Source organism: Grampus griseus, assembly GCF_964374135.1.
Source record: "Grampus griseus genome assembly, chromosome: 6".
Taxonomy (NCBI): domain Eukaryota; kingdom Metazoa; phylum Chordata; class Mammalia; order Artiodactyla; family Delphinidae; genus Grampus; species Grampus griseus.
The window spans coordinates 53,002,208-53,063,155 of record NC_139000.1 but is presented as its reverse complement, the minus strand read 5'-3'; the positions used below and the strand labels follow the sequence as shown (position 1 = coordinate 53,063,155).

General features: G+C 42.3%; 1 protein-coding gene across 1 annotated transcript; it reads right to left on the bottom strand.

The window, feature by feature from the left end:
* Positions 1–13,469: 13,469 nt before the first annotated feature.
* KCNV2 (potassium voltage-gated channel modifier subfamily V member 2) lies at positions 13,470–30,031 on the bottom strand (the record flags this gene model as incomplete). The annotated part of the gene is made up of 2 exons (XM_082656890.1): positions 13,470–13,751; positions 28,631–30,031. 2 exons carry the CDS (start codon positions 30,029–30,031, stop codon positions 13,470–13,472), a joined length of 1,683 nt encoding a protein of 560 aa, XP_082513016.1.
* Between the last annotated feature and the right edge of the window lie 30,917 nt (positions 30,032–60,948).

Here is a 60,948-nt window from a genome sequence, read left to right as displayed (position 1 = left end):
CTTTGTAGTAGAGTCTGAAGTCAGGGAGCCTGATGCCTCCAGCTCTGTATTTTTTTTTTCTCAAGATCGCTTTGGCTATTTGGGGTCTATTGTGTTTCCATGCAAACTGTGAAATTTTTTGTTCTAGTTTTGTGAAAAGTGCCATTGGTAGTTTGATAGGGATTGCATTGTATCTGTAGATTCCTTTGGGTAGTATAGTCATTTTCACAATGTTGATTCTTCCAATCCAAGAACATGGTATATCTCTCCATCTGTTTCTATCATCTTTAATTTCTTTCATCAGTGTCTTATAGTTTTCTGCATACAGGTCTTCTGTCTCCTTAGGTAGGTTTATTCCTAGATATTTTATTCGTTTTGTTGCAATGGTAAATGGGTGTGTTTCCTTAATTTCTCTTTCATATTTTTCATCATTAGTGTATAGGAATGCAAGAGATTTCTGTGCATTAATTTTGTATCCTGCTACTTTACCAAATTCATTGATTAGCTCTAGTAGTTTTCTGGTAGCATCTTTAGAATTCTCTATGTATAGTATCATGTCATCTGCAAACAGTGACAGCTTTACTTCTTCTTTTCTGATTTGGATTCCTTTTATTTCTTCTTCTCTGATTGCTGTGACTAAAACTTCCAAAACTATGTTGAATAATAGGGGTGAGAGTGAGCAACCTTGTCTTATCCCTGGTCTTAGATGAAATGGTTTCAGTTTTTCACCATTGGGAATGATGTTGGCTGTGAGGTTGTCATGTATGGCCTTTATTATGTTCAGGTAAGTTCCCTTTCTGCCTACTTTCTGGAGGGATTTTATCATAAATGGTGTTGAATTTTGTGAAAAGCTTTTTCTGCATCTATTGAGATGATCATATCATTTTTCTCCTTCTATTTGTTAATATGTTTTATCACATTGATTGATTTGCGTATATTGAAGAATCCTTGCATTCCTGGAATAAACCCCACTTGATCATGGTGTATGATCCTTTTAATGTGCTGTTGGGCTCTGTTTGCTAGGATTTTGTTGAGGATTTTTGCATCTCTGTTCATCAGTGATATTGGCCTGTAGTTTTCTTTCTTTGTGACAACTTTGTTTGGTTTTGGTATCAACGTGATGGTAGCCTCGTAGAATGAGTTTGGGAGTGTTCCTCCCTCTGCTATATCTTGGAAGAGTTTGAGAAGGATAGGTGTTAGCTCTTCTCTAAATGTTTGATAGAATTCGCCTGTGAAGCTATCTGGTCCTAGGCTTTTGTTTGTTGGAAGAGTTTTAATCACAGTCTCAATTTCAGTGCTTGTGATTGGTCTGTTTCTATTTTCTATTTCTTCCTGCTTCAGTCTCAGAAGGTTGTGCTTTTCTAAGAATTTGTTCCTTTCTTCCAGGTTGTCCATTTTATTGGCATAGAGTTGCTTGTAGTAGTCTCTCATGATCCTTTCTATTTCTGCAGTGTCAGTTGTTACTTCTCCTTTTTCATTTCTAATTCTATTGTTTTAAATATTCTCCCTTTTTTTCTTGATGAATCTGGCTACTGGTTTATCAATTTTGTTTATCTTCTCAAAGAACCAGCTTTTAGTTTTATTGACCTTTGCTATCATTTCCTTCATTTCTTTTTCATTTATTTCGGATCTGATCTTTATGATTTCTTTCCATCTGCTAACTTTGAGGTTTTTTTATTCTTCTTTCTCTAATTGCCTTAGGTGTAAGTATGGTTGTTTATTTGACATGTTTCTTGTTTCTTAAGGTAGGATTCTATTGCTATAAACTTACTTCTTAGAACTGCTTTTGCCACATCCCATAGGTTTTGGGTTGTCATGTTTTCATTGTCATTTGTTTCTAGGTAATTTTTGATTTCCTCTTTGATTTCTTCAGTGATCCCTTGGTTATTTAGTAGTGTATGGTTTAGCCTCCATATGTTTGTATTTTTTACAGTTTTTTTCCTGTAATTGATATCTAGTCTCATAGCATTGTGGTCAGAAAAGATACTTGATATGATTTCAATTTTCTTAAATTTACCAAGGCTTGATTTGTGCCCCAAGATATGATCTATCCTGGAGAATGTTCCATGAGCATTTGAGAAGAAAGTGTATTCTGTTGTTTTTGGACGGAATGTCCTATAACTTTCAATTAAGTCCATCTTGTTTAATGTATCATTTAAAGCTTGTGTTTCCTTAATTATTTTCATTTTGGATGATGTTCATTGGTGAAAGTGGGGTGTTAAAGTCGTGTTACTGTCATTTTCCCCTTTTATGGCTGTTAACACTTGCCTTATGTATTGAGGTGCTCCTATGTTGGGTGCATAAATATTTATAATTGTTATATCTTCTTCTTGGATTGATCCCTTGCTCATTCTGTAGTGTACTTCTTTGCCTCTTGTAATAGTCTTTATTTTAAAGTCTATTTTGTCTGATATGAGAATTTCTACTCCAGCTTTCTTCTGATTTCCATTTGCATAGAATATCTTTTTCCATCCCCTCACTTTCAGTCTGTATTTGTCCCTAGGTCTGAAGTGGGTCTCTTGTAGACAGCATATATATGGGTCTTGTTTTTGTATCCATTCAGCCAGTCTGTGTATTTTGGTTGGCACATTTAATCCATTTATGTTTAAGGTAGTTATCATTATGTATGTTCTTATTACCATTTTCTTAATTGTTTTGGGTTTGTTATTTCAGGTCTTTTTCTTCTCTTGTGTTTCCTGCCTAGAAGAGTTCCTTTAGCATTTGTTGTAAAGCTGGTTTGGTGGTGCTGAATTCTCTTAGCTTTTGCTTGTCTGTAAAGGTTTTCATTTCTCTGTCGAATCTGAATGAGGTCCTTGCTGGGTAGGGTAATCTTGGTTGTAGATTTTTTCCTTTCATCACTTTAAATATGTCCTGCCGCTCCCTTCTAGCTTGCAGAGTTTCTGCTGAAAGATCAGCTATTAACATACAAGGGAATCCCTGTAAGGTTATTTGTTGCTTTTCCCTTGCTGCTTTTAATATTTTTTCTTTTTATTTAATTTTTGATAGTTTGATTAATATGGGTCTTGGCGTGTTTCTCCTTGGATTTATCCTGTATGGGACTCTGCACTTCCTGGACTTGATTGACTATTTCCTTTCCCATATTAGGGAAGTTTTCAAACATAATCTCTTCAAACATTTTCTCAGTCCCTCTCTTTTTCTCTTCTTCTTCTGGGACCCCTGTAGTTCGAATGTTGGTGCATTCAGTATTGTCCCAGAGGTCTGTGAGACTGTCCTGAATTCTTTTCATTCTTTTCTCTTTATTCTGCTCTGCGGTAGTTATTTCCACTATTTAATCTTCCAGGTCACTTATCCATTCTTCTACCTCAGTTATTCTACTATTGATTCCTTCTAGAGAATTTTTAATTTCTTTTATTGTGTTGTTCATCATTGTTTGTTTGCTCTTTAGTTCCTTTAGGTCCTTGTTAAACGCTTCTTGTATTTTCTCCATTCTATTTCCAAGATTTTGGATCATCTTTACTGTCATTACTCTGAATCCTTTTTCAGGTAGACTGCCCATTTCCTCTTCATTTGTTTGGTCTGGTGGGTTTTTACCTTGCTCCTTCATCTGCTGCGTATTTCTCTGTCTTCTCATTTTGCTTAACTTACTGTGTGTGGGTTCTCCTTTTCGCAGGCTGCAGGTTCGTAGTTCCCATTGTTTTTGGTATCTGCCCCCACTGGCTACGGTTGGTTCAGTGGGTTGTGTAGGCTTCCCGGTGGAGGGGACTGGTACCTGTGTTCTGGTGGATGAGGCTGGATCTTGTCTTTCTGGTGGGCAGCACTGCATTTGGTCGTGTGTTTTGGGGTGTCTGTGACCTTATTTGATTTTAGGCAGCCTCTCTGCTAATGGTTGGGGTTGTGTTCCTGTCTTGCTAGTTGTTTGGCATGGGGTGTCCAGCACTGTAACTTGCTGGTCGTTGAGTGGAGCTGGGTCTTCGCGTTGAGATGGAGATCTCTGGGAGAGTTTTCACTGTTTGGTATTACATGGAGCCAGGAGGTCTCTGGTGGACCAATGTCCTGAACTCGGCTCTCCCACCTCAGAGGCACAGCCCAGACACCTGGCTGGAGCACGAAGACCCTGTCAGCTACACAGTCGATTTTGGAGGCTGAGAAGTACCTCTACAAGCTGGAGGCCCAGGAAAGCCGGTGGTGTAGTCCTAATCCAAGATCCAAGTCTGAAGGTCTGGAGAAACAGGCCGCAAGCAAGCTTCCAGGACAAAGAGGCGGTACTCTGACACCCCCTTTTCTGACCCCACCCCTTCTCCTTTCCGAATTCTACAGCACTTCCACTCTGGTCCCTGGAACTAGTGTCAATCATCAACAATTCCCCCCGTACCCTTAGCCTTTCCTTTGAATATTGAATGCTCTCTCTCCCTAACTGTATTATGTGTTTTGCAATGGGGGCACCATTGGATGAGACAAATCTTCATCTTGTGGGACTATTCTATGCTTTGCAGGGCATTTACCATCCTTGGTCCATCTGCACACTAAATACTCGTGAGATTTCAATGAACCTCACTGCTACCTGACTCTCCCCTGAGGATCCTGTTCTCCTGCACTCCTCTCAAGTGGTGGTGATTTTCTATCCAACAGCCCTTACCGACTGGGCCTGTCCTCCTTGCTCCTTCTTGCTGTTTCCAGATCATTCTGCCTTCCTCCTCCCGAACTGCTCCAAAGCAAATTTGAATTGCAAGTCATCAGACCCCTTTTTCCTTCTTAGCACAATCATCTACTGATCTCCAGGCCCTCTTCTAGTCCCTTGAAGAGGGGGAGCTGGCTCCCTCTCCAAAACCTCTCTTCACGAATTTTTGGTGACTCTAGTATCTCCATAGATGAAACTTCCAATACTCTTGTCTCTCGGGTCCTTCATATCATCTTCTTTAATGGTTGTATCTTCTATCCTATTTGAGACAATCACTCCCCTGCTCTTATTCCAGAACGTGTCATTAAGGGAACTGAAGCCTTTCCCTAAAGGCAGTTTCAACTGTCCCACTTTTTGTTCATCACTTTCTATTTTCCAGTTCACTCTAGTGTCTAAACTTCAAAAATCCTTCTTTTCCACCAGGACCTACACTGCATGGAAGCTTCCACCTTTTCCTTGCTTCTCATGCCCTCACTAAGTATATTCTTGCCCAAGGGCATTTGCACTTGGGGGCTTCTCTTCGCTAGACACCTACAGGGTTAAATCCTCACCTCCTTTTAAAGCTTTGCTTCAGTAGCGTCCCTCACACTGAGGCTTCCCCTGATCATTTTATTTAAAAGTTCCCCTCCCCCCCAATACTGCTACTCCTTATCCTCTTATGGTTTATTTTTCTCCATTGTACTTATCACTAAGATACCATATATTTTCATTTTTATTTATTTCTCTGAGGTGGAAGTTTTATGAGGGTGAAAGTTTTATGAGGTAGAAGTTTTATGAGGGTGGAATTTTGTTCACTGTAAACCAGTGCCTAGAACAGTGCTTGGCACATATACGGTTATCCATAAATATTTGTTGAAAGAAAAAAATGTGCTAGGGCTGCATTCTGAACCTAGTCCAGATGGACTACAAAGTTCCTCCTCCCACTACTCTGTGTCCTTTCAAAATGAACTCTGGTTATGAATTGGACTGTGGGACTAGTGACTTAGTAGCTTTTCTCAGGATGTGGGTAGAAGTATAGGAAAAGGAACACCATAAAACACCCAGATGTGGGCGACTGGCAATATGGTACCAACTAAAATTTTAAGAAAAGATGAAAGTTCAAATGGATTGCTGATCTCATGAAAGCACAGAACCAGTCCCACTGCTACTTTACTCTGTTCCCACTCTTCTTTTTTTTTTAATTAAAAAAATTTTAATACACTTTGTTATTTTTATTTTATTTTATTCTTATTATTTTTATTGGAGCACAGTTGCTTTACAATGTTGTGTTAGTTTTTGCTGTACAGCAAAATAAATCAGTTATACGTATACATATATCCCCTCCTTTTTGGATTTCCTTCCCTTTTAGGTCCCCACAGAGCACCGAGTAGAGTTCCCCGTGCTATGCAGTAGGTTCTCATTAGCTAGCTATTTTATACACAGTAGTGTCTTCACTCGTCTTTCTCCTCCCTTCCTGACTATCTTAATCTCCCTCTCTTCCCCTATTATATTTTTATTTTTCTTCCCTCCCTTCCTCTCTGCCTCTCATTTTCTTACCTCTTACTCCTTGACCCCTTTTCTCCTCTTTTTAGCTTTCTCAAAGAACAAAGTGAATTATTTTTTTGGAAAGAATTTTAATTTCCAAGGTGTGGGAAAAATGAAATTGTCCCCTTTCTGGAAGTTCCCTTGAGCATCCTGCACTTTAATGAAATAAATGGCCTGGAGGAAGACATGGTGGGTGGAGGGTAGTTGCTGGGTCTGTCCGTGCTTGGGTTCTCTCCCTCCCTCACTGTTTGGCCTCTGCAGCTCTAGGGAGATGGACAGGGTAGGCCAAACTTACCACTGGCCCCTGGCCCCGTGCTACTTATGAAATAGAAATAAATGACAACCTAGGGATGTTTTTTTGTTTTAATTTTAATTAATTAATTTATTTATTTTGCTGTGTTGGGTCTTCGTTTCTGTGCGAGGGCTTTCTCCAGTTGCGGCGAGCAGGGGCCACTCTTCATCGCGGTGCGCGTGCCTCTCACTGTCGCGGCCTCTCCCGTTGCGGAGCACAGGCTCCAGACGCGCAGGCTCAGTAGTTGTGGCTCACGGGGCTAGTTGCTCCGCGGCATGTGGGATCTTCCCAGACCAGGGCTCGAACCCGTGTCCCCTGCATTGGCAGGCAGATTCCCAACCACTGCGCCACCAGGGAAGCCCCCAACCTAGGGATGTTGAAGAAAGTTGGAAGATGGGGGAGGGAGCAACCCCTCTTAACAGTGAATCTTGAAGCTGGTAGAAAAACATAATCCTGTTCCTGAATGCCAAGTTTCCACTTCCATGGATGAGTTGATCTAAGGGAGGCTGGTTTCTCTCCTTCTTCCATGAATTAGCCTCCAACAGTTTCAAGTGGTGGCACCAGGTGTGTATATCTGATGGTGGGACACCCGCCCCCCCAGTGGGAAGTGGAGTGACCAGGAAAGTGCACGGCACAGAACTTGTGGTCTTCCTCAGGAAGGTTATGTAGCAGCATGGAAAGAACAAGGACTTGTTTCCGGCATACTTGAGTTCAAATCTTTGCTGTGTCATTTTCTACCTCTGAAACCTTCGTCATGTTACTTAACTGCTCTGAGCTTTAGTTTCCTCTTCTGTCAAGTGGAGATCATAGCCGTCCCTACCTCACTGGGTCGTTGGAAGGACTGGAGCTGATACGTGATGATGGTGATGAGGACAGTGATGAAGGTGAACGTGAATTTGGACATTTACTCTATGCCAGAATTGTGCTATGTGTGCACATTTGTTCACATGAAGTGCCCAGAACAATGTTTGGCACATAATGGGCATTTAATACATTTCATTTTTTTTAATTAATTAATTTATGTCTGCATTGGGTCTTTGTTGCTGCGCCGGCTTTCTCTAGTTGTGGAGGGGGGGGCTACTCTTCGTTGTGGTGTGTGTGCTTCTCATTGCGGTGGCTTCTCTTGTTGGGGAGCACAGGCTCTAGGTGCACGGGCTTCAGTAGTTGTGGGTCGTGGGCTCTAGCGCACATGCTCAGTAGTTGTGGCGCATGGGCTCAGTTGCTCCGTGGCATGTGGGATCTTCCCGGACCAGGGTTCAAACCCGTGACCCCTGCACTAGCAGGTGGATTCTTAACCACTGCACCAGAGAAGTCCAATACATTTTACATAGCATTACTATCCAGCACTGTGTAAGAGAGTAACAAAATGACTTTGGGGTATGTGAACCTTTAAGACGTGAATATTTCAAGTCACTTCTGTCTTGTGAGGTGGAGAAGTTTCAGCTTCCCTGGAACCTTGATATAGAAAGCGGTATTTATCTAGGCAGATTAGGTTACGGCTGCAGAAAGAAACAACTGCAAAGTCTCAGTGGCTTTACCCAGCAAAGGTGTATTTCTCACTTATGCTACATGTCAAGTGGGGTCAGCCTAGGGTTCTGCTTATCATTGTCACTCAGAGCGGTGGGCTGATGCATACGCCATCTTGAAATCTATTTCCGAAATCACCAAGGCAGAAAAAGGGAAGACTGGAATACAGAGGCAGCAGACAAATGCTTCTGTCCAGAAGTAATACATGTCTCTTTTGCTCACATTTGCTTGGCCAAAGGCAGACACTTGGCCACACATAACTTGAATGTGATGGAGAAGTGCAAGCTACGATGCATATATTCCAGAAGAATGAAAATATTTAACAGCTCAATGACATGGACCCTAATGACCACCATAGAAGGGCATGCTCTGGATGGTGGATGTAAATGAAATTGTTCATGAGGAATGGATAATAAGAGCTACCGTGAGTTGAGTACCTAGCATATGATAGACTGTGCCAGGGACTTTGCATTCATATATCAGCTAATCCTCCCAGAGAGGTCTTACTAATCTCATTATTATAATGTGGGAACTGAGGCTCAGGGAGGTTTCCTTACAATGACATCGTAGGTATTAAGGATAGAATGAACATAGTCTGCACAGGTTGTCTGGATTATAGGGAAATCCTTAAAAAAGAATCGTGCACTAGGAGACTACTGAGGCTGATTTCTAGCTCCGCTTTCTAATTTTTAAAGTCTGAGCACGTGCGAGGATGGCAAACAGGTCTTGAGTGTCAACTCTGACAGATTTGTGTTGGCTACCAGAGAGCTGCAGTGAGAAGGTTTTCTGATGGGAAAGAGTAAAGTGATTGATTAACAGTGTCTGCTGTGGGTATAGGAAGGAGCGTGGCCACGTGAGAAACAGATGTTTGCTATCTCTGGGCATGTTTCTTAAGTTCTCTGGGTTTCAGTTATATCACTTACAAAACAAGGTTAATAAAACTTGTGTGAGTAAAGGTAGTAGATTGGCCCAGATGGTTTCTTGCTGTCCTCAGAGGGCACCAAAACATTTGTTCCTAGCTGAATACATTCCAACTTATTTTATGCACCCTGTTCCGTCATGTAGTCATGAAACTCCATTTGTATGTGCGGGATGGGTTTGGGGAAGGGAATTCAACAGGCTGAGTCATTGAAAATTGCTCCTAAGGAGAGCAGAGCTGGAGGCCTTTGACAGGAAGGATGAGTCATTGGCAGTTAAGGGAACCCATCATCACTGTCCTACAAACATCTGTGAGCTGGATATACCTCCTGTCTTTAAATCCAAGGGCTCTGTTTCTCAGTCTGGGGTAATATGTCGGGGAGATATGAATCCTCAGATAAACATGCTTCGTCTTTGGGGAATAGGACCAATATATTTTTCTCAAGATAGACAAGGTGTATTAGTCAGGATCCAGATAGAAAATAGACAGCAGACTCAAAGTGTTTAAAGAGATTTTGATAAAGATTCTGTTAAAAGATATACTGAAGCATGCTAAAAGTATAAGGGTTATTTGAGTAAAAATAGATTTGGATTGATCAGGGCCAAACCAGAAATGTTAAGGAGACTCCCACCAACAGGAGCTAGAGAAAAGACTTTTATAGAGAAAAGACACACACATACATACACATATATATGTATGTGTATATCGATAGCAGAATATTACTCAGCCATAAAAAAGGAATGAAATTTTGTCACTTGTGAACATGCATGGACCTGGAGGGTATTATGCTTAGTGAAATAAGTCAGACAGAGAAAGAAAAATACTGTCTGTTTCCACTTACTTGTGGAATCTAAAAAATAAAACAAATGAATAAATATAATAAAATAGAAGCAGACTCACAGATACAGAGCACAAGCTAGGGGTTACTAATGGGGGGGTGGAGGGGCAATATAGGTGGAGGGGATTAAGAGGTACCAACTACGAGGCATGAAATAAATAAGTTACAGGGATGTAATATACAGCACAGCGAATATGATCAATATCTTATAATAACTTTGTGTGGAGTACATCTATAAAAATATCGAATTACTATGTTGCACACCTGGAACTAATATAATAATACAAGTTAACTATACTAAACTAAATAAAATAAAAAATTTATGTCCTGAGTCACACTAGCCACATTTCAAGTGCTCAGTCGCCGCACGTGGCTGGTGGTTACCGTACTAGTGCATAATGTTTCCATCATCACAGACGGTTTTATTGGAGAGATTGGTCTGGATTCTTGTGCACAGCCCTGATGGCTAGGGCGCTGGCAAAAGGATTCGGAAACTGTCTTCATCCACAGAATCCTCTCCCCGATGACAAGCGACCCTCTCTGGGCTTGTACAATTTTTCTATACATCCAGCAAAATAGTAACGCTGATGATAATTGCAGCCACATTTATTTAGTTCTTAATATGTGCCAAATAGTGTGCTAAGGTTTTAAATACATTATGTCATTTAATTACTACCGCAACCCCAAGGAAGACACTATTACTATCTCCATTTTAACAACGCGGACACTGAGGCTCAGAGACATTAAGTGACCACACAACTATTCGGTTTTACTGTATGAAACTGCCAGTATTCATCTGTTGTTTTTTTTTTTTTTTTAAGAAAATAGCAATTTTATATGGTTCAACCTCATAGTAAATGGCAGAGCCAGATTTCGAACCCAGTTCCAAGACCTTGCCAAGGGCAGTGTGGCTAAGCCTCTTTAAGTGACCACCTTGAAAGCTGCTTCTTGCTGTTGAAGGCTTAAGTGAAATAACGTTGATTCTGTGCCTGGTGCACAGCTGGGCTCATGCAATGCTACTTCTGTCTGTTTTAACGCCTTTCTGTCAGTCTCTCTCGGGAGGCAGAGCACAGCTGTCTGAGCAGATGGGACCAGTGAGACTGGAAGGAGATGGCCACTGCTATTGACCAGACCCCATCCCAGGGACCTGGAAAAGTTCATCTTCCTCACCAAGGCCTCCCCCGCCCTTCCCTCCACTGCTTCCCACCCCTGTCTCTCAGGGAGTCGATTTTGCTCCGGAGGTCAGGGTCATTTTCTCTGGGTCTTGAGCAGAGGGAGGGGTGATGGACACTGGTCCTTCCTGTTCCCTGTGTCCTCAACAGCCCCAGAGGATGCATTTCATCAACAAACCCCTCCCAGGGAAGGGATGGCTGCTGCACTGAGAAGGTCAGGCTGTTCTGTAAGCTGTGCTCCAGATCTCCTGCATGCTGTAACTCTGTTTTCATGATTGTTTCTGGCAAGGAGGCTGATTTGAAATTCCTCCCTCTCTTATTGGGCAAGAGGGGAGAGAAGTCCCCCTTGTCTGAGGGGCCCGATGTTTGGGTGGGGTTTAGGCCTTGGGGGTGATTTCCATCCATGTGAGTAACCTTTGTCTCTGAAAAACCATAGTAGAGTGTTGCTGGATTTAGCAAATGAAGCCACTGGACATCCACTTAAATTTGAATTGCAGATAAACGATAGACAACGTTTTAGTAGAAGTACATACCATGCAATATTCGGAACATACTTCTACTAAAAATTATTTGTGATTTATCTGAAATTCAGATTTACCTGGGCATCCTATTTTATCTAGCTGCCTTCCAACAGTAGGGCTTCTGTCCATCCTTTAGGTACCAGGTCATTTATAACGATGTTCAGGATGCTTAGGACTTAGGAGATCAGGAGATCTAGATCTAGTTCTCACCTGGTGCACCCTACTTTCATATACAGAGCTCCTGGTGGGAGGGGCAGAGTGAAGTGATTTAGACTATCGTTCTCAGAATGTGGTCCATAGACCAGCAGCAGCAGCAGCATCACCTGGTACTTAGTAGAAAGGCACATCCTTGGGCCCCACCTGGACCTCCTGAATCAGCCAGTCTGGGGGTGGGGCCTGGCACTCTGTGTTTAACAAACCCTGATGCAGTCTGAAAACCAAAAGTTTAGATTTCGAGCAAGAGCTTTAGGGATCAGACAGACCTCAAAGCTCGGTCCTACCGTTTACTGGTTGTGTGAACTTGGCCTAATTACTGAACCTCTCTGAGCCTATTTCTTCCTAAATAAAAAAGGAATATGATAACTTATTTAGGGATAGATGAAGGAGTAAATGGAGTTATATATTCTAAAGTGCAGCCCATAGTGCCTGTCAGTGTAAGAAAGCACAAAATGATTACGCTTATTTTTACGATTCATTTGGAGATCAGATCATGCCCTGAGACAAATTTGCCCTGAGACAAATTGATAGTTGGCATGCAAGCCCCTAGTTACAGGGGCAACCTCTGTTTGTTCAGTTCAAAAGAGCCTTTAAATCCCAGGATTTCACTTTCCAAGTCTTATGGAAGAAGGAAGGAATTAAGAGGAGACGGGGGCAGGGAGAGAAAGAACCTGTAGGAATTGGTTTTCTGACCCACAGATGGTGCCCAGAGCAGAGCGCCATGTCCATTCAATTCCTTTTGTTCAGTGCTTAGCCCAGAACAGTTGTCCAAAAGGCAGGGTTTTTTGTTTTTTTGTTTTCTGTTTGCTTTTGATTTTTCATGGAAAGGAGAAAAAAAGGAGGCTCTGAGAGGTGAGGACATGTAGGGGCTCCTGTCTAGGGAGGGGCACTAACACCCTCGGGCATACGTCACAGTCAAGTCTGGGGGCACCCACATTATGGCTAGACCAGGGTTTCTCAATTTTGTCACTGCTGACATTCTGGATCAAATAATTCTTTGTGATAGGGCTGTCCTGAGCATGCTTAGTAGTAACCCAGGTCTCTGCCTACTAGTGCCAGAAGCCCCTCTCATCCTCTGTCACAGTGGTGACAATCAAAACCATCTCTAGGAAAAAAGAAACAAAAAACCCCACCATCTCTAGGCATTGTCAAATGTCCTGGGGCAAGCGGGGGAGGGGTGGACAAAACCTCCCTTGAATGAGAGCCACCAGTCAAGAATCTACTACACAATACCTACTCAGACCATTTTAGCAGCCACCATTTATTGAGCATTTACAAGTAGTATCTCCAATCTCCATGCTCATATTACTAGGAAGTATAATTTAAAGTTGAAGAAACTGAGGCTCAGACAGTTAAAAGTAACTTGCCCCAAATTGAACAGCTGGTAGATCTGAGCTTCTGACTGAGGTTGGTCTGACTAGTTCCAAAGCTCATATAGTTTCTGCTGCAACACTCCCTCTCTCTAGACAATTAAGAATGCTTTTTTCTTTCAACCAAGGAAATTCTTCTCAAGTCAACTCAAGTCCGAAAGTATTTATTGAAAAGCCACGAGAAGCTGCAAGAGAAATCTAAGCTGTCTCTCCTCTCAAGGAGGTTTCAATATCAATGTCATTGGGAAGGTCAGTATCTTACACAACACTGTTAGTTACAGAGTAACATGAGGCAGTCTGAGTTTGGGCCAAAATGAACATTTCTAGAGGTAGATTTTTGTGAACCGAACGCCTTTTGTGTACGTCTGCTTCACGTGTCCTTTCACTGTTAATCCTGATAATAAAAAAAAGAGGAAGGAGGAAGGAAGCCTTGAAATTCATGGCATCGACCGGCCGCACATCCTAACACATATTAATGATCTTGCCTTGGGTTGGGCTGTGGGTTGCTTCCAGCCAAGCACTCAGCTATCTTCTTTCGGGCTCTCTGCATGAACTCCACATTCCCCCTTTCCCTTCGTATGGCGGTGTACTCGTAAGCCTTGAGCTTGCTGTAGTAATCGGAGAACTTGTTGTAGAGGATGGAAATGGGCATCCCGTTGAGGATGATCCCGAAAGCAATGCAGAGGAAGGCAAAAAGCCGGCCCAGGTGAGTCTCTGGGTACATGTCTCCATAGCCCACAGTGGAGATGCTCACCTGTGAGGGAAGGAAAGTAGAATGGAATTGTCAGCATCGAGAGCGAGGAGAAGAAAGGGAGGGAACCAGGCAGGGAGAGGTGTCTTCCGTCCTGCTGAAGGTGCACCTGGTTGTATAACAGCTCCCCACGGAGTCAGCTTTAGGAGGTACTGGAAAGGTGGCCTGCAAGACCTGGGGCATGGAAAGAACATCAGCTTTGGAGCTGAAAGGCTTGGGTTTAAACCCTATCACTTATCAATTTTCTTACTTACCATACAGGGGAGTTATATCTACTTTAAAGGGTTGTTGTGAAGGGCACAGAAGAATAATGTGTGTGAAGTTCCTGGTGCAGAATAGGCTCAATAAAGGTAGGTCTTTGCCTGCCTTCAGCTGGGGCCAAATTTAGGACAGAGTCCCTGGATTTGCCTACATGATACACGAACGGGAAAGAGCTTGGGCTTAGAACCAGTCAGACCTGGTTCAAGTCCTGACTCTGACCCTTCCCAGCTGAGTGACCTTGGGCAAAACATTCAGAGTCTCTAAGCCTTGGTTCCTGCATCTAAAACAGGGGGATAATGACTAACTCTCAGGATTCTTGTGAAGACTAAACAAGAAAATGATGATAAAGCACTTCACACACACTTTGTCAGGCACGCACAAAGCATTAAGCAACCTCCTCTGTGGTCCTTCTCTCATCCTTAAAATAGAGACAGTTGTAATAGTTCTCAGAGTTGTTAGGCAGTTCAAATGAGATATTTTATATGAAGGTGCTTTAATTGCAAATGTCTGGAGAAACACGCTCATTATTTTGCGATGGGACTTTTGTAAGATGTCACCGACCGAAAATATGTTCACCCTGCATGAAAGTCTTCCCATCACACTTGTCACACTGCTTTAAATTCCACTAATTAGAGATTTATTTAGGTTAACAAGCTTCTGTTTTAAAATGCAGATACCCACATGGGACTAGTTATCAGTCGATGTAGCCGGAGAAAACCCAGAAAAATCTCTCGGGGCCTGTGTTTTGTTTTGTTTTGTTTTTGCGGTACACGGGCCTCTCATCGCTGTGGCCTCTCCCGTTGCGGAGCACAGGCTCCGGACGCGCAGGCTCAGCGGCCATGGCTCACGGGCCCAGCCGCTCCGCGGCATGTGGGATCTTTCCGGACCGGGGCACGAACCTGTATCCTCTGCATTGGCAGGCGGAATCTCAACCACTGCGCCACCAGGGAAGCCTTCGGGGCCTGTTTTTCATGCCTCATGTCCTAAGACTCCCTTTGGTCCCCAGACTCTTGGCAAAATTACTAGACGCCTTTTAGGCAGGGCTGTTGATTACAGTTGAAAAAATTGTGCATCGCACAACTCCAGGGGGCAACATTGGCTTCATCGATTTGTGTCGTCGCACAGTCTTCCAGCATATGCTTTTATAAAATGTACAGTCACCCTGGTGATCTGTACAGAGACAGCCTTTAACTTAGAAATGCAGACATTTTTGTTTCGATGATGTAAGGATTAATTTGAACTTAGAGTAAGTATGATTGATTAGTTAGAATGAAATGGAGAAGTGGGCCAGCTGGGCAAATCTGGTGGAGCTGATAAGAACCAGAGCTCCATCCAGCCCTTAAAAAGGGGAAGGTTGGGGCTTCCCTGGTGGCGCAGTGGTTGAGAGTCCGCCTGCCAATGCAGGGGACACGGGTTCGTGCCCCGGTCCAGGAAGATCCCACATGCCACGGAGCAGCTGGGCCCATGAGCCATGGCCACTGAGCCTGTGTATCTGGAGCCTGTGCTCCGCAATGGGAGAGGCCACAACAGTGAGAGGCCCGCCTACCACAAAAAAAAAAAAAAAAGGGGGGGAAGGTTGCAACTCCTCTTGGGGTGGGTGGCACACTACCTCTCACTACTCCGTCTCTGGGGAGAGAACTGCTGAGGGCTGGGCTGCCCTTCTCACAGTGGAAAAACACAAGGCAGCATCTAACAGAGGCAGGAGGGTGTCGACTAGGTTAAGGAAGCAGGTGTGGCACTAGGCCACATGGGTCTGCATCCACTTCCCAGCTGTGGGATTTGGGCAAGTCGCCTAAATTCTCTCTGCCTCAGTTTCTACTTTTGAAACGTGGAGAGAATAATAGTGCGCACCTCATAGGACTGTTACAGGAATTGAAGGAGCCGCACAGGGTGTGTAAGGGATAATGTTAGTTCTTGTGCTTGTTAGACCAGCGGCTGTGGAAAGAAGCTCTTCCCTGGCTCCTGAGAAGGCTGTGTGAGGGAGATTGGTAGGGGGGACACTCCGTCTCCAGTAGAGAATCTGCTTTTCCCACCTTCTCGACCAAAGGGCCATGAGAGGCAGTGATAAAATAAGATTGTGGGCTAATCTTAAAAAAAAAGCTTGCTCTGTGTGTGTGTGTGTGTGTGTGTGTGTGTGTGTGTGCGCGCACGCGTGCGTTTCTTGTCACTGGCCACGCTGAAAGTAAAAGAACCCGAGTCAGATCTCTGTCCAGGTGTGTGAACAGCTTTCATTTGTCACTAACCCTGTCACTCGTACCTCTGTGTGAATGTTTAGTCCGTTGACTTTCCCTGGAGGAGGCCTAAAGGGAGTCTGGATATAAGAGCGAGTGACAGGAAGGGGTCATTTCAGAACAGGAAGCATCCATGAAGGGCCAAATCAGAGGCTTCAGTAAACCAGCCCCTCAAGGGTCCAGGATTGGGGGAGGGTTGGAGACAGGAGGATGCAGAGGAAGGAAAATTAATTGAGACAAAGTACCTAATTTAAACCTCTGCTCAGTCCCCACACTGGCTTTGCTTCCCTCCCAACCCCGATTTCTTTTTCTGGCTGAACTTTGAGCAAAAGGTCAAAAGCAAAGAGAATTGGCTGAAGGAAGATTAAATATTTGATGTGCATAATATGGTCTAAATATTTTTGTATATCTTGGATCTCTATTTTTAGAGAAAAGACCTCTTCTGCTACGAGACTCTGTATGACTGATTCTGAAGAATTTGTTCAAAACGCGTAGCTAATTTACGCACTGTCTGTTTGACTCAGCCGTTGATCTGCTTCTTGCTTCTTGGCTCCAGAGGAACTCTGGATTCCTTGGTTTTTGGAAACTTTTTCTCCATGTTCCACAGGCCAAACCATTTCTCCCTGAATGAGCATGAAAGATGGAAGCTCCCAGAAGGACCAAAGTGACCTCCCAGAGTGAGTTCTCACATTAGCAGGAGTGGGGTTTGGAAATGTGACTGAAATTTCTGCAGTCCGTCTTAATATCCTGAAAACACTGACTGGCCCAGCCACTCTGGAAACTTACCATTCCGTTGAAAATTTACCTATTTTCCCTAGCCATTGGACCCCCCCAAAGCCAGAATGTAACCTTTCCCTCGCAGCTCACCCACTAATCAGCAAATCCTGACCCACTAAACCTTACAAGGAGAACAAGTAACCAGTTTTTCTCTGAAACTTTAGAATAACTGTACTTGAATTTCTCCTTCAGCAAGGAATGTTTGTTTCCTTCATAATGACCTACGCACGGATTACATTTTAGCACCCAGTAATCCCTGCATCTAGGAATTATGATCTCGGGGAATAAAACTGATTTTTCAAAAGGATTAACACCTCTTCTTAGTTTTCCCAAAGAATTCGAGGTGGTAAAGACTAACATTTTCTGGTTAAAATGATTACATACTTCCATGCATATTGTCCTTTAAAGGATTTAGCTTCAAAGGCTCTACTTAGCTTACCCATGCTGCCGTTGCTACAAATATTTTAGGAATTCCTCTCTGGGATTATAATCTGCACAGAGGATTCAGTGGCATGACCTTGAAACAAATGTTCTTATCCCCCTTGAGGGTTAACTCTAGGTGCCGGTCTTCAACTCAAGAGTCTTGACTATTTAAAAATATTGAATCCACCTTCAAAAAAGTAAAGATTTAGCCCCACTACAAAGAAGTATTAATAAATGGACATGTCACAGGTGCTGGAGATAATTCCCCAGTGGAATTCAAAAAATGTTTTGATCAGTGGAAACACTGTTAGAATGAGGTCATGGGTAATCACCTTGAAAAGAACAACCGGCCTCATCCGTATATGAAAGTTCTGACATGTACATAAATTGTACAATAAGGGGGAGGTGTGCAGAAGCTAAGGCAAGTTTGGGATCTATTCCTAGAAATAGTGACAATGCCTTCCACACCCTCAGCTTACTTGCTACTTCTCCCTGCCCTCTACAGTTCTATCATGTCCCGCTCAAAGTTACATTGGCCAACAGGAGGAGTTTGGAGAGACAAAAGGGGACCACCCCAAAATCAGGAGTCGGCCAGATCAAAAGTCATAAAAGTGCCTAAGAGCCTTTGCCCCCCTTTATGGCTCCTGTGCTTTTTCTGAAGAAGCTAGGAGAACTTTAATGCCTTCTGTGCTGGACATTTACTCATTATCTCTCAGCCCTAAGCCCGATACCCTTCTGTGCTCTTTTTTGTAATTCAGTGGCTGGGAAGATGCAAACTACATTTCTCAGATTTCCTTGCCTGCTGTCTTCTGCTTAGGTTCTGCCAATGAGAGACACGGTTGGGAGACTAGAAGATGGAATGAGGGAGTAAGAGTCTCTCTTCCTGCTTCTGGTTTCTGTCATCATCCTTCAACAACAGCAGATAGCTATGGCTCAGGCATCTTTCAGCACACCCAGCACGAGCCTTGTGGTGCCATCTTAGGGGTCCGGCAACAGCTACACAGTGGTTCCTTCTCTGTACTCCTAGGTTCCAGTAACTCTACCTTCTCCCATTTGTCTCCCCAGTTCTGGGGCCAACACTCTTTCCCACAGTTACCAATCTTCAGGTTATCTCACTTTCTCCTTTTTGCTCTTCCAGCCTATGTATCTATCTCCCTGTATAAAATTCCTTCTGTTTAAAATATCCCACGTTTTGTTTTCTGTTATCCTAATTCACCTTCCAAAGGGGTCTTCTCAAAGCAAGCAAGCCATTAATAAAAATAAAATAAAATTAATCTCAGTGATCTTCTAAGTGCCATCTATTTGCACGGAAATGATAGCATGCTTGAGGAAAACAAAGATAGAAACAAGGTCTCTGGGCTACAACTATCTGATGCTTCACCTAGAGATAGTTTTCGTTAATTTTTGAAGGAATGAGTTCATGACATAGTTTCCTATTTAGTTTCTATAGCTGTAACTTGCTCTGGAAAGCTCAGAAGGAAATGGTCTGTTGAACAGTCCAATTGTCCTTTTCTCCTTAAAAACATAGCCACAACAGGCCAAAGCTCGCGGCTTCATCATAGAGCTAATTGTTCTTGTTGAGCTATGCGAGCATTTCCCACACCCAGGCAACCCGGAGAGTCCCAACACGGCTGGAGCTGCTCCAGGCATGGGCCTGTTTATTTGGACACTCAGAAACTCTCCCAAGATGGAACGGCTGACCCTTTTGTGCATCTTACAGCCTCTCTCTTTTCCCCAGGAGAGAAGGAATCGCTTCTGTTTTCTTTTCCCAAAAATGAATCTGGAAGCAAAGGTTATTGCTTCCATGTGATAAAGGCTATCAGCTAGTCAGATATGGTACCTTCTATTCATTGAGGACAGAGTACAGGCTAGTGTTTTTACATATGTTTCCTATTACATTAGTGCTGACAAATAACCTCCATTTGACAGACGAGTAGGATGGGTCTATCTTATATCCTAATGCATGAGCATTTGCAGACATGAGTGTCCATGAGGGATTTGTTCTGCAGCTGTAGGAGAATTCACAATAATGAAAATTACTGTGTTTCTCTTAAAACTCCGAGTTGAATTACAGAGGAAGGTTGCAGGATGCTTGGCATAGATAGAGGGGAGATTATTAAAAAGTCAGATTTTGGGGTTGTCTGAGAGTACTAAAAACACACGGAGGGAAGGATTAGAAAACCTGTCTCTAATGCGGGTGAATATACCACAAGGGCTGCAGCACTGGAGTGGGGCAAGAAAATATCGATCCTGTTTCTCTTTACCTCTTTACGTTTTCACTGTGTGAGTGTATGTTTTCTGATACAGATAATATATTTGAGCAGTAATATCTTAATGCAGTAGAATGATTGTATTACTGGACCCAATTCTTTGTATCTTCCTGTATCCAAGCTCTTTGCCATAAAACTTTGCATTGCTTTCCTACAGTGAGTGGGCTAACCTGCTTTTCCCGTTGACTCTGAGTTTGGCCTTGTGACTTGCTCTGGCCAATGAGTTGAGCAAGTGTCATGAACAGAAGCTTATCAGTGCTTGCATGATTGGGCTTGCACTCTCTCTCTCTTGCCCTTTGCCACGACCATGGATACATGCCTGCTGGATGATGAAAGACCTAGTCTCCTTCTTCATCCAGCTGTCAGCCAGCTGACCATCAGACTGTGACGTGAGCAGCTGACACCAGTCCAAGGTTCTTCTAACCCTGTACTTGAAACCATTCTGAGTTGCTGACTTGCAAACTCACAAGGCAAATAGATGCTTGACATTTCGAGCCACTGAATTTTGGGGTGGTTTGTGATGCATTGTTATTATAGCAATAAATAGCTTCTAACTTACGATTAACTAAACACATATTTATCATGGGTGTGTGCTCAGAATTTTTAAAATTATGAGATGTATGATAAATAAAATGCTTGGAGACTATTGCATCAGAGTTACTTTTAGGATTCTACTTCTCAGATTCTCATGTCTGCTTGGTCACGTCTATTTAGATGACTTCCTTCTCAGCATTCAAGATTTAGTTCAATGTCATCTTCTCCAAGAAGGCTTCTCTGACTATTCCACTAGTCCATCAAAGATAGATTCTGCCACCCAGATCACTCTCTATCCCATTATCCTATATAAGACACACTCATATCTTAAATGATTTATTATCTTTCTCCATTAGGATGTAAACACCATGAGGGAAAAAATTTCACCTTATTTTTGTTTTTCCCTTATTACTCGATATCCCTAGCATTTAGAATACTCCTCGGCACACTAAGTGCTCAAAAATAATCTTGCTCACCTCCAGTGCTGGACACCCCATGCCAAACAACTAGCAAGACAGGAACACAACCCCACCCATTAGACAGGCTGCCTAAAATCATACTAAGTTCACAGACACCCCAAAACACACCACTGGACACGGCCCTGCCCACCAGAAAGACAAGACCCAGCCTCATCCACCAGAACACAGGCACTAGTCCCCTCCACCAGGAAACCTACACAACCTACTGAACCAACCTTAGCCACTGGGGGCAGACACCAAAAACAATGGGAACTACGAACCTGCAGCCTGCGAAAAGGAGACCCCAAACACAGTAAGATAAGCAAAATGAGAAGACAGAGAAATACGCAGCAGATGAAGGAGCAAGATAAAAACCCACCAGACCAAACAAATGAAGAGGAAATGGGCAGTCTACCTGAAAAAGAATTCAGAGTAATGACAGTAAAGATGATCCAAAATCTTGGAAATAGAATGGAGAATATACAAGAAACGTTTAACAAGGACCTAAAGGAACTAAAGAGCAAACAAACAATGATGAAAAACACAATAAATGAAAGTAAAAATTCTCTAGAAGGAATCAATAGTGGAATAACTGAGGCAGAAAAATGGATAAGTGACCTGGATGATAAAATAGTGGAAATAATTACCACAGAGCAGAATAAAGAAAAAAAGATGAAAAGAATTGAGGACACTCTCAGAGACCTCTGGGACAACACTAAATGCACCAACATTTGAATTATAGGGGTCCCAGAAGAAGAAGAGGAAAAGAAAGGGACTGAGAAAATATTTGAAGAGATTATGGTTGAAAACTTCCCTAACATGGGAAAGGAATTAGTTAATCAAGTCCAGGAAGCACAGATAGTCCAACACAGGATAAATCCAAGGAGAAACACGCCGAGACACATATTAATCAAACTATCAAAAATTAAATAAAAAAATATTAAAAGCAGCAAGGGAAAAGCAACAAGTAACATACAAGGGAATCTTCATAAGGTTAACAGCTGATCTTTCAGCAGAAGTTTTACAAGCCAGAAAGGATTGGCAGGACATATTTAAAGTGATGAAACGGAAAAGCCTACAACCAAGATTACTCTACCCAGCAAGGATCTCATTCAGATTCAACAGAGAAATTAAAACCTTTACAGACAAGCAAAAGGTAAGATAATTCAGCACCACCAAGCCAGCTTTACAACAAATGCTAAAGGAACTTTTCTAGGCAGGAAACACAAGAGAAGGAAAAGACCTATGATAACAAACCCCCCCAAATTAAGAAAATTGTAATAGGAACATACATATCGACAATTACCTTAAATGTAAATGGATTAAAGGCTCCAACCAAAAGACATAGACTGGCTGAATGGATACAAAAACAAGACCCGTATATATGCTGTCTACAAGAGACCCTCTTCAGACCTAGGGGCACATACAGACTGAAAGTGAGGGGATGGAAAAAGATATTCCATGCAAATGGAAATCAAAAGAAAGCTGGAGTAGCAATTCTCATACCAGACAAAAGAGACTTTAAAACAAAGACTATTACAAGAGACAAAGAAGGACACTACAGAATGATCAAGGGATCAATCCAAGAAGAAGATATAACAATTGTAAATATTTATGCACCCAACATAGGATCACCTCAATACATAAGGCAAATGCTAACAGCCATAAAAGGGGAAATCAACAGTAACATGACTTTAACACTGCACTTTCACCAATGGACATCATCCAAAATGAAAATAAATAAGGAAACACAAACTTAAAATGATACATTAAACAAGATGGACTTAACTGATAGTTATAGGACATTCCATCCAAAAACAACAGAATACACTTTCTTCTCAAGTGCTCATGGAACATTCTCCAAGACAGATCATATCATGGGTCACAAATCAAGCCTTGGTAAATTTAAGAAAATTGAAATCGTATCAAGTATCTTTTCTGACCGCAATGCTATGAGACTAGATATCAATTACAGGAAAAAAACTGTAAAAAATACAAACATATGGAGGCTAAACAGTATGCTACTAAATAACCAAGGGATCACTGAAGAAATCAAAGAGGAAATCAAAAAATACCTAGAAGCAAATGACAATGAAAACACGACAACCCAAAACCGATGGGATGCAGCAAAACCAGTTCTAAGAGGGAAGTTTATAGCGGTACAATCCTACCTCAAGAAACAAGCATCTCAAATAAACAATCTAACCTTACACCTAAAGCAATTAGAGAAAGAGGAACAAATAAAACCCCGAAGTTAGCAGAAGGAAAGAAATCATAAAGATCAGATCAGAAATAAATGAAAAAGAAATGAAAGAAATGATAGCAAAGGTCAATAAAACTAAAAGCTGGTTCTTTGAGAAGATAAACAAAATTGATAAACCATTAGCCAGACTCATCAAGAAAAAAAGGGAGAAGACTCTAATCAACAGAATTAGAAATGACAAAGGAGAAGCAACAACTGACACTGCAGAAATACAAAGGATCATGAGAGATTACTACAAGCAACTCTATGCCAATAAAATGGACAACCTGGAAGAAATGGACAAATTCTTAGAAATGCACAACCTTCCGAGACTGAACCAGGAAGAAATAGAAAATATAAATAGACCAATCACAAGCACTGAAATTGAAACTGTGATTAGAAATCTTCCAACAAACAAAAGCCCAGGACCAGATGGCTTCACAGGTGAATTCTATCAAACATTTAGAGAAGAGCTAACACCTATCCTTCTCAAACTCTTCCAAAATATAGCAGAGGGAGGAACACTCCCAAACTCATTCTACGAGGCCACCGTCACCCTGATACCAAAACCAGATAAGGATGTCACAAAGAAAACTACAGGCCAATATCACTGATGAGCATAGATGCAAAAATCCTCAACATAATACCAGCAAACAGAATCCAACAGCACACTAAAAGGATCATACAGCATGATCAAGTGAGGTTTATCCCAGGAATGCAAAGATTCTTCAATATATGCAGATCAATCAATGTGATACCCCATATTAACAAACTGAAGAATAAAAATCATATGATCATCTCAATAGATGCAGAAAAAGCTTTTGACAAAATTGAACACCCATTTATGATAAAACTTCTCCAGAAAGTAGGCATAGAGGGAACCTACCTCAACATAATAAAGGCCATATATGACAAACCCACAGTCAACATTGTTCTCAGTGGTGAAAACTGAAACCATTTCCTCTAAGATCAGGAACAAGACAAGGTTGCCCACTGTCACCCACTGTTATTCAACATAGTTTGGGAACTTTTAGCCACAGCAATCAGAGACAAGAAAGAAATAAAATGAATCCAAATCAGAAAAGAAGTAAAACTGTCACTGTTTGCAGATGACATGATACTATACATAGAGAATCCTAAAAATGCTACCAAAAATCTACTAGAGCTAATCAGTGATTTTGGTAAAGTAGCAGGATACAAAATTAATGCACAGAAATCTCTTGCATTCCTATATGCTAATGATGAAAAATCTGAAAGAGAAATTAAGGAAACACACCCATTTACCATTGCAACAAAAAGAATAAAATATCTAGGAATATACCTACCTAAGAAGACAAAAGACATGTAGGCAGAAAACTGTAAGAAACTGATGAAAGAAATTAAAGATGATACAAACAGGTGGAGAGATATACCATGTTCTTGAATTGGAAGAATCAACATTGTGAAAATGACTATACTACCCAAAGCAATCTTCAGATTCAATGCAATCCCTATCAAACTGCCAAAGGCATTTTTCACAGAACTAGAACAAAACATTTTGCAATTTGTATGGAAACACAAAAGACCCCGAATAGCTGAAGTAATCTTGAGAAAGAAAAACGGAGCTGGAGGCATCAGGCTCCCTGACTTCAGACTATACTACAAAGCTACAGTAATCAAGACAGTATGGTACTGGCACAAAAAAAAGAAATATAGATCAATGGAACAGGATAGAAAGCCCAGAGATAAACCCATGCACATGTGGTCACCTTATCTTTGATAAAGGAGACAAGAGTATACAATGGAGAAAAGACAGCCTTTTCAGTAAGTGGTGCTGGGAAAACTGGACAGCTACATGTAAAAGAATGAAATTAGAACACTCCCTAACACCATACACAAAAGTAAACTCAAAATGGATTAAAGATCTAAATGTAAGGCCAGACACTATAAAACTCTTAGATGAAAACATAGGTAGAACACTCATGACATAAATCACAGCAAGATCCTTTTTGACCCACCTCCTAGAGAAGTGGAGTAAAAACAAAAATAAACAAAGGGGAGCTAATGAAACTTAAAAGCTTTTGCACAGCAAAGGAAACTATAAAACAAACGAAAAGACAGCCCTCAGAATGGGAGAAAATATTTGCAAATGAAACAACTGATAAAGGATTAATCTACAAAATATACAAGCAGCTCATGCAGCTCAATATCAAAAAAAACAAACAATCCGATCCAAAAATGGGAAGAAGTCCTAAACAGACATTTCTCCAAAGAAGACATACAGGTTGCCAACAAACACATGAAAGGATGCTCAACATCAGTCATCATTAGAGAAATGCAAATCAAAACTACAATGAGATATCATCTCACACCCGTCAGAATGACCATCATCAAAAAATCTACAAACAGTAAATGATGGAGAGGGTGTGAAGAAAAGGGAACCCTCCTGCACTGTTGGTGGTAATGTAAACTGATACATCCACTATTGAGAACAGTATGGAGGTTCCTTAAAAAAGTAAAAATAGAACTACTGTATGACCCAGCAATCCCACTACTGGACATATACCCTGAGAAAACCATAATTCAAAAAGAGTCATGTACCACAATGTTCATTGCATTTCTATTTACAATAGCCAGGACGTGGAAGCAACCTAAGTGTCTATCGACAGATGAATGGATAAAGAAGATGTGGCACATATATACAGTGGAATATTACTCAGCCATAAAAAGAAATGAATTGAGTTATTTGTAGTGAGGTGGATGGACCTAGAGATTGTCATACATAGTGAAGTAAGTCAGAAAGAGAAAAACAAATACCGTATGCTAACACACATATATGGAGTCTTAAAAAAATGGTTCTGAAGAACCTAGGGGCAGGACAGTTATAAAGACGCAGACATAGAGAATGGACTTGAGGACACAGGGTGGGGGTGGAAGGGTAAGCTGGGAGGAAGTGAGAGAGTGGCATTGACACATACACACTACCAAATAGATAGGTAGTGGGAAGCAGCTGCATAGCACAGGGAGATCAGCTTGGTGCTTTGTGTCCACCTAGAGGGGTGGGATATGGAAGGTGGGAGGGAGTCGCAAGAGGGAAGGGATATGGGGATACATGTATACCTATAGCTGATTCACTTTGTTATACAGCAGAAACTAACACACCATTGTAAAGCAATTATACTGCAATAAAGATGTTAAAAAAAAATCTTGCTCAATGAATGAAGAAGATGGAATTTTGTGAAGAATTGGTCCTAAAATTTTGCATCTTTTTACTTGGCATCTTCTTTTCTCTTTGCTATATTGAAAATAATATGCAATATTACTACACAATATGCAATGTCATAACAAGTATAGAGAAGAATTGGGTTAATAGTATATTGGTCCTGGGGAATAGAGCAGTCCTCAAATGTTCAAGGGGAGTTGCTCCTATTATTTTCATAGGTTAGTTTAGAAACGAACACAAGCTATCAGTCTTTAATCCATAATGATTTTTAATAGTATATATAATTCTCAGAGAATAAAATGGATGAAGGTCATTGGTAAAGGTTAAGGTTGGTAAATGGTAGGTTGACATGTGTAAATTCTGGCCTGTGAAAATAGTGCCTGATAGAGCTAATAGCTACAAAAGAAAATTCACATTGGTAAAAGCAATAATTAGTAAAATTTGTTATAGATAGAAACTGAATGGTGATTCAAGTTTTATTGTAAAGTCTATAGAAAACAGTGACCTTGAGTAAGATAATTTTTGTTAATATTAAAAGGGGGATAATTTGAAAATTTCAATGTTATTAAACAATAAACACATCAAGAAATTAAAGGGGATCACTAGGCATTCACTTAAGGAACTTTTTTAAAAAGAAAAATCCATTATTAGGAATAGAATTCTTATCAAAAATTTTATATTAATATACAAAAGGTAAAAGACGTTTTGTGTATTCAGAATATAGTATCAAAGAGTTCACTAGGTGCAGCTTACATACGCTAGCCTTCTAAGATACTTGGACGAATGGAAACTTGACTCTCTAAAACTTGGTATTATATCATCAGCCTGTGGATTTTCTCTTTTCCCTCCTTGCTTTACTCACCTCCAAAGTAAATGGCATTTGCTGGGGACAAATCATCCTTCATCAACCCCGTCTGTACACATGATTTATCTACTATGGGGATGACCTCTTGTCATTTGGAATATGATCAAAGCAGCGGCATTTGGCCAGCTCGTTTGGAAGAGCCTCACATCATCCCATCACTGAAGAAAGCTCACACATCTTGTTGTATATATGAGAGCTCTGCTTTCCAGGGAAGCAAGACTCACTGAATTGCAGAGCTCTACACCCTCCCCTTTTGAGATGAGGAAACTGAAGATAGGGAGTTAGGGAGTGAGGTTTCACAGTTAATCATGGAGGATCCCAGTTCATTATTAGCAGATCTGGGACAAGAATCTAAATCTAAATCTTCCATTCCACTATACTACACTATTAGTAGGAGCCCTGGGTAGGTTCATATCAGAACTCTAGACTGTGGGTTCTAACATATCCAGTGTTAGTGTTGAAAATATCCACTTTCTAATATAGGAAAAACTGGTTATATTTGCTTAATGTCTTTAAAGGCATTACAAACCATCTATTTAAAGTAAATAAGGAAAGCATACGCCCAGTTCTTTCCTATGCACGTATGTCAATGTGTTCATTGATCTTAGAAGACCCAATCAATCAGCATTTCCAGTGATTCAGGGACTTTCCAAGGATTTAGTCTAGCATATCAGAAACACAGATATTTGAGTAAATGGCATAAACTATTATAAAAGGGAAACACCAAAGAAAATGACAAAAATAACTAATATACTAAGTGCAAATTAAGCAAGGCATGCAGAAATACTAAAGCTTGAAAGAGGCAGTGCTGGGCTGTGGAAAGGGCATGCATTTTGCAACTGGACAGGCTTGGGTTCCGGTCCTCACGGGACTACCTTTAGCTGCGTGTCTAAATTATTATTATAACTCAAATTATCTGCACCTCAATTCCTCTAGCTGTAAAATGGGGCAATAATGCCATGTCCCGAAAGAATTTTTGTGGCATTGGAGCAGGTTTCAGTGTTAGATACTCCGATTTAGCTAGAACCAGTGGGATTCCAGTGAGGGTTGCCGCTCTTCAGGCACGTCGCATTTCCTCCCCTGCATACATGGATGGCTTCCTTCAAAATCTGCAGGAAAATGTTCCTCTTAAAACAATAGTGATCCTAACCACCTCACATGGTTGTGATGCTGCAATAAGATACGCTTTATAAACCACTTAGGACAATAGGTGTTCAATAAGGGACAAATAACAAGAATGACGATGATGAATCTTCCCACGAACGTGAACAGTGATTATTCCTTAAAATTAGCCTCTCAGGGGTATTAAGACTAAATCTAGATTTGGAGATAACTAGGACCACACCAAATTTCTTGGACTACGTCTTTCTTACTGGACTATGTCTTTCCAACCCTTTAGCACCTACCCGTTTTTTTTGTTTTGTTTTTTCTGTTTTGTTGTTTTTATCTTTTGTTTAAGCTGGGGACATCGAAGGAATGGAGAAAGCAATGGCCGTTAAAGAAGGCAGGGCAAAGATGAGGGAACAAAGCAAGGCAGGTGGCATGACCCAGGAAGGGGAGAAGCAGCGTCTGTCGGGCTGGGGAAGTGGGTGGGAAAGCCCACGGGCCGTGATGCTCACCGCGGCCCACCACCAGGCGTGGGGGATGCTGGTGAAGTTGGTTCCACGCACGTCGTGCTCCACGGAGTAGACGGCCGCAGAGAAGGTGAAGATGCCCATGGTGATGAAGAGCAGCAGGCAGCCCACCTGCTGGTAGCACTGGCGCAGCGTGAAGCCGAAGGCGCGCAGGCCGGTGGAGTGGCGCGCCAGCTTGAGGATGCGGAAGATGCGCAGGAGGCGCATGACGCGCAGCACCTGGCCCACCTGGCCCACGCGGCCCATGGTCTCGAGGTCGTGCTCGTGCGGCGAGTCCTTGCTGTGCACCTGGTCCTCGCTCGTGAAGCACTCGAGCAGCAGCTGCAGGTAGAGTGGCAGGATGGCCACCAGGTCCACCAGGTTGAGGGCGCTCTGCGCGAAGCGCCGCAGGTCGGGCGTGGAGGCCAGGCGCAGCAGGAACTCGAGCGTGAAGAAAGCCATGCATAGCATCTCCACGTGCTCCAGAAAGGGCTGCGGGTTGCCACTGCCCGCGCCCTGCCCCGCCTGCTGCTGCATCTCCTCTACCGTGTTGAGCGCCAGCGCCACGACGGAGATGAGCACGAAGAGGCTGGAGGCCACCCCGATGGCCTTGGCGGCCACCGACGAGAAGGGCTTCTCCATGAGGTTCCAGAGGCGGCGCCGCTGCGGCCCGTAGAAGCGCATGTCTCGGAAGAGCTCCTCGGCCTCCTCGGCCTGCGCCTGCGCGCGCAGCTCACGCTGGATCTTGAGCTGCTCGCTCAGCTCGTCGCGCCTCTCCTCGAAGCAGATGAGGCAGCAGCGCGGCGCGTACTTGAGCCGCACGCCCCAGTAGCCCAGTTCCTCCAGGAAGCGGCGCGGGCACAGCTCGTCGCGCACCAGCAGCACGCCGGACGCGTAGAAGTTGTAGATGAGCTGGAAGATCTCCGGGTCGCGGTCGAAGAAGTATTCGTCCGTCTGTGCCTCATAATCGTCGCACAGGCCCAGCTGGCGGCTGCGGCTGGTGGAGGTGGCCAGGCGGCCCAGGCGCGTCTTGGGGTAGCTGGCCAGCTCGGCGTAGTCCAGGTGGTAGCTCTGGCCGCCCACGTTCACGTTCAGGGTGGACGACACGACCGGAGCGTCAGTGCCGCCTTCGCCTTGGTCGGTGGTGGCCTCTCCTGGCTGCTGGTCCTCCTCTGCCAGGTCGTCCTTCCACTGCTGGTCCTCCTCGGTATCCGTGTCCTCATCGATGTAGTAGCTACAATAGCTCTGGGTCCACGGTGGAAAGCTGGTCTGGGAGCCCGGGAGGGCCCCCACGGAGCAGATGCGCCTGCGTTGTTGGCTGCCCACTGCCTGGGATGCGTCTTCACTCTCCGTAGTATGCCAGGACCTGTAGCCCCAAGACCGCCTCCTCTCATTCTGTTTCAGCATGGCTGGAGGAAGTGGACCCTTGCCTTTTCCCTCCTGGTTGTGGTAAGGTCCCCAGCCTGCTCACTGCCACTGGTAGATGGATCACGTGCTCTGCACTGTTGTAGAGAGAGCGGCCCGGACCAGCAGACCTGGGGTCCACAGCATCGCCCTCAGAGCTGTCCCTCCTCAGGCCCTGGGCAGCCCAGCCCAGCCCAGCTTGCCGGGTCTGAACGCCTAGGCAGACGGCTGTTGACTGCTCTAATCTAGCTGATAGGGAAGAAGCAAGTGTTAGGAGGGATTTAGAGCCTCTTAGTCAGTTTCCTCCCCCTGTCCCTCCACTCTGTGACCTAGGGGATGATTATGTGGTCTTAAATCTGTAGGTAATCAGAAGGTGGCAGAGATGATTGCTAATAAAAATGTCAGCCAGCCCTGCCCTTAGGAAGTGCCCAGTGTCCCTGTGCTGAGATGAAATCAACTGAATTTGCTATAGAATGTGTCTTGACACTTAACTGTTGAAGTTGCAGCCTCTGCCCTAGGTAAATCCACCATGAACAGGGACAGAGGTAGCAACAGAATGCTTAAAGTGGACCTCCTGACCAGTCACTTTTCCTCTCAGCATTTGTCTTCTGTTTCGATCATAGAAGATCTCAAATCATCTCCTTCCCATCCAGTCACATGATCACGTTGTTTTCCCAAATGTATTCCCCTTAGCAGCACTGCTCTGGAGTCTAGTCTGATGTTTAAATCTATCTCAGCTTCTTTCTCTCTCTTTGTCTCTCTCTGTCTCTGTCTCTCTCTCCCTCCCTTCTCTTAAAGGATAAGGACACGTTTCAAAGTGGAATCTCAGGATGGGTGGGTAGATGTTCTTAGGGTATCACAGCCCCGCTCAGCTGCTGTATCTAGTGACCAGACTTCCTTCCAAGGAGAAAGTCTTCATCACTCTTCAAGACATCACTTAAAAAAAGTCTCCTGCCATGTGTAAGGCACTGTGCTAGATGCTAGATGCTGGAGATGGAAACTTGATAGAGACATAGTTGCGGCCCTCAAGTTGCTCATGGTTTTGTAGGTGATATAAATATTTACATATGCAAGCACAGCAAAAGAAGTGAGTGAAAAATACAGAGGTAGCAGAGAAGAGGAAGGGATTTGTTTCAAGCAGGAATTTGTTACCGAATTCAATTTATTTTGAATAGCTAATACACATTCACTACAAAATATTCAAAAGGTACAAAGATGCGTTACGGTAGAAAATTTATTTCTCCCCCAGCTCGAATTTCTAGCTATTGAGTGTGCCTCTGAGGTTTTGGTTACCCTTCCAGAAATATTCTAAACATATATAAGCAAAAACCTGTCTCCATCTATCATCCAAGTAGCTCTTTATTACTAACGCAAATTACAGTATGCTATTCACTTTGCTATTTTCCCATTAACCATGTATCTTAGAGGTGTTTTCATATCTGAACATAAATATCTGCCTCATTTTGAAAATAGCCACTTAGTAGTTTGATAGTGACAGAATTCAGGTTGTTTTCTACCTTGGCTCTTATAAACAATGATGTAATGCATAACCTGATACCTACACTATTTTCCATGTGTCAGGATACATGAAAGATCAATTATTATAGGTGGAGCTGTTAGGTCAAAAACCACATTTGTAATTTTGATTGATAATGCCAAATTTCCTTCATGAAAGTTTTACCAGTTGACAACTCACCGTCAATGTATGAGAGTATATTATCACACTCCTTGAGCTCTGCCCATTTTATAGATGAAAAATGGTGTGTGAGTTCATTTTAATTTGTATTTCTCTTACTGTGAATGCAATTGAGCATCTTTTCGTGTGATTAAGAGCTACTATATTACTTCCTCTATTTTTCACTGAGTTCTTGGTATTTTCTTACTGATTTGTTGGAGAGCTTTCTATATTATGAAAACAGACCCTTTGCCTGTGTTATGAATTACAAATATTTTTCCTGTTATCCTTTGCTGAGATTTTTTCCATGTTAAATATTTATTTTATGACTTCTGAGTGTTCTATTAGAAATGTCTTCACCTCTCTATCATTCCTAAAAAATTTACTTATTATAGTTTTATTTTTCATGTAAGGATTTGATCCATCAGGAATTAATTCTGATGTCGACAGTGAAGTAGAGACCCAACTTTATTTTCTGGGCTTTTATCCAGATGTTCAAATGCATTAATTGAATAATCTGTTGTTTCCTCGTGGATTTGTAGCGCTGTCTTTATCATATGGTTCAGTTCTATGCTTCAAACGTGTTGGGACAGGTAACAGTTGCTACAAGGTCTGCACCCGATAGATTAACACTGGCAGATGGTGTTTGGCTTCCAACGGGGCTCAGACCTATGAGCTTCCAGTAAAGCCTCCTGCCAGGCCTGGCCTCTGAGTTGCTCACTGCATTTCTAGGGTTCTCCAGTCGGCATACAGTATCGATGTTGTTTCTCCAGACACACAGTTGGCCATTTTCCAATGCCATCTCTTCTTTAGATTGTGTTGAGTACGGTCACAGGAGTTTTCATGTGGTGCCAAAAGTCACCTTTTTCCTTCAGAATGAATTATCCTATGATAAAAAGTGAAAGCATCACTATTTTTATATTTTTAATTTCCTCTCTTTCTATTGCAATCATGTACCACTTTTTAACCTAAACCTTTAACACTCTTATGGCTTTTGCACTTAAAAACCTTAGAGTTAGTAATGTTTGTTAGGAGTCTCAGAGTCAAGCCACAAGCACCACAACCATGAAGTAGATTGAGGAGTTTTGCTTTGCTGGACCACGGTTAGGTGACCGGTACTCCCAACATGTGCATGTGTCGGTGTGGGCATGTGGCTTGGATTTTCTCTGATGTGTATGTACGCAAGTGCAACGATAGATGAGTGTCCATATACGGAGACACTTCTTAACAAAGAGAACTGTCCAACCGGGGGATGGATTTGTTCTTAGAGCAGTCAGCTGCTCCAGGCTGAGTGCATGTAAGCATCTGTAGGGCGTGCTGCAGAGGGAGACCCACGTGGATGGGAGGTGGGCTGGTTGATTTTCAAGCCCCATTCTGCCTTGAGATTCCTAAGATTTTAAGTCTTTGTTCCATTTGTCTAGAATTCTCCACTGCCCTTCTTCTCCCTAAGTCCTTGTTCTTCAAAGTCAGCTCAGATGTCGCCTTCTCCCTCAGAGACCCTTGTCTGACATCCCTCTATTTCCCCAGGATGGGGAGCTGTCCCTTCTCGGTGTTCTCATTTACGATAACACATCCCACTAGCTTACAATATGAGGCGCTTCTGTTAATGAAGAGTGATTTTCCCATTATAAAAGTTATATACGTGCACTAAAGAAAAATTTTAAAAATAGAAAACAGAGTACTAATAATCCATACATTAATAACAGTATCATGCCCAGATACTGTACTAAGATAATGTCTACAACAACCTGTCACATAGGTGCTATAATTATTCCTATTTTACAGATGAGGAAACTGAGACAGAGAAGTTAAGTGACTTATCCAAGGCTACACAGATAGTAAATGGTGGAGCTGGGCTCTGCTCCAGACTAAACATCATGCTACAAAGTAGCGTATACATGAAAATCACCTAAATCTCACTATCAGAAGACTGCTGTGCTTGCTTCGGCAGCACATACACACACACACAGACACACACACAAAAGACTGTCATTATCAATATTTTAACTTGTCTCCTTACATTTAATTTTATATATATATATATAATTATATATGTATACTTAACATGATTGTGGTCATATTAGACATAAAATTATGTATCCTGCCTTTTTCATTCAACATTTTAACATAAGCATTTTTAGTATTTAAAAAAACACTGTAAGCATTATTTTAAATGGCTACAAAATATTCCATATTGTGGGTGTACCATCCATCACATAACCAAAGATCTTTTATCGAAATAGATATTTTTCCATATTCCACTATTTTAACTAGTGATGTGATAAAAGTCTTTGTCTTTGAAAGGTTGTTGGTTGGTTTGTTTTTGTATTCTGGGTTATTCCTTAAGGTAGTTTTGCCAGAGGTTTTAGGCCATTCTCTCTTAATTTTGAGCCTTCCCATGGGCCGTTCCTGCTGTTCCTTCTGCTGAGGATACTCTTTCTCCACACCACCCTGTCTCCTTCCTCTGGCTAACTCCTGTTCATCATTTAATGGATGGAAGGCTATCTCCCCTTATCCTCCCTCTAGGAATGCCTTCCCTAGTCTCCTAAGGCTGAGTTCACCTCCTCTCACTTGTGATTCTGTAACAGCTCTCTCTATGCCTATAACGGCACTTCTCACAAAAGCTCATCTGCCCATAAACAAGACAGGACAGCAAGTTCCAGAAGGGCTGGACAGTGTCTGCTCTGTTTACTGTTTTTCCCCAGGGTCTAGGCCAGTGCCTGGCATATAGCAGGCCTCAAAATATACTAGCTGAAAGATGGAAATATTGCATACATATTGCCAACCTGCTTTCCAATTTGCCTCACTTTACACTCTAACCAATAAAATATGGGAGTGTCTCTTTCAGCATGCCTTGGTTATGACATCATTACTATTATCATTATTTGGTAACCAATAGGTGAAAATGACATTGCATTTTTGTTTTAACAAGGGCTATAGTAATTATTTACTTATGCGTTCCCCAATAGCTTCTGAAGTCTTCTAGGGTAAAGACAGCCTTGTAGAGTATCCAAGTCTGTAGCAGATTAAAAGATATATATTGAAAAGATACGCAAGATCTCTCTGTATTAGTTCTTACAACTGCATGTGAATCTAGGATTATCTCAAAAGAAAGTGTTAAAAAGTATCTATGCTCTGTACTGACATGGCCCCAAGCCCTACTTTGAAGGGAAAGCAAACTAGTGAGCTCTGAGGCTCAGTGGCTGGGAATAGTGGCCATGAGTCCCATTGCCCTGGTGACAGAGATTTATAGGCAGCAGGGTACAGTGGGAAGGATATTGGAATTCAAGCCGACTCGATTTTGCATTCTGGTTTCAAAGCTTTGGGCAAATTTCTTGACATCTTTTCGTCTCAGTTTTCTCATCTGTAAAATGTGTTGCTGGAGGATTTCCTGTGAATATAAAAAAAGAATGCCCCTCTGCTTTATTTTCAATTGGCCTGCATATGCCCAAATCGTGGCCTATAATACTCATCAAAAGATAGTCATCTCTCCCTCATCCAGCCACCTCCTTCCCCAGTTCCTGATTTTACACCTACAACACACAAATGTATTCATTTTTAGCACCTGTAGAGTTTCTCAGCACAGAAATAATGGTCATATTCACCATCCACCATTAAAATGAATCCCTTTATGTTAAGGCAGTGCTGACCAACAGAACTTTCTGTGTTGATAGAAATAATCTTATGGCTGAAAACATGACTAGGGCCACTGAGGAACAGAATTTTAAATTTTATTTAATTTTAATTAATTTATATTTAAATGTAAATTATCACAAGTGGCTAGTGGCTACCATGTTGGATAGGGCAGAGTTAAGATATCATCTGTGTCTGAATCAGTGTCTTTTAAATATGCAGAGCCCCAAGGAGCAATGAACTTTTAAGACAGTAACCCCGCAGTCATAGGAGTTTGCCTCCATAAACTGGCCTGCCACTTCCCAAACTAAAAGGGAATGAGACAGGGAGAAAGTAATTTTGAGAGGAATGAATGGAGCCATGAGATGAGATGGAGAAGTGTGAGTAGGTAGAGGGCAGGCTTGGGGGTGGGGACATTTCAGAACAGATTCAGATTCAGGATGGCTTGGGAAGAGAGTAGTATTAAAAGGGAGAAACTGAGGCAAATGGTAAGAAGAACAAGATTGCTGAATATAAACACTTTGGCAAATTTACCCAGACCTAGTTCTGAAAGGCAGAGAGAGAGAAAGGACAAGAAGTTTACCCTTTCCGTGGGAAGCTGCATTTCCTTCAAGACCTTTGTGGTCCCTGTCAGTGAATGACTAAGATTGTAATTGATGAGGATCTTGATAATTAATACCCAAGCCAAAACAAAGAAATTACAAAAACAACAATCTCTCCAACTTCCAGTAAAGGAAAAAAAAAGTTTTTATTTTTTTAAGGCGTCTGCTAGACCTGGTGAATTTCTTCCAATAATTGAATTATTGAGGTATTTGTTTACCTCCTTCTCTTTAAGTTTACCTGTCTCATCATAGGTGAAACGTGGAATGAATGGGAACAGCGATTGATTGCAAAGTGTCTCAGTCAGTTGAAATTCTTGCTGCCCAAATTAAAGTTGTCTGTGAGTTTGGAGAAAGGAAGAGTGAGTGACGGGGAGAAGAGAAGTCTGTAACTAAACATTCTTTTCCTCGATGTTTTGTAATCAGGCTTAAATCTGAAGGGTGAGGGGCTTCCCTGGTGGCGCAGTGGTTGAGAATCTACCTGCTAATGCAGGGGACACGGGTTCGAGCCCTGATCTGGGAGGATCCCACATGCCGCGGAGCAAGTAGGCCCGTGAGCTACAACTACTGAGCCTGCGCGTCTGGAGCCTGTGCTCCGCAACAAAAGAGGCCGCCATAGTGAGAGGCCCGCGCACCGCGATGAAGAGTGGCCCCTGCTTGCCACAACTAGAGAAAGCCCTTGCACAGAAACGAAGACGCAACACAGCAAAAATAAATAAATTAGTTAATAAACTCCTACCTCCAACATCTTCTTTAAAAAAAAAAAAATCTGGAGGGTGCACCCACTTTCCCAAAGTACATCCATTGTCTAATTGCTTCTTTTAAAGATGAAGAACCTGCGACTCAGAGACGTGGGTTTCCTGCCTGATGCTACTCAGTGATTGGCCGGTAGAGCTGGATCTGGAATCTGGGACTCATCTATCTGCCACTCTGGGTGCTTTCCTCTCCTCTGTAATTCCAAGGCAGATCATGCAGCCCTTAACGATATGTCTCTTGCTTAGAAAACCTTCACTTTGATATCTGAACTACATTTATTGTTTCTCCTAAACATACATAAACAGTCTTCCAATATGGTTCTTTTTATTCATTTTGCCCCAGCTGATCCAACAGATCTTGCCACCTGTTATGCCATTTTGGGAAGTGGATGCAACCAGTTCAACATAAAATATAAACACACGTACTGAGTGACCTAGTGGTCATCTAATCCCACTGCTCACATTAGAGATAAGGAAACTCAGGTGTCAGATGAATCAGGCCACTTGCCCAGGGTCTCATAGACAGGTGAGTTAGTACGTGCCTGCCTCTGGAGTCCTGTTTTATTTTTTTCCTTTACCTTACGGTTTATTACAGGATACTGAATATAGTTTCCTGTGCTATACAGTAGGACCTTGTTGTTTATCCATCCTATATATGAGTTTGCATCTGCTAATCCCAACCTCCCACTCCATCCCTCTCTCACCCCACTCCCCCTTGGCAACCACAAGTCTGTTCTCTATGTCTGTGAGTCTGTTTCTGTTTCATAGATAAGTTTATTTGTGTTGCATTTTAGAGTCTACATATAAGTGATATCATATGGTTTTTGTCTTTTTCTGTCTGACTTACTTCACTTAGTATGATAATCTCTAGGTCCATCCATGTTGCTGCAAATGGCATTATTTCATTCTTCTTTTTTTACAGCTGAGTAGTATTCCATTATATCTATCTATCTATCTATCTATCTATCTATCTATCTATCTATCTATAGATAAATCTCACATCTTCATTATCCATTCATCTATCGATGGACATTTAGGTTGTTTCCATATCTTGGCTATTGTAAATAGTGCTGGTATGAACATAGGGGTGCGTGTATCTTTTCGAATTACAGTTTTGTCTGGATATATACCCAGGAGTGGAATTGCTGGATCATATGGTAGTTCTATTCTTAATTTTTTGAGGAGCGTCCATACTGTTTTCCAGAGTGGCTGCACCAATTTACATTCCCACCAACATTCCCTGTTCTAACGCCAGTACCTTTCCTCCAAACTTAACATTGTTTCAGTATCGCTGCAGCATATAATTTCACTTTGAGGTTGTGTTCATGTGGAACAAGCAAGCTGTAGATCTGGAAGGAGTGTTTTTGAATAATTTCAGTATCAGATCCTGGCAATTAATAAATCAGTTATCCAAATTAATTGCCTTCAGTGATCTAATTCCATGGAAAATTTCTCAGTCTTCCATTTTGTTTTGAGTAGGTAGTCAGTTATATTTCACATATCTTCCAAAAACAATCTGCTCTCTTCTGCCCAGACCAGAATGTTGCTTAATTTCCATGGCAGAATAGACCCAGCTGACCTTTAAAACGTTGAGCCTTGTATAATTTGACTTTGCATCTCGTTCTCTTTGGTTTTCCAGGGTTCTCTCTGGTCTCTGTCTCTATGTATCTGTTTCTGCTCCCTACACTTTGAGCAAAGAGATTCTCTCTGACCAGGTCTCCAGAAGAGCAGAAAAGAGGACTGTGCACTGCATTTGACACAGAGAAAGCAATTGCAGAAAACTCTTGCACCCAAAAGATTTTTTTCAAATCTCAAACATTTGCATTCAAGAACTCTACCAAGGGAGGGAAATCTGCCGGAGAATATGGAACATCTGCTCTGATGCTGGTATTACTGCGATGACTAGGGGGCTCCCTGAAGTAGGGGTGAAGGGAGCCAGATGATGCTCCTGAAGAGATTTGCCCATTTAAAAAGTGGCATCTGTGAAAATCTAGTAAGAATACAAGGAATGTGCTTGAACAGATGGTGTGCGAAGAATAGTGGAATAGAACCATTCTCTGAAAACCTTTAAGGATTAATAAATGTGGCAAAGGGAAGGAATTACAAGTGATTAATGGTGACTCAATTATATTATTCAAATTGCCTATGTAGTTTTACTCCAAGCCTTTTTCTGGGGGGGAGGGGGACAGATCAATAGTTATCAGTCATGGCAAAATCACATAGTGTAGGTAAGTACTTCCTGTGCAGCTTTCTAAAATATCGTGTCTCTGCATTGGAAAGTTTATTCATAAAATCAGAACAGAGGAGTTAGACCTTAGGTGATGAATGTGTGTGTGTGAGTTACACTCACTGAAAAGCCTAGATGGTAGATTTAAATGAATATATTTGTGGTTATATTGTTCTTAAGTTGATGTAGATTAAACTTTAAAGTACTGCAGCTAATTTTAGAGAATTCCATGAGAAAAGTCAGTATTCTGGACTTCAGATCAAATTGTAACTGGATTAGCAAGATATTGCCAAAAAGAGTTATAGAATAAATAAAAATCATTATAGTGGACGTAGCAACTATTTGTACGTAACCCTGTGCTTGGTGCTGCTAAAGGGCTTGTGATTAATAAGTAGCTTAGTCTTTCAGGAAAGAGAATCATTTTCCTTGCCCTCATAATTTCACTATTGATTTGTTTTAAAATTAATTTGGCAAAAATCAATTTTAGCTCCCGCTATGTAGGGACATCACAAACTATGACTAAGCAAAGTCAAATTTAAAGTAGTTTTATTGCATGCAGCTTTTAAGAATCTGTTTAGCTGCATGTAACTGAAAGCACGCCAAGTAGGGATTTCTATATCTAGGCATTATTTTTCTTCTGTGACAAGATGCCCAAAGATTGGCAGTCCAAGGGTAGTAGAGGCTGAGTGTGTCATCCAGAATGCAGGCTCCTCCAGATTATTTGTAAGTTTTAGGAAGGTGTATCATTGGGTCCTAAATGCAGATTTGCTTTTCCATCCCTTTTACTAGATGAGTAGGTCCTGCTGTGATTTCTATATCCAATGTCCATGTTCTAACACAAACATTTGTTCCAACCCGTTGGTCATGCTCCTGATACCTGAAGTTATTCAGAACAATTAACTTATAAATTTCATTGCTTTTAAAAAAGATACTGGATCAATGTTAAAAAAAATCAACAATAGAGAAACGTACAAAGAAGAAAATAAAGTCCACCTCATATTTTAACAAATACTACTGTTAACGTCATGGTAAATGATCTTCCAGAAATCGTTATATCTCTGCATATCTATATATATCTATACACACACTGTATGTATACACATACATATACATAAACACACGTATAATTGTATAATTTTGCATATTGTATAATTTCACATACCTATATTTAGATATATATATATAATTTTACATACATAGCATGATGATAAATGTGACATTCTATAATCTTTATTCACTTTAATGTGTGTCATAGTCATTTTTTCATATATAGGTCTATTTCTAGATTTACATCATCTTTTTAATGACTGCCTGGTATTCCCTTGTTTGTATGTACTCTGTTTATTGTCTAACAGAATATCAGTAGAGTCTGAGCACCATCATGATGGCTAGTTTTTTCTCAGGTCTTGTGCCTGTAATCATGTGTGTAACTATACTATAAAATCTCTGTACGTGCTGGACTAGACTACACGAAGGAGCATAGTCTAAAGCCCCTCACACTGTAAACTGAGCGGCAGAAGAGTATGTTGAGGAAGTCAGGAGAACTAGTCCCAACTTGTATTTACTAGTTGTGTGAACTTCAGCAAATCACATCTCCTGTCGGGACCTCAGTTTCCACGTCTGTCAAATAATGACACAAGTACAGGCGACATTCAAGGTCTCTTCTACCAACCCTCATGATTTATTATTTTATAAAAGCTTGTCTTTTGTTAGTTAAATTATTATCAGTTCCATGAGAACAGGGACCAGGTCTGGATTATTACTTGTGTGTAGCCGAGTATGGCACTTAGAAAGTACCCAATAAAAATTTGCTGAGTGACTGAATGAAAGGGCCATGTTACCAGCATTCTGAATTATTCTGCAAATATACCAAGTTCATTCCCAACTCCTTGCTTTTATTTATTTATTTTTTTTTTTTTTCCCAGTACGTGGGCCTCTCACTCTTGTGGCCTCTCCCGTTGCGGAGCACAGGCTCCGGACGCGCAGGCCCAGCGGCCACGGCTCACGGGCCCAGCCGCTCTGCGGCATGTGGGATCTTCCCGGACCGGGGCACGAACCCGCATCCCCTGCATCGGCAGGCGGACTCCCAACCACTGCGCCACCAGGGAAGCCCTCCTTGCTTTTAGACAGATATAAATGTGGAAGAATTGTCCAGAATAGTTTTTCTTTCCATTCGTTATACCTTGTTTTATGAACCTTGGTAAGATTTTACAGATTCATTTATAAAAGTCTTAAGCCTGCCTTGTTCAGTTTCTCCTGAAATACTTTATTTACTTTATCTGCCATCGTAAATGAAATGTCTCCCATATTTCCATTTGTAGGTGCTTATTGCTAGTATAGAGAAAAGTTATTGATCTTTGTATAGTTATATTGTATTGAGCCATCTTACCGAATTATCTTATTAATTGTAGCAAGTTTTCATTTTTAAATACAGTTTCTGGAAACTAAATCATATTAATGAATCAAGAGAGTTATCTCTGCTTTTCAATGTGTATACAGATTATATCATTTTCTTATCTTTGCGTTTGCTCATAGCTCCAAGACAATGTTGAACAGTAGAGGAAAAAAAGAATATGAGTAGGACATTTACAAAGTAACAAAAGAAATAACCAATAAACATATGCTGCAGCTATTTTTCCTGAACCAGGAACAAGAAAAGGATGCCAACTCTCTTTTTATACTACAAAACATGCCATAATAAAAACAAACAAAAAATATTCAGTTTTACTGTTAGTCATGTATCAAAGTGGCAAAAAATAAAGATTTATTGCTGGTGGGGAAGAACCCTTTGAATTGCTAACAGCTGCTTTAAATATTCTCTACTGATACCTATTAAAATTAAAAGTTCACATATACATTGATATAGCAGTCCCACTCTTGAGAAATACCTTATATTCAGGATACTATTTTGTTGGTTATCTAAAAGTATTTTTACCCATGTGTGGCCTTTTTCACTTTCTTTACAGTTCTATTTTTTAATGTTCAATTTTATTCATTTTAATATAGTTAAATTTATCAATTATTTTTATAGCTAATATTTTTATGTCTGCTTAAGAAGCCCTTCCATAACATAAGGTCACAAAGTCATATTCGTATATTTTCTTTTGTGACTTTTAGAGCTTTGCCTTTTACATTTAAGTTTTAAATTTACCTGGAATTCATTTATGTAAAGATATGGCCTGAGGTTAAGATACAATTTCATCTTCTCCCTCCATGGATAAGCAGTCGTGGCAGCATTATTTATTAAATACTATACTGTTTGCCAAGTGATTTTCAGTGTTCCTTCTGGTGTGTATCAAGTTTCTATAGTTGTATAGGTCTGTGTCTGGGATCGCTATTCTCTTCATTGCAAAGTTTGTCTATTTCTGAGACAATCCCACACTGTGTTAACTGCTGTTGCTATCAAGCTTTATAAGAAGTTTTGATATATGTGGAGCGTGTTCTTCAGTCTTGTACTTTCTCTCCTTCAGGAGTGTGTTTACTATTCTTGGGCCTTTGAATTTCCATATGAGTTTCAGAATCTGCTTTTCAAGTTCAAAAAAAATTTTTTTTAATTCTGTTGGAGGCTTAGATTAGAAATGAATTGATTTAATATACCAGTTTGAGAGAATTGCTTTTGAGACTACCTAACATATATCTCTACATTAAGTTAGGTCTTCTTTAATGTCTTTCACTAAAGTTTTAAAATTTTCTCCTTAAAGTTTTAAACATCTTTCATTAGATTTATTCCTAAGTAGGTTGGATTTTTCTGCTAAAAAAGATATCTCTGGTGGTTTTAAAATCTGTCCACATGTTCTGTGAAATGCCTCCCTTTAAAAGGTGGAGCTTAATTTTCCTCTTATTAGGTGTGGAATGGACTTAGAGACTTTCTGCTAAGGAAAAAATAAAGCAGAACTAATTCAGAGACTAAATCATTAAAGGTACTGTGGCTTCCTCCTTGTCCTTTCTCAGATCACCTTCTGTGCAGGAAGGCAGCTGCCGTGTCCTGAGGATACTCAGGTAGCCTTACAGAGAGGTTCACGTGGAGAGAACTGAGACGTGCGAATATCCAGCCTCCATCCACATGAGTGGGCCGTTTTGAAAGCAGATCCTCTAGCCCCAGTCAAGGCTTCAGATGACTAAAGCCCCACCCACTGCAATCTCCTGAGAGACAGACCCCTTGCCAGAGCCATCCGCTGAGCAACTTCCGGATTCCTAACCCTCAGATATAGTAAGAGCTTGTTTGTTGTTTTAAGGCACTACATTTTGTGATAGTTTGTTACAGAATAATATATAACAAGTAGAGCTTTTGAAAACTTATATTTTCTTTTTGTTGTCGCTGTATAGAAATGGAATTTATTTTTTTACATTATTCTTATAGCTAGCTACTTTGCTAAGCTCCCTTATTACTTTTAATAATAATAAATTCTCGATAGACTCTATTGAGTTTTGTGTAGACAGTCATCTTTTATGTCCTTAATGGCAGCTTTATTTCTGTCCTTCCAATCCTTATTTATTTTTCTTAATGCATTTGGCTTGCTCTTCAGTGTGGTATTGGCTAGAAACAATGATAGTGGGTATCCCTTTCCCATTCCTGATGTTAAGGGGATTCTATGATACTATTCTACTTGTGAGTGTTGTTACCTAGGCTTCTGATAGTTAACCTTATTGGGTTAAAGGAGCTCTTGCTTACCCCTAGGTGCTTCCCTCAACACACAAATGCACACATTTGTGCTGGCACATCTGTAGTTTACATTCCCTGCATGGAATTGACGAATCACAAGACACAAACATTTAAAATGCTGTTGGATATTGCCAAATCACCCTCCAAAAATGTTGCATTAATATAGTGCAGCCACCCATAGTATATGTAAATGCCTGTTTTTCCATGTTTCACCAACCTCTTTTTCCCCCAACGCAACCCCCCATTTTCTTAATAATAAAACCAACCAGTTATACAGTAGTTACTATGTTACTATGTTCCAGGCACTGTTCTAAGGCTTCATTTGTATTATTCATCTAATCCTTACAACAGTCCTGTGAGGTAGGTGTTACTGTTATCCCCAGTTTACAGGTGAGCAACTGTGGCACAGACAGGTTCAATAACTTGCCCAAGGTCACACCACTAGTGAGTGATACAGGGTCAGGATTTAAACACAGGCAATCTGGCTCCCAAGTTCATGCAATGAAGCGTTATGCTTCACTATCTGTTACAACTAACAGTGATTGAACCCTTGACATGCAGGTGAGAGCTGTTATAACTCAATTAATCATTGTAATCACCATCTAAGGTAAGTACTGTTATCATTCCCTAGTACTTGGCATATTGGAGCACGTGCCACACCTTCGTTCCTCAGTGAAAACATTGGTTTGATGGTGACTTGACGGAGTGGTTCACCTTCCTATGCCCTTTGACTTCCCAGGAAGTGGTTTCTCTAGGCCATCAGGATTTGCCCCGGGACGGGAGCTAGATTGAGACAATGGCTTGATTTGGGGGAAGGCATGTGGTTGCAGTTTGAATTTAGTAAGGATAGCATTCATATCTGTATTGAGCACGACACAGTCTGAAAGAGCAACGGCTCAGGAAAGAGAAAGACTGGGATTTAACCTTCCCTTCCACTTACCAGCAGCGTTTACTCAACTCTCTGAGCCTTAGATTTTCCCATCTGTGGAATGAGGACAATGATAGCTACTTGGTGGTGGTGTGGTGAGAAATACATCTGGTGGTACGTCTGGCCTAGTGTCTGGAATGTGGTACTTGCTCTGCAAGAGTGAATTCCTTTCTTCTTCCTCAAGGGCAACTGAGTATCAGGGCCACAGATTGCTATAGGTGAAAACCAAACTAAAACCTAAAACCCAGAGAATAATCGCCATATGGACAGTTGAGAGTTGATTATGTGTGAGCAGATATTTTTACTAACGTACAAAGGAAGTGTCTGATAACTTGCTGTGTGCCAGGTATAATTTAAAATATATTACATAGATCTAACTTTTAAAATCTTCAACCAACGCTCTAAGTTGTGCACGATTCTTATTATTCCCATTTTATGCGCAAAGAAACTGAGGTACAAAGAAGTTAAGTAACTTGCCCTTGGTCACAAAGCTCACAGATAGCAGAGCTGGGATTCAAACGCAGGCTTTCTGGTTCCATAGCCTTACTCACCATGCTATTCTTCCTGTGGAACAGCTCAGAAAACTTCCTGACAAATGTCTTACTGAGAAAAGTAGAACTAGCAAATTCACACACTCGGTTTCTGTTTGAAAGTCCATTTCCAAGGCCGAGTTTTTGTTTAGGTTTTGACGTCTTCCTTGGTTCTAGCCAATAGTATGTATTAAAGTTAACTTGAACTTTACCATTGTGTTTGTTTCATGAAAGACCTGGTTGCAAATTGTGTTTTTCCGTTTCCTGGCTGTGTGAACTTGTGTCGGTCATTTAACTGCTTGAGCCTCAGCCTCTATAGGTTAAATGGAGGAAATCATACCTACTGCTCTGGGCTACTCTGATGATTAGATGAGATAGTATTGAAAAGGAAAGTGATTTGGAAACTGTAAAGTGCTGTGCAAATGTTATTTGATACAACTGTTCCACAAAGAGGAGCCAGCCAGAAGCCTTTGCTCACTTAAGCAAAAACCTCGCTTTGGGAATAGGAAGTGAATTTAATTGCTCCCTGTCCTTCTTCTATTGCTAATCTTAGCCAGGGTCTGAGCATAGCTGTGGCACCGCATGTACATAAAGAGAGGAGCTGGTGCCAGGATCCCACTTTCTCTGTGTATAAGTATCTCCAAGGGAATGTGATAGGTTTGCCTGTCAGCAGAGTGGTTGCCTCCTTTGTGGTCCAGAATATTAACTGAAATATTACGCTACAAAATTATTAGCATTTCCTTACACAGAAAATGTTAAAAATAAAGAGGTGGCTCATGGGAGTTGAGAGAGAAGAGGTGAATTGTACTAAGGAACTGATGCTGTCCTGCTGCGGAAGACGTCTTTGGACCTCCGCGAAGCATTTCAAACAGCAAGGAGCTCTGATTTAAATTGCAAAGGACTTTTTTCTTCCAGAAAATTGTCTTGTGTGCCAGTGTCTGTTAAAACAGCCGGTTCCCGGAGTGACTGGCTGCATTCGAGTCAACAAATGATACATAAGTGAAAGTCTAATAAATACCAATTCCTAGTCCCACGCTGCAAGGATTCTTATTCTTTAGATCTGACAGGAGACTTGAGAATCTGCATTTAAAAAAGCTCCCAGGGGCTTCCCTGGTGGCGCAGTGGTTGAGAGTCCACCTGCCGATGCAGGGGACACGGGTCCGTGCCCCGGTCCAGGGAAATCCAACATGCCCCGGAGCGGCTGGGCCTGTGCGCCATGGCCGCTGAGCCTGCGCTCCACAACGGGAGAGGCCACAACAGTGAGAGGCCCGCGTACCTCAAAAAAAAAAAAAGCTCCCAGGAAGATGCTAATTCACAACTAGGTATGGGAACCATGGCCTGAAGACGAAGATGAATATTGCAAATGGGGATGCATATGGCAGTGAGACCGATGAGTTTTGGGGACTAAGCTGGTTTTGAAAATGCTTCTGTCCCAGGTCCTTTTGACCTCCGTAATCTGTTTTCCCTTTTTTCCTAAAACCTGTTTTTGGAAGTGTTTTCTGGACAATTGCACTTTAGTCATTGCCTTCTTTGTCAACCATTTCATGACAACATAGGTGAATAATCTTAGGAGGTTAATTGCATTATGCTTTCAACTTGTGCCCCCCGGCCACAGTTGTGGGATTGATGTTCGATATCGCTGTTTCTGTAATAAAATCTCAATGCTCAGTTCTCTACGCGTCTTCTTTCTTTATGCCATGAACGGCACATGCTGCTGGATCAGAGTGTGCCCGGGGGAGGCGGGGGGGAATCCCTGCCCAGTTGCAAGAGAGAAATACAATAGACATCCGAACGTTTGAAGTATCCTAGTCTCAAAAATTTTGGAGGTGGTGAGGCATAAGGAAAGTCATTGTTGAAGGTTTAGAAATCACTGTGTTCCCTAAGAAGCGGCTGAGAGACAGGGCACACAGGCACACCGGGGACCTATGCAAGTAGGTTTGTTGGCTGTTTGGCTGTTGTAGTTAAACATAATACAAAGGATGTCTCTGTGCTCCTATCTGGACAAATGACTTTGTGATCAATCAAACCTATCCATTTGAATTCTGGTTTCCAGCATGAACTGTGTGACCAAGTCGGGATAGGTTGCTTAACCTCTCGGTCTTTTGTTTCCTTATCTGATAAAAGGATTTAACGATGCCCTAATTGCATGGCTGTTTTGAAGTTAAGACAAGGCCTATGAGTGTGCGGTTTATAATAAAAGCTGGTTTCCATCCAATCTGGAGCCTACTTCCGCCTTCTCAGTTTATACTGAAGTGTGAAGTGGAACCTGCTGCAAGGTACCTTGAGTCAGTCCTGATAGGAAAGTCTGTTAAGCTGAACCAATGTGTGTCAATGTCCCTTTGTACAGAAGGTGCTGGGATACAAGTCAGTGCATATAACCTCATAAAGTATGATGTGACAACACAAAGTAGCAGCTTGGTGATCTGCAGAAGGCAGCAAAGGAGGTTGTCAAAATGTGCTTGTTGAAATGGTGGTGAATCCAGGAGGATGTCTCGGTGGTATCCCCACTGGTCCACCCCAGGATATATTTAATACTGACTAGTCAGCTGTAAGAAGGTCTCATGATATGGTTGGTAATGTGATATCGTCATGGGTGAATTCCCACTTGCAGTGTCAGAGTCCAAAAGGCAGGGATCCCCGGTTAATGTATTTGGAGCTAGTGGGACACAGACCAGCCCTATTTTATGTTTGTGGTTGAAGATACAGCAAACAGCTAACATTCTTTTTTTTTTTTTTTTTTTTTTTTTTTTTTGGTGGTACGCGGGCCTCTCACCGTTGTGGCCTCTCCCGTTGCGGAGCACAGGCTCCGGACGCGCAGGCTCAGCGGCCACGGCTCACGGGCCCAGCCGCTCCGCGGCATGTGAGATCTTCCCGGACCGGGGCACGAACCCGCATCCCCTGGATCGGCAGGCGGACTCTCAACCACTGCGCCACCAGGGAAGCCCAACAGCTAACATTCTGTGATGTGGAGGAAAGCAATCTGGACAGGGGTTGAGAATCCCTGGGCTCCAGAGTTGACTTTCTTGCCTTGGAAGAGGGTCATCAGGATAAGAATAGGTGAGAGATCCACAAGGGGCACCAGGACTGTGAGTTTTATGCTGAGCACTTGGACTCAGGCTCAGTGCTCCTTGAAAAGAATAAAACTTTAGCAAAATGGCTGACGTTTCGTACTTTTCAAAGACTTTTCAAAGTTCTTTTCCTCAGTTACACCTCCCAACAGAGCTGTGAAGTCAGTGTTTAAATCCCCATTTGACCATGGAGGAAAGAAGGCACAGAGTAATTAGTTGGCAGGGCCAGGAATTAAATCCTTGGGTACCGGACCCTGGGCCTAGGCTTTTCCACCAGGCTATGAAATGGGCCCTGTAAGAAATAAGGGTGAGGTTTTGATAGTATTGTGATGGCATGAAGGCCAGGGGATCCAGGAATACTGAAATCCTACCCTCCCAGTGATGTAGATGCAGTGACCTTGCAATAAAGAACAATGACAAAGAAAAGAAAAATATCCTTTTACTTATTTAATATTGGTTGAGTTTTTCCTCCAAATGCCAGTGTAGATTGGAGCATGGATCCTGAGCTCAAAATCTGAGAACCTCTTTCTTCCCTTTTTGCCCATATCTGAATCTTGTAGATCATACCAGATCGGCTGGAGGAGAAGGAGTGAGACAGACAGGCATATGGAGAGTCACAGAGAGACTGATAACCAGGGGTCAGGCCTGCTCTTCCTAAAGGTCAGCCTACCACTTCTGCTACCTGGGTGGAAGGGAGGGAGAATGGCCACAGCAATCTGACCAGAGGTCCTCCATAGGGACGTGGGTTTGGGCCCTTCAACGTGGAATAGAAGAGAGAGGTGCACATTCAGAGCTTGGCCTTTGCACATACCCACTAGCAAATACGGCCCAGTAAGTGTTCTGGAGTCAGTCTAACTCAAAGCAACTTTTCCTCCTTTGGGAGAAGTTGGGGGGCTTTGGGAGAAGTGCAGATGGAGCCTCAGAACCGAATTCTTGCAGCGCTCTTCCAAACACCGTGCTGCATGGGGTAGGTGCTGGAGCGTGATGTGAAAGGTGGAGGAGTGGCAGGTAATGGTACTAAAGAGTGGTGAAAACCAGGAATGGAGGCCTATTAGATCATGTGAAAAAGCCTGGACTATATCCTTTAGGTTAATGCTACTTAGTGTTGTGGTCCATGGAGATGCAAATTCTCTGGCCCATTCTGGACTCCTAAATCAGAATCTCAGGGGTGCGGCCCAGGCATCTGCATTTTAATACTCCCTAGGTGACTTTCATATTGGCTAGAGTATGAGAACTGTCAGTGTAGTTCATGGAAAGGGAATCAAAGGGTTTCAAGGACGAATGGCGCACGGTTGGCATTTTGGGGTGGTGACATAGCCTGTATCCCCTTCATCTGATGACTTCCATCCCTTCAGCTCCCCAGCAGGGGAGACTTCTCAGCAGCTGTGCTTTCATTACCTGATAGGACCTACCTGGCTGTAGCTGGTGGGGCTGTGCAAAGATAATCTGACACAAGCAATCAAATGATCTTGTCCGCGTTCCCCGATTTGCAGGAAGTCCGTTCTGTCTCTCTCTTTTAGTTCTGCCATTTTCTTCACCCAGACATTTCCAGATGTTTACCAGTGTCCAGAAAGGCAGCTGTTCTCCCCTTGTCTGGCAACCTCTCCCTCATCGTGGCAGGTCTTGTCCTCAGTGATATGGCTGGGCGGGGCCCCGGGTGCTGGTGCCCTGCCCAGGCATCGTGGCTCTTCCAGGTGTGAGGGACAGAGGTCTGTACCACGTTCAGCTGAGAGGCCACTCCCCCGCGGCTCACCTGGGCTGTCACTATTTCAGCCCTGGAGGTTGCCCGGAGCCCCAGCTGCTCCAGGGGGCGTGGCTCAAGATGGGAAGTTCACTGCTTGGAGTCACATTTCCCTTCGGATCTCTGCTGTACCTCACCCCAGTCCTGGAAGTTGCTTCCTTTCCTTCTCCCCACATGATGCCCACTGAAGCTCACAGAACAGGAGACATTTCTTGCAGGAGAAAAAAAAAAAAAGCTCTAGCATATTATATGCATTATAGATTTCCCTGCTTGGAGCTTAAGCCTGTTTGTGTGAGTTTCTGTTACTGGAGACAAAAGAACCTTAGCCAGGGCAACTAGGTTTGCCATTGAGAAATCACTACCAGCAGCGTAGATGCTGGAGTAGAGGGCAAAGATCTGACGGCAACACTTCCTCTCCAGGTGAGAGAGGAGAGTGGCCTGCAGTAGAGATGGAGATAGGTGAATAGATCTGTAATACATGTAGATGTTAAGAAAGGCGGAACATGGCAACAGTGATGAGGACGAGAGAGGGCTCATGGATGCCCGGGCCTCCTGTGAGTGTCTGAGGGAATGATGAAGCCTTTTTCTGAGACAGTGAACACGGTCCTACAGCAATTGTAGGACCATGAACTCTGAGGCCATCAAATGGTAGTGATCGAGGCTGATGGTAACCTCAGGGTGTAACATAAGTAGGTGACACTTCCACTTGCCTCAGAACCAACTGAGAACTTATCACCCTAGGTCTTCGCTGTGTTTCTTCCTCTCTCTGTACTCATGCCTCCTCCCTCTACGGGTTTCTCGTTTTCCTTGCTTGTCTGTCCAATCTACCCTGTACTTCTTGCTCTCCTGTGTCTCTTTTGCTCTATTATTTCCCTTTCTGTTTCCACTTAGACTCATCTTCTTCACTTAACCAACCAGAGGATATAATGAAAGTACTATATACATCTAGAACTTGTATATTTTTGGCGAGTTTTATGCCTCTTGCTTTTGCTTTAAAAGCAATGTAGCAAATTACCTAATTATATTGATCATTCCTATGTAGACTCTAGGCAACCTTAAAAATGAAAGGTGGATCCAATTAATGCCTAGTTTCATTTTTCAGATTCCAGTGTAATCCCCAACTGGGGCTTAAGCAACTTGTGCCTATTACTGCCATTGCCTTTATTACAGATGGTCCCCCAAACACCAATTTCCCGTTGGCTCCAGTTGTTCAAGATAGTAAAACTGCACATAAAAAGGCAGCTTTAAAAAAGTAGCCTAAATCTGGAATGAAATCAAGTGAACCGCAGAATTACCTCATCAACAACAAATATTCTTTATATCCCCTGTGGATTAAGAGTTCCTGATACGTGGCTCACATCCTTTTATTGTCACCTTGTGGTTTATCTATTCATTCCAGTTTCGTCAGACAAACATTTATTAGGCACCTATTAAGTGCTGGGAATTTGAAGAAGATGGTCCACCCCCTCCAATAGCAGACAGTCTTCCCATTTAGCCCACGCATTCCCCATCTCCTGTAGCTCAGCCCAAGGAGTCTAAATGAATGGGGATATTGGGCAAAGCCAAGGGAGTGAACATCACAATGTGCTACATGGGGGTGGGGGGAGCTAGGTGCGCTCTATATGTTAGAACTTAATCATCACAGCAGTATTCTAAGGTAGGTGTCAACATTCCCATTTTACTAGAGGGGAAACTAAAGCTTGGAAAAGTTAAATGAATTGCAACAGAGTGGTGATCACCATTTCTTCTTTTGTCTTTTTTTTTTTTCAATTATGGAAAAACATGCATACATAAAATTGACAGTTTTTTTTTTTTTTTTAGATGTTGGGGGTAGGAGTTTATTAATTAATTTATTTTTGCTGTGTTGGGTCTTCGTTTCTGTGGAAGGGCTTTCGCTAGCTGTGGCAAGCGGGGGCCACTCTTCATCGCGGTGCGCGGGCCTCTCACTATCACGGCCTCTCTTGTCACGGAGCACAGGCTCCAGACGCTCAGGCTCAGTAGCTGTGGCTCACGGGCCTAGTTGCTCCGCGGCATGTGGGATCTTCCCAGACCAGGGCTCAAACCCTGTCCCCTGCGTTAACAGGCAGACTCTCAGCCACTGCGCCACCAGGGAAGCCCTAAAATGGACAGTTTTTACTGTTTTTAAGTGTGTAATTCAGTGTCACTTAGCACCTTCACAGTGTTGTGCAACCATCACCATTGTCCATTTCCAGAACTTCTTTATCATCCCAAACTGAAACTCTGTACCCATTAAACAGTTACTCCCCATTCCAACCCTGGTAACCTCTAGTCCACTTTCCAGTCACTCTTGTTTCAGATGCTACTTGGCTGGCATCAGTGGGAAGCTGCAGAGTGCAGTGGTTACAAGCTTAGGGCTCTAACAGCGGAGGCCTGGGTTCAAAACTTGCCTTCTTTGAGGTTATCATTTATTTTTGTAAATTTAGAACCTTCACTGCAAAAATATATATTGTTTTCATTTCAAGCAAAGGAGGCAAGGTTTCAGCTGGATTTTGAAGGTCAGGAAGACTGGGTAACTTCACATGTAGGAAATGAATAGTTGTGTGTAGAATATGGAAGAACACAGGAGGACCTTTCTGTTGGAAGTTACAAGGACATACATTAGTTATGCAAAGGAATAATGACGTGGGAGGGGGCCTCTTCATCCCGGTAAAGGATCCCAAAGTGTAGGTCATGAGTCTGGTGCTGAAAGGAAAAAACTAAATCTGCAAACATTCACACACGCATACAAAGAGACACAGAACTCCAGTATTATGTATGTATATAGGTGTGTATATATATACACACACGGTCTACATTTATGTGAGCGTGTGTGTGTATGTATAGGAGGGCAGATACATAGCTTAAAACCTTAGTACTTCACCCATCCAAGGAGAAGGAACTTTCCGAACTGTCAGTGAAACAACTTAAATGCTTGACAGAATATAAGGAGAACAGAGCCTAGTACTGGTGTGCGTCCAAGCCCCTTTCAGACACCCTGAGAACTGCAATGACCCAGCCTATGTTCAAAGTTACAACTCCACAGGACCAGCTGACTAACGGGAAAGTCATATGGCACTAGGGAAATAACACCCTCCCTTGCCAAATGCCTTGACCTGGACCACTGAAACCTGGCTAAACCAGCCGTCTGCTAGAAGATGCCCTGGAGAGGAACTGACCTGGGGGTGACAGCTGGAGCCACCCCTTACCAGCCAAATGACCTTGGGCTAATAACTGTACCTTTCTGAGCCAGGTTAATTACACACATTACATGGGGCAGAAATGGGGATTAAGTGAGATAATTTATGTCAACAGTACTTGGCCTCTGCCTGGCAAAAAGAAGACGGTGAAGAATTTTTATTTCCTTCTCTTAATGACAGTAATAGCTACTGTTTTGTTTTTCTTTCTTTTTTTAAAGCATTCCCTACGTAATCAGAGTTATCATACATTTTCTTCTTTACAACCTGCGGAGGAAGCATTATTATACAGATTTTTTTGCAGGTGAGGAAATGGAATCTCAGAAAAGTTCAGTAACAGCCACAGCTGGTCAATGGTGGAACTAGAGTTAAACGCAGGTGGTGTATCCTCCCTCAGCCTGCCCGCTGCCAGCCCACCTTCACCTCTCCTCCCTCCCAAAGCCAAGTCTGGCCTTACACTGTGGGCCCTAAAACACAAGGTCTTCTTGGAAGCAAGATATTTATTTCTTAGTAAGGGATCAGGAGAGAATACAGGGAAAAGACGACTTCGGTTTAGGCCCTGGCTTTACTCATTCTTCTTGGGACAGGCAGGGTTATTGACTTTTATTTCTAATTTCAGACTTCGGCAGTTATTTGGTGACATCAACAAGGGCAATGCCACTAAGTCAGTGCTGCCCTGTCAGTGGAGGGAGCCAGGTGGTGATGCTGGGCAGCTTCAATGACAACATAAATCATGGCTCTTCACCCAATCAGTATCAGAACGGGACAACGCCGGAAAGCAAATCGGGGTAGGGAGTGGATCGCGGGGAGGTGATAGAGGAACGTAGCTTCTGTTAGGAAGATCTTATCGCCACGAGCTTGCTGGTATATTTTGACGTTGCTTATCCTGGTGTTCCTTCTAGCAGGGGTTGTAGAAAGGGTCTGGGACCGAAGATTTGGGGACAGTGAGTTCATCTTCAAAGCCTGGGTCCTCATCTCAAATTAAAGCCGTTTGGGCTATAAGATCTTAAAGTTTTCTGGCTCAAAACTTTGGTTATGTCATCTTTCCCCAATAGCCCTTGTCCTACTCTTTTGGCTGGTCTACTTTTTTTTCTTCTCCTTTAACTGTGGTCATTTCTGAAGATTTTGCCCTAGTTCCCATGGTCGTGTATTTTCTCATAGCTTTGGGGAGTGCAAGAACTTGAGCTGTCGCCTCAGGCTGGGCCGCTGAAATGCCTCATAAGCCGTCCCTCACATTTTCAGGCCTTTCCTTGGCTTGTCTGCCTTGAAGGCTGGCTACAACCAGAATTTTCTCACTCGATCTTTATTTCAGTAACATCCAATTATTCTCTATTTCTCAAGCTCAAGTCTTCGCGAGTTGGATCTGAGGCCCACTTTTATCCATTTAATGTTTTTATGTTAGAAAAAATATCTACTTAGAGTGAAAATTGAGGGCTTCTTCAATCAACTAAATTTATAATGGGCATAACCTTCAGGAATGGCACAAAATACTGCATGGATGCGGTCGCACAGGAAGGCGAAAATCAACCTGAAGGGATTTCAGTAAAGGAAGGGAGTGAATTTACTTGCTAATCTAACAAACCCAATATTGAAGTGATTAAATTATAATGTCACGAGTTATTCTTGGAAAGGGAGTATTTAGTAGATAGCGTAGAAAATGTCATGGGCTCTATGTTTTTTACCTAATGAAGGATTCATTTTTCAGTGGGACCCACAACCAAAAGTAATTCATTCTTGGGCTTCCCTGGTGGCGCAGTGGTTGAGAGTCCGCCTGCCGATGCAGGGGACACGGGTTCGTGCCCCGGTCCGGGAAGATCCCACATGCCGCGGAGCGGCTGGGCCCGTGAGCCATGGCCGCTGAGCCTGCGCATCCGGAGCCTGTGCTCCGCAACGGGAGAGGCCACAACAGTGAGAGGCCTGTATACCGCAAAAAAAAAAAAAAAAAAAGTAATTCATTCTCTTAAAAAGGATGTGACATTTTCTTTCCATTCACATAGCAACCAGGGGTTTGGTGATTTTTCCAGGAGTGATGTTTCCACAGAGAGAATGCTCTTTCTGCAAAGCACACACAGCTGCTAAAACCAACCAAAAGCTCAGAGTAGAGAAGCACAGAGGGCCTGCATCACACAGGCCAGCCTAGGATTAACTGAGATCAAGAGGAAAGCAGCCAGCGTTTTTTTTTTGTAGAGGATACTAAGAATAAGAAAAGCCTTACTTTTACAGAACTCAATGCATTCTCAATTAAAGACACTGAGATGGTATGTTAGCAAAATCTATGAACTCCTCTGATGCGCAATTAGAACAGAGAAGAAAGAACTGGCAATCTCAGCCAGACAGTGCGGTGTCTATGGAGGAGAGTATAGGTGGGACCAGAAAACAATTAGTCCAGGTCACACTGGTTGTGTTCTCACCACCTCCTTAGTGATGAGTCTTAGTGATGAGAGTCTCGACACAGCTGTCATGAACCGCTGAGTGTCCTTTATCACTCACTGTATTTAAGGATGGTCATAAATAGTCCACAGTTTTCACTACAGTCATTGTCAGTAAAATTGTTTTTTCATTTTCTTTAAGCCCAAAGTTCACTTTTTCCTCTTGATATTGTTGGATGGTGGTATTTGGAAGAGATGAACCGTACTTGATTTTCAGGGGGCCAAGGTGATCAGAATGATCATTCTTCCCAGGTTCCTTCCATCAGGGGTGAGACAAATTGCATTTTACATGTTGACCCTCGTTGTAATTTAGCTGCCATATGCTTTGTGCCTTCTCCAGAGGCTACCGAAGTTACATACTGTTAAGGGCTGAATTGTGTCCCCCCCACCCCAAATTCATATGTGTAGGTCTTAAACCCCAGGAGCTCAGAATGTGGCTGTATTTGGAGATAGGGTTTTTAAAAGAGAGTTAAGGTAAAATGAGGTTATTAGGGTGGACCCTAATTCAATATGACTGGTGCTTAGAAAAAGAGAAGATTAGGACACAGACATGCACAGAGGAAAGATCATGTGAAGCTACAGGGAGGAAAAAACCGTGGAAAAGCCGAGGAGAGAAGCCTCAGAAGCAACCAACCCTGCCCACACTTTGCTCTCAGACTTTTAACCTCCAGAACCGTGAGAAAACAAATTTCTGTTGTTTAAGACATTTGGTCTGCAGTACTTTGCTATGATAGCCCTAGGAAACGGATACAGTCCCCTTCTGCCACCTCTATTCCTGATCCCGAGTGTGTGGGCCAGGACAATCGTGTTTGTTAGACACACAAAAAGGAAGCACAGATGTGACCTACGTGGAGCCTGAACACCTGCTTCTGTTTCCAAGTCCCCTTCCACCTTCCCCTCCTGTTCTGTATCCCAAGGCTTATCTCCCCAGCATGAACTTCCCACGACAGTCAGACAAGTCTCCTTACTCTCTTGTTTGTCCTGCCCCACGTACACTCTCCTGGGTTCTGCTTTTACAGGAAATAGGTTTCTCCTCCAGTTTGGAACATGTTCCTGGGTCCTCCTCCCGTCCAGCCTGCCAGGCCCCTTCGCTGATTGCCCCTCTCAGGGGCTCAGCTTCTTCTCAGTTCCTTCCCTGCTTTATAATTTGTGCCATGCTATTTCACACTTGATTTTTCTCTCTCTTTCTTTACAGCCTACCCAATTGTTTTTTAAAAAAGTATTTCAGGTAGTTTATACAGGTACGTAAAGTACAGCAAGATAACATAGATTTGGTGTGGGGGAAAAGAAAGAACAATGGCAGAGATATAAAAGGGAGCCGGGAATGACACCAATGGCAGAACGCAGACTAGCCTTGCTAGAGATTTGGCTTCCTTTCCAAGAAACCCACTTGAAAAAATGGAAACTTCACAGCTATACAGTCCACACGGTATGGAAATAAATGGGAATAAACTGATTGCTCAGAAGTAAAACTGTTCCTGGTAATAGGCGCATTGTGTGATGCATGGCATCTTGACACCTTGACAGTGGCCAACAGATGAGGTTTTAGGAAAGCCCTCACAGGGTTACACCAAAGTTGAACTCAGTAAAGGCAGTTCTAAGGATGCCAAACAGTGGGATTCAGGTCAGTGTTCTTTGCTGGTCTCCTTGAATTTAGGCATAGATTTCAGAGGTCTTAGAGAAAGAAGGGGATAACTTATGCTTCAGGCATTCCATCCTACTGTTTCTCTCAAATGAGCTTCGATAAACACCAAATAACAGGGAGCCATGAATTCAGTTTTCATACAATGGCCAGAACCTAGGCTGGGTTGCCAACTAGATTTTGATCGCTTGCCCTAAAGTTGCCTCAAACCAGGAATTAAGATGCAATTCCATTGGTCAGTGCCCTAAAGCCAGATATGCCCAGGAACACACCTGCAGGTGAACTGAGTAGGATTTTTTGGCTCGTTGCATTGAGGGAAACTGCACACCTGCAGGAACGGTGGGGAGTCTTGGGAAGAAGATACCAGAAGGTTTATAATATTACAGGATTGGAGCTACTGTGAGGCGATTTGGGGGGGAGTTCAAGGAAGAAGGGGTTGGCTCTGGAATGAGTGCTCTCAGGAATTTGGGGCAGTTCTGTGGTTGGGGATCTTAGCTCTTCTCTAGAATGTGAGGAGGTCTGAAGCATGGGTAGCATTGTGATTGGGAGGAAGCGGCAGGCTCGCTTACAAGCTGCAAGGGAGGGTAGTTGGTTATTTTGGTGGCGTTTACAACTTGTTTCTGCCTGAGCTCAGACGTGATTGTGGAGCAGATTTCTTTTTATCTCAGTTTATCACAGTAATAGAATGACTTTGGCTGGCATTGCCTTCTAGCGACACCATCTCTATCTGCTGCTGTGAGCCCTGCTCCCTGCCATCAGGGGCTGCTTGTGTCTTTCTCACCATGTAGGGATTCAGGAGCCTCCCCAGGAGGGCACCCCACTAGATGCGGGGGAGGCCTTCAAAGAGGGACAAGAGTGTCCCCTCAAACTTTGGCTTGAATGTGCTCAAACTCACAGGCGATTAAGGGAATTGAGGCCTCTTTTATTCCATATGGCAAGAAAAGAATTTTTTTTTTAATAAATTTATTTATTTGGCTGCGTTGGGTCTTCGTTGCTGCGCGCAGGCTTTCTCTAGGTGTGGCGAGTGGGGGCTATTCTTCGTTGCGGTGCGTGGGCTTCTCATTGCGGTGGCTTCTCTTGTTGCGGAGCGTGGGCTCCAGTAGTTGTGGCACACGGACTCAGTAGTTGTGGCTCGCGGGCTGTAGAGCGCAGGCTCAGTAGTTGTGGCTAGGGACTTAGTTGCTCCACAGCACATGGGATCTTCCCGGACCAGGGCTTGAACCCGTGTTCCCTGCATTGGCAGGCAGATTCTTAACCACTGCGCCACCAGGGAAGTCCCAAGAAAAGAATTTTACTCCCCCTAAAGTTTTAAGGCAAAGCCCTACTCCAGGCAGTGTCAATCTGCAAAACTAATATTAGCACATTGATCTTGGAGCCTCTCCCACATCATCGGGTCCAGCTGCAAGGCCAGTGCTGCAGGTGAACTTTACTTTGGCATCTACAGATTAAAACTATGATTTTTCATGTTACTTGTTAAAAATATAACCCCTTCTTAAAAAAACTGAACTTTAATTATTACTTAACTCAAAAATCATTGATAGAATATTACATTATAGAAAGTTTATAAAACAGAGAAGGAAAATAAATACAATCCTATTAATTACTCTAACCTAACCACTGTCATCTCTTTTATTCCTTCTATCTTTTTCATGTAGATTTTAAAAGTTTTAATCACCCCACACACAGAATTTCATAATTTTCTGATCTACTTTATAATGTACCATTTTACCTTACATCTGTGCTTTTCCATGTAACTATAGATTTTTTCTAGGTTTTACTTTTATAAAAAAATTTTCATAATTGACATATAACATTATATTAGTTTCAGGTGTACAACATAACGATTCAAAATATATAAACATTGTAACATGATCACTGCAATAAGTCTAGTTAACAACCATCACCACACACAGTTATAAATTTGTTTTCTTGTGATGAGAATTTTTAAGATCTACTCTCTCAGCAACTTCCAAATATACAATAGAGTATTGTGAACTATATAGACATCATGCTGTACATGACATCTCTAAGACTTATTTATTTTATAACTGGAGGTTTGTACCTTTTGACCCTCTTCACCTGCTTTAATGATTGTTTTTAATGGCTGTATAAAATTTCACATAGATTTATCATTTTCTTAGTTATACTTCTACTGATGGAAACGTGTAACTCTTTTCTTTTTTTTCTGCTTTAAATAGCACTAGGATGAAAATTTTTCAAGCATGTAGGTTCTCTTTTACTTTTTAGAGAACTCTTCTTTCTACCTGGTAGTGTTAAAGATTTTCTCCTTACCCTTGGAGTTTGGGAATTTTGTCAGAACATAGATAAATGCCTCTCTTTTTTCAATAATTTTGCCTGAAATCCATTAGGATGTTTCTGAAACTCATTTTTTTTTTTTTTCAGAGAAGTTTGTTTTACTTTTATTTCTTCTCCTTCTCTTCCCTTTCTTCTCCTTCTAGGACTCCTACTACCCTCAGGTTAGTTTCCTAGGTCTGTCATCTAAGCCTCTTCTCTTTTCCCTCATGATTACCAGATCTTCGTGTTTTTACCTTGTGGTTTTACTTCACCCTTTTGACCGTCCAGGCGACTGAATTTGAGTATCAAGAGCGATCATCTTCTTCTTAAATTCATGTACTGATTCTTTAAAAATGAAGTCTCCTTTCGTGTGCTGAACTTGAATCTCTTCAGTGCTCGTATTATCGTATTATTTAGTGCTCTTATTTTATCTTATGTTTTTAAGGTTGCCCTCCATCTGCTTCAATAAGCTTTATTTCATCAGGGCCCTGCCCTAATCCTTGTTTCTTTTTCCTCTCTCTGACTGTCCAGCTCCCTTACCATCTGTTTATTCTTTTTCTTTGCTGCTCACTGGGGGTTCAGGGCTGGGATGCCTAAGCTGGGCTAGAGGGTGGGGTGGGAGGATGAGAGCAATGGAAGGCGTGGTGCTCTGACCCTGAAAGCTGGCAGAGCAGCGGTAGGAAGCCATCAGCTCCCTATCAAGGCGTTGGATCGCGGAGGGGAGGCTTTCCACAGTGCTCCTCAGCCTCTTTAGTCTTTGGAAACTGGCCAGTGTCTGGGAATGCTCAGGTTGACCGATGGATGTCAGGTTTCCCTGCAGGGGTCCAGGGATCCCTGTGGATCAAGTTCTCCCTGAAAGTTGACTGCTTCAGAACCTTGCCCTGAGATGATCTTTTGCTGCCCCCTCACCCCCCAAAACTGGCTGTCACCTGGCCCAGAGGCTTAAAGCACCCACGCATGTCAGTTCGCCTATCCACTCCCTGAATTGCTGCAAGGCTCAAAGAAGTGAGATAAAGCTTGTATGAAGTTGTATGTGTAGGAAACACAGAATGCATCAACGTACTATCTTCCCAGAATTCTCTGCCTCTATGTGTTTCACAATTATTTTTGATATTTCAGCTCAATTATTCTTTCCTATAATATTAGAATCAATCAAGTTTTAAAAATTCTATGAGTTTTTGTTTGGGGGAATGAATTGGCATCTTTTAAATATTTCGTCATGGAAGATTGGGCTCTATATTCATTCAAACCTTCTTTATTTTGTTTCATTATTTTCTGTGTATATGGTCACACATTTTTCTCATTAAGGTTATTTTCAGATACTTGGTTATGATCATGAATTGTGCTTCTTTTATTTTTCTCATATTTTCTTTTGAATACGAACCAACGTTAATTTTCGAGATGCTCTTTCAGGGTAAGAGTTCTTAACCCTGGATGTAGTTTAGAATCATCTGAGGATCCTCATCTCAGGCAATTTGTATACAAATTTAAGCCATTCTTTTAGAATATTCTTTTAAAAAAGAAAGAGTGGGGGGCACTGG